This window comes from Coturnix japonica, chromosome Z (assembly GCF_001577835.2).
Source record: "Coturnix japonica isolate 7356 chromosome Z, Coturnix japonica 2.1, whole genome shotgun sequence".
Classification (NCBI taxonomy): Eukaryota; Metazoa; Chordata; class Aves; order Galliformes; family Phasianidae; genus Coturnix; species Coturnix japonica.
The window spans coordinates 10,975,383-11,047,471 of NC_029547.1; the positions used below are offsets into that span (position 1 = coordinate 10,975,383).

The 72,089-nt window shown below is 40.3% G+C and overlaps 1 protein-coding gene across 4 annotated transcripts; it reads right to left on the reverse strand.

The window, feature by feature from the left end:
• Window positions 1-710: 710 nt before the first annotated feature.
• Window positions 711-56,819, reverse strand: LIFR (LIF receptor subunit alpha). Of its 4 annotated transcripts, XR_004305710.1 has the most exons (22): window positions 56,660-56,819; window positions 48,037-48,143; window positions 34,875-35,025; window positions 34,027-34,147; window positions 31,830-31,978; window positions 29,498-29,661; window positions 26,434-26,608; window positions 25,851-26,120; window positions 24,364-24,493; window positions 22,992-23,155; window positions 21,688-21,833; window positions 18,736-18,901; window positions 18,519-18,589; window positions 17,787-18,000; window positions 14,720-14,899; window positions 13,088-13,189; window positions 11,407-11,574; window positions 10,608-10,769; window positions 9,367-9,460; window positions 8,717-8,795; window positions 2,140-8,055; window positions 711-1,991 (listed from the first exon to the last, which is right to left on the reverse strand). XR_004305710.1 is itself a non-coding variant. In XM_015848485.2 (21 exons), exons 3-21 carry the CDS (start codon window positions 34,954-34,956, stop codon window positions 7,417-7,419), a joined length of 3,276 nt encoding a protein of 1,091 aa, XP_015703971.1. In that variant the 5' UTR covers window positions 34,957-35,025; window positions 48,037-48,143; window positions 56,660-56,819; the 3' UTR covers window positions 711-7,416. The 4 variants fall into 4 exon arrangements, 3 of the variants coding, with proteins under 3 accessions (XP_015703971.1, XP_015703972.1, XP_015703973.1); XM_015848485.2 differs by having other exon boundaries at window positions 711-8,055; XM_015848486.2 differs by lacking the exon at window positions 56,660-56,819 and adding an exon at window positions 56,179-56,302 and having other exon boundaries at window positions 711-8,055.
• Between the last annotated feature and the right edge of the window lie 15,270 nt (window positions 56,820-72,089).

Genomic DNA, 72,089 nt, shown 5'->3' on the forward strand with positions numbered 1-72,089 from the left:
AGGTAGTTGTAGAGAACAATAACATCTCCCCTGAGCCTCCTCTCCTCCAGTCTAAACAAGCACAGTTCCCTCAGCTACTCCTCATAAATCTAGATGAGACACAAAATTCCTTGGACATTGCTAGAAGAACAAATAAGCATTGAGGCATAAATATCTTCAAATGTAAGGCCAATATTGCAGCCACCATCACCTGATCATCTTAGTTCCCCTAGGAGATCTTGTGTCCTATGCCACCCAAACCAACCCCATGGTGCTCATCCAGGACCACTTCTTCCTGCCACAACATCCTCCATCCTGGAATAGGGATGTCCACTACACAGAACCATCCATTAGAGGGAGCTGTGTCCCCTCACCTCTACAAACCCTCAGCTCTGAAAACAAATCTCAACCCCCAGTTGTTAGAGCCATATCCTGAGGAAGACACAGGTAAGGGAGGCAGCCCACTTCTTCTCTTCACACTGTAGGACATAAACCAGAAGAGCTTCAGTGTACGCTGTACATACATGCTATGAAATGCTGTGCTTAGGAGAAGCAGCTCAGACAGTATTTGCGTTACTCTACTGATCACAAAGCCAAGGCAGTGTTGCTTGCCAGATCCTGAGATTATTTATTCTGGCACAACGTTAAAATAACTCTGTTTACACTGGAGCATGAGCAGAATTTAACTCTTACTTAAAAATAAACATGCAGGCAAGGAATATCAAAACATGTAAGAGCGTAAGAAAATATATTTATTGAATTCCATGGCAATACTATGATAAAATTGTTAAATACATGCATATTTTTAGACACACAAGCATTACAACAGGAATTACAACAGCCAAGCAAACTAGTTTTAAAACATTTGCAAAGTTGGTGTCTCAGGTTAGTCTCGTGTGTCATCTAGCCCACTGGAATATTATTTCCCCATTGTGATCCAGTGCTTCCATTTTCAAGCATGCACTTGTTTAATTGCTACGCTAATAAGTTTTCTTGTTGATACACACTGTTGAATCACTATTTTATTCGGTATACTACAACTTCATTAAAGTGCTGTATGATTATTTCAAATTGTGAGAATCTTTTTTGAGTAACAGATTTGGAAGCTGGAAAACTTTGATATCATTCAACAACAGAACTAGGTTAAAAGACTGGTTAGGTTTAGTGCATTAGGATGACTGTTTTGACAGTATGATTTATTGATTTATTCTCAGGACTAGTTTCTATAGGTGAACATTTCAAATTGGCAAACAATACTTTCACTACTATTTAACAAAAGTCCATTAAGATAGTTGTAAAAATAGAACACAAAACCATCTCTAAAAAATTATTTATGCTGTAAAAAGACAGTATAAAAAGAGCTCAAAAAAAAAAAAAAAAACCAAAAAAAAAACCAAAACAAAACTCCAAACATTGAACCATTGAACCTGTTCACAGTATATATTTTAAAAGTTACAGCATTAGAGTACAACAAATTTTTGGGTGACTTGCATGACTCCACCAATTCTGCTGCTTTGTGTGCCACTTCTGGACTGAAGTTTAAACTACCACTAGCATCAGGTAGGGTTTCAGATGAGAGTTATCTTCCTTTTTGGTCATCTGACAGGCTACAAAGCTTACAGTCTTGTTCACCATAAGCCACTTTAAATCACATGAAGGAAACACTGTCATGGTGAAGTTTGAGGATTGTTTTGTGTCTGTATTTGTATTGCTACTGAAAGGCATGAGACTTTACAAGTGTCTATTTTACTCTGCCCACTTTGAGCTTTTTGAGTTTTTCTCAGCCCAAATAAGGAAAATGAAAACATTCAAATTTCATGCAGCCTCTGGTTAAACTTTACTCTCTGGGCACAACGATTTGCACATTAAACCAAATGAGTTGCAAAGTTATTGAAATGTGTGGCTGGCAGAGTGTTCATGGAAGCTCTGCATCTACTACTTTAGCAGCCTGCTTTCTGGTAACACCAGTCAAAGTGCAGATTTGGGACTGTTCAAAATCCTCCCTAGATATGCTGTTAGGGAATATAGTAAAAGATGAGGGTGCTAATTGCTCTAGCTCACCATGGTGACAATGGTTTGTCACCCCGACACAGGGAGAGAGTGAGATTGGCAAGGGATTAACTCCATCCCTTGCAGCACCCTGCTCACTGACCAGCTCACCTGTTGAGCTTCCCGGTGAAGCTCAGTCCCAAATATTTTCTATTTACTTTCTTTGTTGAAAAAGTGAGAGAAGTCGATAGACATTTTTACTGGGGGTTGCGTGGTGGAGAGAAAGCATTGTTATGCACACTGGGACAACTTGTAAAGTCACAGAAAACCCTGCCAACATCATTTGAGGTTTGTTTGCATAATGCGCAAAGAGGAAATAAACACTAGCATTGAAACACTGGGGAAAATCCAGAGTTATATAAATGATGGAGGAGGGGGGGGAAAAACTGTTATGGAAGAAACTGTTTTCCAGCTTCTAGGAAGATATTTAAAAACTTAAAAGAGGCATGAGGAAATGAGCTTTTAAACACTCCGATGTTCCTCAATCTCTGTATGCAACATTTGGGGTCAGAGAATGTGCTCCAAGGCTTGCTAATGACAAGTCAAAGAAGAATCCAACAACAAATCTGCAGATGTGCTGACAGCATCTCTAAACATCAGTCACACAGGAACATCAGCTCAAACTCTGTGTAGGATGCTGGGAGATGCAGATGGAGCAATTTCCCCTACGCTCAGAAAAATCATGCTTTGGGAATCATAAGCCAATACATACCTAGGTACATCATGCTGCAATCATATATTTGCATGAAAAGTTAGGACCTTAGTATTAAAAATTCTGATGCCATTTGATTTGGAGTCTTCATCAAAGCCTGTGGCAGAGCAAAGGATGTTATTTACATGGGAAGTTCTTGATAGATTTACGGTACAGAGCCTTGTTAGCAACTTGAATCTTGAAATACTACATTTTTTTTCCTGCATATCTCAAATTCTTTTTACTGTATTTTCATCTACTTGTAGACACAAATATGCTATTTACAAAGAAATTATTGTCTAAAAAAGAGGATACAATTTCTCATCACCTTTTAGTAGTGATATTCAAATACCTTCTCCTTTCAACAAATCCAGTTACCCTCAGTTTTGCTACCATTTACGTTCAATTGAGTGTGTAGGGTAGTATAAGAGGGAATCTCACTGCCTTCAGCTCTAGCTTTATTCTGTTGAACTTGTCCAAAACAAAAAAGGATAGAAGATACCTGAATGTGCCCCTTCAGAGCAGCCTGAAACTTGCATTGAGCAGTAGCATCCTGTTGCCCTGTGCCCAGCAAAGGAAAGTTCTGGTCCCCCTCATAAATCAAAGGTGAAGAAACATGTTGCTTTTGCCAATTGTGTTATGATGGATGACATGACTACTGATTTCCTTTGGGAAACAGCTTACCCATGAAAGCAGCAACTATGGATAACAGAGTCAGCAACAACAGCACATACCACTGATTAGGTCCTAAGTCTGCATTTGCAGCCACCACATATCAGGGGAGATAATTCACTGCCCATCTGTAATATTAGCTTACTTTTTTGTTGAAATATTTACTAGTAGTTCTGTGAGGTATATTGCATTCAAATTTACAACTCCAGAATTTAACACACAAACTCAAGATCCCAAGTATGTTCCTGTATATCAGTCAGAACAACAAAAACAATGAACGAGACAAATAGAAGACTGCATGATATTACATCAGACATGACTGATGTTCCATGCATGAAATGCGAAGTGCTAAAAATCGTAACAAAAACCAAACCCAACTGTCACATATGACAAGCATGGCTCAAAATATAAAGCAGCAACACTGGTGACTTGCTTCAGAAAGAAACACCTTGACATTGGCACCCTGCATCTCTGGACATTGATTCAATCAGAGGACTGAAGCACTGAGTTAGGAGTGAAGTGTTTTGGACAAAAGCTCTTCTACTCAGAACCCTCCTGGATTTTTTTTTCTTTTCCCTTTTTTAATTTCCTATTCTTCTAGGAAAACAAAAAGCAAAAAGTCAAAAGAATTAAAACAAAATAGATGGTCGTTAAAGGAAACAGATATTTCAGAAAATGATGGAAATGCATTACATTTAGTTTCCTAATACACCTTTCAAGAACATAGGAAAGGGGTTTTGCTCACATCTAATTTGACCACAGAGACTCACTGAGAAGCCCAAAGGCACAAGTACAAGGAGACAGATCTCCTTTGAAGCCCAAAGTTTCAGTCTTAAAACTGGCATCAATAAATCTAGAGGCTAAACAGCACCATGCTTTGAAAGTGCTTTTGGTATGGAAGACTTTCTTAAACACGCTTCATTGGTTCAACAAACCTCTTGAGCTCAAAAAGCAAGTCTATTCTTTGATGGTCCTTGTTCATTCTTATGGCTCCACACACCCACACCAAGGGTGTCACCACATGGACACTAAATAAGCACATATCCTCTCACTAATACAGTACTTGGATTTACTGCAGAAGATTTAAGACAGACATCTGAAAGGTGTCCTTGCTGGTAGTGTACAGGCGAAGCCCCACTGCAGGGCTACCAACCAAGACTAAATATATGGTAAGCCTTTGCTCTTAATGGGACCCTTCTGCCCTACATCCTGGAAACTGGAACACAAATCAAGTAAAGTTTAAAGAAAATTAGAAAAAGCAATGGATAATTAAGCAAGAGTGCTTTGGTTATGTTAAAGATGACCCTGTATTAGGGGAACTCTCTACTACATAATCTTTGTGAAATAATGATTTTGCCCTTACTGAAAATGAAGAGCAACATGAAGGAAAACTTGAATATGTGATACTTGTGTTGAACCAATTCTCCTTGAAGGCACTGCAAAAGGTGTTAGGTTGCCCCCTATGAGCTTTAAGTGCTCCCTGGCTTCCAGTCTGCCGAGTTAAAAACTGCCAGACTTTGGTCTGGTGTTGCTTCTTGCAAAATGCAACCATAAGAAAGCAGTGTTGTTCTCTGAGATCAGCTATTCTCATACAGAGCTTTCCTTTTTCCTGAGGATCTTCATATAACAGTAATTGCTCCCCTGTACTGAGAAACTGCTCCACTAAACAATAATGTAACAAACCACTACCCGTGCCCTCTGTTCTAAACATCTTCTGCTTTCAGTTAAAAGCACATGCCAGCACAATCTAAAATTCATTAGAACATAAATATATTTAGAAAATTTAAAAAAAAATTAAATAGGACATAATTGCTGCCTAGCTATCAAGCACAAAGAATACAACTGTGTCCTTTTATGTATTAATGTAGTGTTTGAATAACAAGCAGTAATAGGTTAGGCAGGAAACTTTCAATTGTAGGGATGCCTGGTAACAGATGGATACCAGCTATTCACACTGCCTTATTTTTCATTTGCAGCTCTGTTCATTCCAAATTTCATCCTCTAGAGCAGAATCCTATCTGCACTTCCCATTTTTCAGACAGACTGTGTATTCTGTCAGGCCCACAAATACATCTAAACTTACTGTCTTTATATTTCACTCTTCCAGAAGTCATATAACAGTTGTTAGTGATGATGGTTTGGAAGCTACTTAGTGTTTTGCCTTTAGTGTTCTGTCAGCTTTGAAAACCCTCTGTGTTTTAATTCTATGGAGATGCCAGAGACATGTCAGTATCTGAAACTGCACCACCCATTGCAGTGATTAGGTTTAACCTAATGCTTAGTTTTACTTTGATGGCCAGGTTACGTGGTTCTGTAGACCAAACATCTGCTAAGCTTAGCCACCTTTCTGGTCTGTTCTCACACCGTAACAGCTAGCAACTTAGTCAATCCAGCCTCCTTATCTGTTAGAAATCTCAGTTTGAAATCCATTCATCCATCTTATTTTTTTCAGATGCCACAAGCTGGTTCAGGAAATTGAAATCCACATAAAGATTTGGTTAGCATTTTATGGAGACCATTTTTGATCAAGCACTTAAAGATCTGACCTCTCTTCACTGTGTTTTACAATGTGGAATAGGTATGTTAGAAAGCACTTTGTATTGTGAGCTAGTGAAACTCTGTGTGCTACAGCTGGAAAGTTACACAGTGAAATACTGCAATTACAGTTGCCTAAATATGCATACATGAAAAAAAAAATCAAAAATGATTGTTCAGAAAACTTATTTAAGCATACAAATTTACATCATTTAGGATATCTTTGCATCACATGTCTAGTAAAGGAGAGGTAGAATTAGTGGCCTTACAACCTCTTAAGGTTTCTGCCACTACAGAAATCCCCCTTAGCACTCCTAGATAGGATTTGTAGGAAAAGGTCATGTTGGGTGGACAATGTGGAGAACAGCCAGGCAGCAGGTAGCAAAGCTAACATAATGAAGACCATCCAAAGAGCAATTTGTTCACACGGAGCTGTAGTACAACATCTGATTTCTGGTGCCAAATGGCTTGGACAACTACTGTCAGTGGTCAGAGATTTCCCCATGGCTCACATAACTGCATAATGCAAAGACTCCTGAATACTGTGGGGGAATGGAATAGAGCATGACTTTGAGGCAGGAGATCTGGAGCTCAAACTATAAAATACAAAATGCATTAGTGCAATACATCAAGAAATATTAACTCCTAAACCAAAGGACAGAAAAAGTATAAAGTATTCTAAGATTGTTTTTCATTTCTTTTTTTTCTCTTTTTTTTTTTCTTTTTTCTTTCTTTTTTTTTTTTCTTTTTTTTTTCTTTTTTTAAACTTCATGCAGTTCTTGTTGAGGTTTAAATCAGTGTTACACTTTTTTTCCCAAGTTCGTACCCCTGAGTCAAACATTGAATAAACATTGTACAGTAGGTACAGAAACTAGTATCTAGTTAAAAAGCAACAGATTTGAATGGCCATTGCTTCCAAAGTGTTAAACAGTGACAATACCCTTTTATATGGGAGAAAAGTGGAACTTTGATTTGTTGTTAGTTTTTCACTAGGTAAAAGATCTCAAGAGTGTCTAACCATATCCGTATCAAACATTAGGCTGAAGTTTTCAGTAAATGAAATCTTCAAATGAGCATACCTTTTGGGACTACACCATTTGAGTATGCACAGTTGAGAACAACTACAACAAAGCAAAGCGATCTTTCCAAGTTATGAGTTGTAAGAGATCATATTAGCCTTCAAACACTATCTGAATGTAGGCAGAGTTCTCTGACTATATTTATCAGGAGATCTAAACTCAATACTGCTTATATCCAATATAGTTTACTACAGTAATAACTAAATTGCTATAATTCTGGCCTCAGCCACTATTAAAATGGAACATCAACACTTTCACTAACTTAAACATGGTAACATTCACCTTACTAGAACCTCTGCTGACTGTCTCCAAGAATAATGCGTGTTTTTTGCACTTTTTCATCCTTTCTTTACAACATCAGGAACAAGAGCTTATTTAGAAGGCAGGTTCAGGTGCAACGATGACTCACTGTTAATCATTTGGCTTGTTCTGAAAAAAATGTGTGAAGGACCACCCTGTGTTATTGGGCTTGGGAGAGTCTTCATCATCTTTTGGGGGAAGCAGAAACTGTCGGGAATTAATGGAGCATGGGCTCCCAAAAGATGCATTTTCATTGTTGCTTTCAACTGATCCAGGAGAGTCTGGAGTGTCCATGTTCCAGGTGTTTGTGTTTGCTTGAGGTCTGTAACCTGCTGTTTTATCTGATTCTTCCTCGGCAGGTGAGCAACTTTCTATTTTCAGAGCACTAACAGGCAGCTGCATTTGTGGCTTATAGCCAGCAGTAGTCACTAAGTCTATTTCTGACTCCTCTTCTGGTTTAATTTGAGGCTGATACATTGACTGAATGTCAATGTAAACCACCTGAGATAGCCCCACAGGTTCATCCATAGGGGGATTTGATATTTCCTCTTCAATAATAGGGGGGCAGTAGGACACAACCACGTGGTTTTCTGTTTCAGAGTCAGATCCATCTTCAGGTACAGTGGTGTCTGTTGTTGCAGACATCATCTCAGTGTCTTCGATTTTGGGAGCTGCAGACTGCGTTTCCACCACTTCAACACTATTTGGGGTACAGGGATTCATTTCCAGTGTTTTAAGTGACTTATTCCCCTGAAGTGAGAAAAAGGAGAAGGTAGAGTCTAAGCTAAAAGGCCTGGAAACTTTGAGAGTAACAGCTTGTCCAAATTAAACCTGCATGCTGGCTTGTGTCATGCACTCATTCCAATCAATCAATCAATCAATCAATCAATCAATCAATCAAGAAATGCTTTGATTTTTATTTTCTGGCTCCTGACACATCCCTGTTCATGTTAAAACTATCTCAGCCAACTTAAAAAGACTCCAGACCTGGCTGTAAGTGTCTGAGAACTGTTTCCCCAAATATCAGCTTTTTATAATCCATTCCAAAAGGTTATCTAAATGTTACACTGAGTTCCAGTTATGGTGCCCACTATAGATTACTACACTTTCTACTTCCCTTACTACTATGACAAAGATAATAACTACCTGGAAGTAACATAGTCATCTACTAAGAGTTTCTATTAGTGTGGCAGGACAGAAATGCATCAGCTCTTTCCTGGTTCAAACTTCCTAAGAGACTACATCAACATTATAGTTTCGGATGTAGTTCGACAAGAGTTGCACAGTATCTTGTCATGTTCCTCTTTGCCATAGAGTTGTTTTACAATTGGAGAAGAAGACTCAAACCCTAAAACTTCTTTGCTCAGTGTCTTCTAAAAGTTTAAAATGCTAGATTTAAAATAAAGGTTACCTCACAGATGTTCTTCTGAAACTGCAGTGCCTTACTGTTCTCAGGATTTGGGATCTCTGGATAAAACGTTTCTTTGATCCTTAAAGAGGAGAGAAAGAATTTATTAAAGTCACCAGGCCCCAAAACACATTGCCAATACACTGAAGGGGTCAGAACATTTCATTTTAATTTAGAATCCTGAAGACTTCTGGTATAAAGATTCAGTGTCTTATACTTTCTCTGAGTATTTAATGGAAATAACAGCAAACCATTTTGTTTTCTTTTTTCTTTTTAAAAACAAAACAAACAAACAACAACAACAACAAAAACTAGGGAACTTATGATATCACGTTTATGAGAAGGCAAAGGTGAGATGGTGAGATGTCTTCAAGGGTGTCTGTGGGTAGCTCACAGATTATGCTTTGGAAAACAATTCATAAACACAGGAAGACAGGCTCCTGTACAACCTTTTTTGCATTCCTAATTCTCACATTGCTGACTCAGTTTCTTCCTTGCCATCTAGAATATCATTTTGCCACTTTGTTTTACACAAAGATCTGTAAAAGTCCACTAACATATTTGGGTACACGGCAAACAGGAAATTACTCAAAAACACCAGTGCTAAAACAAACTCTTTCAGAAAAAGTTCAGAACTGAATGCAGATATTTACCATTCCCTTTTTCTATAGCAAAAGATGCTTGCCACCACTCCAAGCAGAACAACCACTGCCACAGGGGTGAGAACTGCAATGATTAGACCTACAGCTGGGGGACAGAAAAAAGAAAAGGTATTAAAGACATCCAAAGTTTCCATCAAGCTTCATGACTTTTCTAACAACCTCACAGAATAGTGTCTATCCCACCTAAACAGAAACTCGGCTAACAGTGACCCATAAACTGTGACCTATACCATAAACTTCACCTTTTCTGGAAGACCAGAAGTCCATCCATAAATAGAACTGATTCAGTGAGAGCTACAGAAACCAGCCCATTATTTCTCTCTGATTGCTTAATCGCAAATGCGCAATACAGGACAGATTGCCACTGCAATTTCTGTTCTCAGTAGGCACTGGAACAGCACTTTCAGGTTACTTGATCTGGCTAAATCTCTGGTAATGGCTCTTAAAGGCCAACCACTCTGCATAAGCTGCACTGCCTTTTATATGATTTACATTGCTTCTAATTCCCAGGGTTGCTCTATGATACATTTCCACTGCCTTCCTCTGTTGATGTTAAGTGCCTTACGTTTGATTTTTCATGTATTTTTGTTTCACCCCAGTGTTTAGTCTTCCTTTCACATGACTTTTTTTTTTTTTTTTTTTTTTGTCTTTGTTTTTTTTTTTTTTTTTTTTGGTGGGGGTTTTCTTTTGTTTGTTTGTTTTTTGTTTATGTTTTTTGTTTTTTTGGGTTTTTTTTAATTTTTGTTCCCCAGGTCAGTCTCTTTTTCTAACTATCTTTCAGAGTTTGTTTCTGTCAGGGGATTGATAAAACTGAATTAAAAGCAGAGAGGCATCTGTTTATAATTCTGAAACGGGTAAATATTTCCACAATGTGTTTCTTCCCATCACGTATTAACAGATAGATATTCTTCATGGGAAACTTGACAAAAACAACAAACTGCTTAAAAAGACTCCATACTACAGTAGAAGTCTGTAAGATATTTTTTCTGCATACATTAGCCTGAATTACAAAGTAGCTGTAATAAGAAAAAACTTTTTTCTCACTTTGAACTGTATCATTTTTTATGTTTAAAAAAAAAAAAAAAAAAAGGAACTAAATAAAAACAAAAATAGGCACGTACTATCTAAAGTAACCAGGAAAAAAAAAACAAACAACAAGAACACCTCAGTTTTACATACACTGGACAGCCTCTGCGCTAACTAACATTAATGAATAGGGATATTCAACTTACAGTCTTCCTTTGTCACCACATACAGACTGTTTGGAGGGCTCAACCCACCAGCAGTGTAGGCTTGTAGGTCTAGCTGGTAACTTGTTTTGCCTTGAAGATCAAGTATTTTCAGAGACTTCTTTGTTAAGTCAGTGATATTCTTAACTTTAAGTTCTGGATTCCCTGTTTGTTTAGAAGAAAGATAAACATTCACTGTAAAAAAGGATTCAGAGAGACATCCTCAGCAACAGCAAGACTTTCTTTAAGTCAACTTACTAAACCCAAGAAGTTTTCTGCGTAAAGCAAAACTGAAGCAGAGAATCCCGGTCATGACTCGTGGCTGTAGGGCAGCAAACACCACAGGATTTTGTTGGATTTTTTACACTTGTGCTTGTCCTCTTAACTCAGTATGAAACTGACCTCAGTACTGTACAGAGATGAGTTTGCAATTTGGGTCCTGGTAGATACCCAATTAACATAGCCACATAAGTTCACCTGCACCTCTTCCACCCAAGACATCTGTACACAGGGCAGTGTGTCACACTGACACTTAGTCACCGCACAGCTCTGTGCCCTTATAGCAAACACAGATGTGCTCCAACTTCTGCCTTATGTCAAAGAACAACTGTGCTAATCAAGGAGTTGATATTTCAGATGCCATTGTTACATATTAGGGGCCAGCTACCAATGATAAGAGCGACTAATGCAACTGAACTATTACATTTTTTAAAATTTTTTTTAAAATGAAATTTAAATGAAGGGGAGGGGGTGGGGAGGGGGGGGAAGGCTTGAGCAAGGGAATGATGATCTATAGATTTACCTGATTCTAAAAGCCTAGGCTTTAAGGCATCTTTTTCACCTTTTGCAAAGGAAAGCCGATATCCTTCTAAAAACCCCTGACAATCTTCAATAGGCATGTCTTCCCACTTTACCAATATCGAATCTGAAGAAGTTTCTTCTACAGTAAAATTTGGTGCACGTTTTGGAGCTGCAGGAAGAATTAAGGAAAAAAAAAAAAAAAAAAAAAAAAAAAAGTTAAATGCTGAATCCATGCAAATGTTGTAATAGTTTAATTTCAGGGCTGACATGTTCAGCTTTCCTGAACATCTTTCCCTCACACTCAAAAACACCTGAACAGGTGCCACTTCAGAGACACAAGTACATTGGTCTTTTTCTTATTAATTACTGCAGCTTAACTGAATAACACCAGATGAGAGAAAAATCTCTTCTTGGGCAATGTTTTTACAGACACACACACATAAGTATACGTCTTCACATAACAAATGCCAAAAGACTGCATGAACATTCAACACATATGAACTCCTTTTAAAGGCTTTAGCTTTGTGATTGCATGGCTTGTCGTCAAATTAAACAAACTTCACGCTGCTATCATGGAAGTCTATCTCAGCTTAAAAGAACAGCCTTAACAGGCACCACAGGTCCTTACTACAGTTCCTGGAGCTTACTGAGAACATTACAGCAGGTGTTGTGTAAGGGCATGTAACAGGACATAGCCTAATGTCAGACACTGATCTGTTACCGTCTATCAATGCTGAACTCATGTTTGAGAAATGCATCTATTTTGTTTTGATGAATACCTGTCAGAAGCCAAATTTGATGGCTAGAATAAACCTATGGATCTTCAGCAAAATGAATACCCTTATTTTCTCATGTTCAATGTATTTTTATTATCTAACGCTTTTATCTTTTTATCTTGGAAGTTCCTAATTCTGCTTCGAATGCACACTGAAAAACCTTCTGGGAGACTGTTCATTACTTTTACATAAATGCAAATGGATGAAAGATTAGTTTCTACCAAAATTTTCTCAATTTCACCTTCAGCTTTAGCAATGAAATCAACAACAGTTTTTCCATGGGCTCAGATTAGTTCAGCAGCTCAGTTTTCCAAGCACACTGTTCCAGGAGAAAACATGCTAAACTTCAAAGTGAAATGGGCATTGTAGTTATATTCCACACAGGAGCTGTGATCGTAAAGAGCCAGGACAAGTTCAGGCTCCTGGAAGTAAAAGGGATTCAGCCACTAGTGTCACCAGGCACATAAACTCAAGCCTCAGTCCACACCCCAGGAAGCTGAAATGAGTGAATTCAGTATGACAGGGAACTCATTATGACAGTAGCCAAGAAACAAAGTACTCAGAACTCTGTCAAACCAAAGGAAGTTGTCCTCTCTTCTCCAGAAGGGACCATATCACTGAGGTTCACATTGTAACTGTGCCTTCAACTCCAAACACTGTCTATAGAGGAAACTTCTGCTCTGTAGTGGCAAATCTTACATCACAATAAAAGCTGGAGGATATAGAGTTGTTTCATGCTGGCAACTGGGATGCATCAAGAAATATATTACAATTACATACAGAGAACAAGCAGAAGTCAGTAGCACTGTTCAACAGTCTCGTCTCAATCTTCAACCAACACAGAGCTAAAAGCAGATACAGTTAAAACTCACTTTGCAAAGATCTTGAATGATAAAGTACACTTACGCAGCTCTTTTGTATACCCAGTTATGTTTTTCAGTAACTGATATCCACTGGATTTGCAGCCATATAGTGAAAAGTTGTATCTCACACCAGGTCTGAACAGAGCTGCAAGAGAAAAGCCACTAGTGAGAAGGTCTCACTTACAGATGCTAATGCTACTAACTTTCATATTGTGCATTCTCACAGAAATGAGTATTAAGAAAACGACAGCCTTAGACTGCAGCATTAGATACAAACAGTGTTAGTCACAATTTAGGTGCATTAAGCAAATCCAGCACTTGGAGAAATTTTGTTTCTAAACAAGCATTAAAAATAAGCTACTCAAATTGCATAAATTGCTCTTTCCATGAGGAAACACAAACTGAAGTTATTGAAACAATCCATTTACTTTCCTCCCACAGCAGCCATGTGGATCCTGCCTCCTCTTTGGAAACAAAAACGTATTTTGAAATACACAGACTTACTGCAGCAACAGTGCAAAGGAAATTCAGAGAACTCTCAAAAGTGACACTGAAGCACTTCAGCAATGAACTCCAGGTCTGAAATGACTCTACAAAACCCAGACAGTCATCAAACTTCTGCTCTGAATGCCTTTGATAGAGGCACACGTGTTTAATACTACACTGTATAAATAATTTACAACTTCCTGTGATTTCTGCAGGTCAGTGTTTTCAAGCTGAATCTCCATCAATCTTTTCCTAAACAAGCAGCCTCTGTGGACCACTACAGAAATCAAGTGAATTTTTGTAGGAGTTCAGGTCCAGATGGAGAGAGACTTCTGGACCAAACACAGAGGTAAATGTGGTAGCTTGAGCCCAGCCCCCACAGCCTGGAAACTCTCACAACAGACATCAAAAATTATTGCAGGAAAGAGTGCAGGAGTTGAGTGGTGCATTTAGGACAGACACAGTATTGTCTGCTTAGAAAATGCAAGAGCTAGCCAGCATAAACAAAAACAACATGGACACAGCATTGTATCTGCAAGTAGGAAGGCATATTCCTTACCTACTAAGTTCACACCCACCCCAACTTTTCTACGTACACAGTTTGAAGTTGTTTTTTCTTTATATATTTTGCTTTATATAGCAAACACTTCTAGAAAGTAAATATACATATTTACAGGGAGAAGAGAAAAAATCTGCATCTTTCTTAGGTCTTTTCTGCTTCTACTAGTCCTACAGCAACTGAGACTCATTTCCCCATCTCCTCACCAGCAGCTAGAGACCTGGAATGTGCCACATTCCATATAATTTTGACTGCTGAAAGTGATCCAACACATGGAGGTCACACTAAAACATATGCATATATATATATAGATCTGACTGATACAAAAACAATGCATTAGTCTTCCCTCTATCCTGAGCAGTACATTTTATGTTTAGAATCCAAATACACCCTGAACCCTAGATTGACCATTATGTGTTATGCTGTAACAGGATGTTGTTGGGTATAGCTAGAAAAGGTAATTTCAATATAGTTAATAAATGTGTGATGATAATAGTTTAGTGATGACTAGTATTTGGATTTGGTAAGGCTGCATAAAAAATCTTTGATCCATAGTATCGGTACTGCTCTCACTTCACTTCCTACTCAGACTCTGAACCAGAAAAACTCAGAAACTGATTTCTGACTTACCAGATTTTATCACTGCATCTGTTGTATTTGAAGGAAATTTCTGCCAGTCCACACTGCAGGGTTCCGACCCAGATGAATGGCACCATTTTACTATATAGCCACAGGTCATGTTGGGGTAAGAATTCCAAGAAATATAAATTCCATTCCCCATTGCCACAGCTCGATCTGTTTTGACATTGTCTGCAACAAAGATGACAAAAAGATCCATCAGAGACCAGACACTTATCTGTAGTCAAAGCTGAAAGAAAGCCTTCCAGCCAGAGCACAAAGGTTTTATAAACTGCAGTGATTTCTAGCAACAAGAAGAGCACTCCTGGTACTGTGAAACTTGAAACAGCACACTCAGCTATGCTTTCTGAAGTGCTGGAAATCAAATGTAGCCTGAAGCAAATCCCACAGCCAGTCTTAAGTATGATGATGAGAAGTACTGCAGCTCAGAACTGGAAAAAAAAAGCACTTTTTCAAGGTAAGGATTTACAGCAGATGGCAGGTTCAAATCTGACTTGACACCAATTTGGCAGGAGCCTGCAGCTATAAATTCCTGCTGTTATTTCAGCTAACAGTTTGCTTTGTGTTTCTGTCAGAGTGTCTTGCTGTCACTCACCCAACCACAGACACACAGACATTTGTTTTTCACTGAGAATCGACAACAAAAGTTGAATCCTTTCACACAGATTCCAGGCTATGAAAGGTAAATAAATAAAAAAAAAAAGAAAAAAAAAAAAGGAAAACAAACAAACAAACAAAAAAAAAAAAAACCAGACCAAAACAAACCTGCAGTGCCCTTTGTTTATTTTTTTGTTTCTGAGTTTTTAAAGTTTGGATGCCTCTGAACCAGTCAGATCTGAGAACGACTTGTGATTCCTGCAGCTTCCCTCCCTGGCTGACAGACGGGACCCTGCAGAGCTAAGAGATGTTTTCCAAGAGCCTTCACAACAGCTGTGGCCCCACAACTGATCTTCAAAAGCAGTTTCAGGGTTTGAGTTTTTCTTTATTCAGTATTCTCATTTATGCTCCCTATTGAGTCTATTATTTCATGTCATTAAATCCATAAACCATGGAAGGTTGAAGGGCAACAGCAGTTTTTAAAAAGCAGTGTTGTGAAACCTCACTCTCACAGACATGCTGTGAACGATGAAGGACTGCTTAGCTCTAAAAAATATGAACATATGCTAAGCGTACACTAATATTCTAACTTGCTAGGCCAGGCACAAAAGACACATCTGGTTAAACAAAGACAAATCAACTCCAGAAGTCTTGTAATATTTTTCCCTAAAAAGTACTATGGATCCAGTGAAATCACTCTTCTGTGATGCTGGAAGAGCATATTTGTAATTAGACTGCTTTAATTTTCTTACAGACATGAAAATTTCCTATTTTTACACTGAGTACATACCCTCTAAAATTCTTATATACACCACATTCAATGTTATTTCCTGAGCCAGAAGCCTAGAGTTTCACCCAGGGTAGCATTGCTCATTTTGATGTATTTATAGCTTCAATCTACAGCAGGAGAAACAACTACCAGCACTGTAGCACTGCTGTAAAAGAGGAGTCTGTAACAGCCAGACTGTGTGCCCTGAACACTAAACAGCACTTTCCACAGACAGCAACAAATTAATTAAGGCAGAGTATCCTTTGTTTGTGTTGTTGGGTTCCACAAAACCTCAATAGATCTTAAGCCTCAGAGCCACTGCTCTCTTATGGACACTGAAAGCACTTACAGATTGCACACAGGAAGCAGCCAGAAAAGATGTTTGGGTAAAAATGTCATCCAGTTCAGTAAATGAGTCATCTTTCATGACTCCCTAGTCAGTGACTCAGACAATTCCTATACCAGCTTGGGAGCAAACCTTCAAGGAGTGCAAGTTGGGTAACACTGAGGGGAACCTCAGACATCTCAAGTGCTCAATACAAGAGAAAGCTACAAATGACTGCAAAGCTCCAGCTGCCATCAGCTGTCCCACACCACAAATCTATTACAGAGTCCTACCCAGTGACTAGAGTCTAGTACTGGTACTGCATGAAGAGAGCTATAAAAGCATTTATTTTTAATTTAGCTGTTCCATACAATTACTTTTCCTTTCAGGAAGCAGAAAAAGAGAACATTTTTAGGTGTTAGTGCTTTGGAGAAGCACAAGAAACATTAAGAGCTATTATTTTCTTTTGCATAGAAACATGTTCGTTTTTCTCTCACTGCTGATCTCATTCAAGGCATGCATCTTCCTTGTAGGAGATGGAATTTTCTTACCAGAGCCAGAGTTGTAAGGATGGCTATGTTACCTGCTCTCTGAGTGGAGAAGGAGAAGCAGTACATCCTCCGCACAAAACAGCTAAAAGATCCAAAGGTTCAGGCTTTGGAGATCACACTCCTCCTGGCAAGCAGGGAAGCATGGACTCTCAATAACCACATGCAATATCATCTGCTCCACAAGATTAGAGTTAAGAGCAGAAAATCATTATCTGGCTCAGCTATTTCACTTTACAAAAGCCCACAGCAAGAGTGGCAGTGTTTTAATTGGGAAGCTGAAGTCCTACCTTCTTTACAAACCCCAGCTCCCAGCACAAGGATGCCAACATTTTACCAGCTGGCCCAATTAATATTCTCCTGCAGAGCTCAGAAGCATTGAAGCAACAATTCCTCTCTTAAAAAGGCACACAACACCTCCAAATATTTACTTTGATTCTCTTCAGCATGTAACACTTCTTGGTATCACAAAGGAATGTGCAGAAATAAACTGAGCTCCTTAAACATCAGAGAACTATGCTAGAGCTTTGAAGTTCCACCCTTGTTGCTCCTGGGAGGTCTCCAGAAAAGCAATAGTAAGAGAGGCTGCACACTATCATCCTTTTTTGCAGAGATCATAATTAATTGGAAAGACGCTACCCTAAAAGCAAAGCAGCAATTTTTTTCCTCCCCCATGCAGTAGATTTGCCTGGGAAAAAGAAACAAAGACCAAATGCAAAACAAGCAAAGCATGTTTCATCTCATTTTTTCAATCATCAAACTCGCCAACAATATTCCCCAAGCCATGAAGGTGCTAAGCTCTCCGCTGGGAGCACTCACCACTTGGAAGTTCCACGCTTGTTATCCTTGAAGGAGGAGATGAGCCTGCATGATTTTTGGCTACAACGCTAATTACACAGTCATTTCTTCCAAGTTTTATCTCAGTACTGTTTGAAGGCTCTGTGACTTCTTTATACTCCAGTGATTCCTCTAGCAGGTAGCAGGACACTTCATGAGACACAATTTTTCCATTGGCTTCAGAAAGGGATAAGGGCTATGAGCAGACAAAGAACACATTACAAAATAATAATAATAATAATAATAATAATAATAATAATAATAATAATAATAATAATAATAATAATAATAATAATAATAATTAAAAAAAAGTTAAGGAAGGGGAAAAGTTGAAGAAGACATAGGATAATGTGATTCTAGCATCCCAATCCCATTGTCTGAGGAATGCATAGGACACCCAGGCAGGAAAGACAGTAACTCAAGTGTAAATTTGGAATTTAATACAAAGGTTTTTCTATGTTTTTCATTTCTACCTTGGATTTACCAAAAATTTAATTGTTCAAGCAAAATGCTTCTCAGTGTAAGTTTTAAACACAAAACTTCAGTAAATTTCCATTTGGGGACAAATATTTTTTTATGTGCATACTTCTATAGAAAGCTAAGAAAAATAATCTGATTTATTGACTATCAACTTATTTGCTTATAAATCCGTAGGAAAATGGATTTTCATGCTTAAAGTTTTAACATACAGTGTAATTTAAGATTTCTATCTACCTTCCAGAAGATTCTCAGACTTTTTCCAGAAGGACTTCTCTCTCTCCAGATATCTGGTCCTCTGGCAGGAGCTAAGATTAAAAAAGAGATTCTTTTTTCAGGTTGCATTGTACACAATTTATCATCTATCAAAAAGTTAGCTTTGTAGAGAGCTGATTTAAAAAGCACATAGCTTCACAAGTTCACTCTTTATCATCAAGGAAACAGATAAACTTACGGGCTTCCAATGTTGTGTGTTCCTCTGTCCCACTCCAACCGCTCCATCTCCAGAAGTGGTCAGCAGCTGAACAGCGCACCCTGAACCGGTATTTGGTGTAAGGGTGCAATGCATTAAGCTGAGCTGTGTAAGTTGAGAACCTTCCACCAGGCATGGAGACATTATGCTGTTAAAAATTGATATAATTTTATTTGCTAAAATAAAATTCTTTATTTTAAGAAACTTTTCTTTTCTTTTGCCTGTATTCTGTGCTGAAAGTCAACACCTAAAAAAGGTGGTGTTTTCCCCAAGAATACAGGCTGGAAAAATGCTGCAATCAAATTATAGATAACTGTTGCTTGTCTGAAAGAAGGCAGCCTTCCCAAGGAGAGAAGGATTACTCAACGCAACAGTGTGAGAACGTGAATATGTTTGAAAAGTATCAAAAAAATACTAAAACATATTTTCTGTGCAGTCATCCTAAACAAAGGAAAATAATTCAGAGGTCTGTCAAAATGAAGTCATATGTAGCACAAAAACATATGTATGGAGCACATACACTCCTTCTGCTGCAATTGTTCCCTAATAGTGCGAGCTTCCAAGAGGATAAGCTCTGCAGGCAAGAGCATGCTGCTGCTTCTATCAAACCTCTTTAGTCCCTCCTCTCTCCTATGAGCAGCAAAGTGTTAGCTCACAAGTTCCATCAAGGTTTTGCCTCTGGTACACAAAATTTGAACTCCCACCATGAGTGTGCACAGCAGACTGGGTGGACATGCCTACAAAGGCATGCTACACACACAGTCCATCTGAGTAAGAAGCCCATCATGCAGCACCCATACCAGACAGAGCTTTTCCCTTCAAAAGACAGCATCCAAGTAAAACTTCTGTTCATAGTTCTTACTACAGTACTACTCCCTCCTGTTATTTAAAATGGTACAAGTCTGTAGAGTATTTCTGTTCCACAACTACTTAAAAACAAACAAACAAACAAAACCTAGGCATGGGAATGCACTTTGCTGAATCTAATTATAACACATGTGCATCACAGCTGCCAAAACTGGACTCCAAGTGACTTTAAGCTGCAACTAATTGTGCATTTGTAAAGCCAAACAACAACTTGAAAAATATAAAAATGCCAACAATCTCTCGTACGGATGAAAAAGCTTCTGAAAACATCCTCAAAATGCCATGTAAATACCCATAACAATTTCACAGCTACTTTTTTTTATTACAGAGAACTCTTGGAGGTTTATTAAGCAACCAAAGACAACGTGACAATGCTGTAAGAACTTCTACCAAGCTGTGCACTATGTTTCAAAATATCTGTAATGGAGGGCACAGATACAGGTGCAGTGAAGCAAACTGCTGCGGCAGTGTATGACTTTATCATCCTCCACTGCCCCAGATAACTGACCTGGTAGCAGCATTCACAAGCAATTATGCACTCCAGGCTTCAAACAGTGTAATTCAGGCCAGACAGAACTGTGCAAAACTACTTTTTGGTATTTTAAGCTGAACTGAAGGGGGGTGATGCTTAGACATTTGTTTCCACTCCTGATTGCAGCAGAAGCAGTTACTGCTAGGAGCAGAAAATGCAGGCAACTGTGGGTGAGGGTATCTATCACTACAGAGCTTTTATTTACATCTAAAAGCGAGTTACTTCCTCTGATAATTCCCAAGGCATTTGATTTTCTCTGCAGTACTTAGTATCTGAGTACTGCTAAACACATCACCACAGAGAATACAGACAAGTTTAAGGCTTCCACAGTCTGTAAAGTATTTTAAAAATGAGCATGTATTTGTTACTACCCTATTATTTTAGAAAACACACACAAAATTAGTATGTTCACTGTCAGCTTCTTCACTTCTGTGGCTTGAGTGACTTTGTACAAGGCTGTGCTACTAAATCTAATTGGGCAAGAGAACACTCCTGCTACAAACAGCCTGAGGATCAAGCACTGATAAAAAGCAGTCTGTGAGGTTACTGTGCTCACAACATAAGTTCAGGCTCTTTACACCAAGGCTGGGTAATGCAGCATCTATCTACATGAGCTGGCCAGAGACAGAGATACTCCATCTGAATGAGCAGTCACAGAACTTGGAGGTAAACCTGAGGCCAGCTGAACAGGCAGCTCTGCCATTAGGCTTCCCCACCGATACAGACCACCCACACACTACTTTTGGCAATAAGGGAGAAAGGGATATACTCCCACCACCTACGCTTGGTATCTGATGCCGGTGTCTAAATTGGTGCCTTAAGCTCCTTTGACGGCAGAATAAATATGCAGCACCAATCAGTGACAGAACACCAATGCTGGGCAGTTGCTGGAAGGAAGCCTGAATGCTGGAAATCCAAACCCCACCTAAAACCACCACTTCCTCTCCAGCTGCAGAGGTCTTTACCAAGGATTACCTACTGACATGCCAGTGGGATGATCTCTCCCTATGCTGCCTCTGCCCCAGTGACATATAAGCAGGTTTAGCAACTCTGTATTACAGTCATACACAAGCCAACTGCTAACAGCATGCAAATGAAATGTTCTCTTAGTTTTCCTAAGAGGAGGAAAAAAAGAGAAAATCAACTACAGACTAGTAGAGGCAATCAGAGACAATCACCATGGAAGTCTGTGTGGCAGAAGCAAAACCTGGAAAGAAAGTGCATTAGTACAATTAGCAGCATAAAGGACAGACTGCAAGGACAGTTACTCAAAGGGCGGGCAAAAAGTACTGTGCATGAAGGCATGAGTGTATCTTCTTTAAGTGCCAAATAATACCACAGCTACACTGACTTTCCCCTAAGCTACTATAAACGAGCAAAATACAGAACAGCAGGCAACAATGAAAGTGAGTAGAACTTTCTCTGATTGTACTAGATGAGCTCCTAGCCATTCCTACATTAAGAAAGATGATCAGAACAAAGATATGAAGAAGATTGTCATTTGAGCCAAAAAATTCACTGAAAATAACACTTACCAGTTTTTGCTCAGAGTGGGCACTGCTGATTTCAATTTGACACAGAAGCCTGATCTCAGCAAAGCTGCCATTTATATACCAGTGCAGACGGACACTTGTGGAGCTGTTCCCAGAAACAGTTAACTTTTCCGGAGTTTCTGGATGAACTGGATTAAAGAAAAAAACTTTTATTCTAAGAAAAGGAAAACCAAACACATTAATTTCAGGTTAAAAACATTTTGTTTTGAAAGACTGAGGAGAACCAGAAGAATAACTAAATCACCCAATTAGCACTTAGGACAGCTGGAGCTGCTGAAGTACCAGCAAACAGCCTCACTCCTGATGCACTTCTGTTATTATGCAGGGAAGCAGATTTACTTATGCTGAGTGTTGTTGGCATGCATAATGGTCTGGAGATGCAGGTAAACATTTCACCTACTAGCTACTTTACCACAACAGTGAAACATGGGCCATTTCAGAGGACTACACGGACACACGAAATTCACGCAATCATGGGAACCTGGCAAGTTAGAACTTAAAATCTGCAGACCTTTCCACCTCACCCTGTCCAAAACTCCTTTCATGGAGCTTTTGTGGTCTATTCAATGCTACTGCTCAGAGTGGTTAGAGAAAATAAATCTCCACTTTTGGAATTGCTCCAGTTACCCTTGAGCAAATATGTGCTCTGCGTTGAGAATTAAGTGTACAGAGAGTGAAAGAAACAAAAGGAAACAAATTGAAAACAGCAGTCGTACGGACTGGATGCAAAACAGCCCAGTTTTTCATTAACATTAATAAGTTATACCAAAGTGGCCTGCCTATGTATTCCTACAATTCTAGTCTTAGGCTGCTTGTCATTAGGAGATGAAAATGAATGAGCCATCTTTAACTGCAAGCTGACTTTTACAGAGTGGATGGCTGAAAAATATAAGCCCTAGAAACTCTGAATCCACAACTGTAGTGTGATTGTGTGTAAAAGGACAGGGAGGAGAGGAAGCACAAGAAAGGTGATCATCTTTGTGATCTAATAATAAGCAGATGCTTATTATTAGATCACAAGCGCATTTATCCATACAGCAGCATATATAGTGCAGTAGTACTGCTGTAGAGTACATACAGTACAGGCATCTCCCTGCACGCCCTATCTTTGTGCCTCAGAACATGTGCTAAGCTTTTTTAAGTTCAAATCACAAAATGTGTCAAAAAACTTGTGACAACAAAGCAAAACAATCACAAGCATAACATGTCAGTGTTCTTCGAAACCATAAACAACCTTTAGTGTGTAGTAAACATATCTCTTTGCCTTCATAACTCTCAAGACTTACCTCTCTGATTTAAATCAACCAAAAGCGATGCCTCCGTTTGTCCAATAGGATTGGAAACTCCTAATACAAAACTGTAAGTTTTCTGATCAGCCAGAACTGGGAAGCCACAAACACGCTCTTTCTTCATTTCATTTACTTCACAGGAAACATTTTTGCCAGATATACTACAAAGTAAGCAAGGGTTGGGGAACAATATTATTTTTGAATAGGCAATTTGAAGGTAATTTATAGCAACAGTCAGAAGTCTAGGCTAAAAACACAGTAAAAAATAATGTGTTCATTAAAACACATGACTTTCAGAATGAGTTGACTGCAGAGGCATATCTAGAGCTGCAATACAAGTTAAAGTGGCATCAGTTATGACTTGCCCTGTTCTCACATGAAACTCCCCTCTTTCACTAGCATAATGTTTCCATCTTCTTGCTTCTCAAAAGCCTAGAAAACAGGTAGGCCCTGTTAAACCACCTCGCAAGTCTCAACTAAGACTCTTATTTGAAGTATCTTTGTTCAGATCAGCATACATTTGCATTGGAAGTAGCTTCTTGATTGCTTTCTGAGCTAAGAAAATTTAACATAGGGAACATCTTTCTCTATCACCCCTGCCAAACTTAAACTAAGATTTGTTGCCTAGGATACATCCACTAGTCCCAGCCATTTTAAAATCAAAAGCAGGCTGGTAATACCCAAGACCAGAGCAATGTCTTCAGGGGTTAAAAACAGACTGACTGTTCGCTGACTAACTTATGTTGCACATAAGGCAAACTAGTGGGACATCAGCTTCTACTTTCCTCTGGATGATACCACTGTTATTCCTCATTCCCAGTGTCTTCCAGGTAACGCACACTCTGCTTGCTCTACACAGTCCAGCTTACAATGCTGGGAGGGGAATGGGAGTAGGCTTATCAATATTTTTCTTCGTAACATTTAGGAAATGTTTCCTAGTCTGTCTTACAATTGCTCCTCAGTAAGTTTCTGTCCTCCTGTATAGTAGAAGTAATATCTGGAAGGTGATCAAACACAGGTTGCACTGGAAAAAAAGGAGTGAATGACTCCTACAGTCTCCCGGTATTCTTACATTGGTCTTATCCACATGTTGGCAGTAGTCTGACAGAATAAGCCCTTTATTTTGTCATTAGTCCATAACAGCATAAGTCTGTGGGAAGTATCATCTCTAAGTCCCATTGCAATTTCGCAAAATGAGGCTCATATTATTTTGTTTTCAGAGTTCAGTTCCAATTTCCTCAAAAATATTTCAGGCTCCAAACAATGAAGATTTTATGTCATATAAGGAGACAAGGAACAATTAGTCACAGGCAGCAAAGGATGTATTCTAGTTCTACCTTTTCACTCCTACAACACTGAATGGTTTTACCTTTCAATTAAACTGTACTTTGTTCCTCGTACTCCATATAGTCCACTGGCTCTACCTGGTTTCCAGGTGCATTTTATTATCACAAAGTTGGATGTTTCACAACTGAGCTCTTCGGGAATATCAGGACCATCTGTAGCATAAAACAAAACCAAAACAGTTAGACAAACTATTCCCATCTCAGTCTGATAAGTGAAACTGTGACATGTGCTTAAAAGAAGCAAAGAAGTGTTAGGGTCTACTTTGCCAGGTCTAGCTTTAACTAAAATTGTGTGGATACATATTCATTTCCTCTACTTTCTTTTCTCCAAATCTACCCCATCAGGAAGAGTATCCTGGCAAATCTTACTTCCCACTAAGCAGCTACACTGGTGAGTATAAGAAACACTGGCAGGACACAGACTTCACTACAGCCCAGATCTTCAGAAAGTATCATATGGAATAATCCTAGAAGATTATTATAGTCTTTGTTCACTGATCCCTGATTATTTATGTGGAAGGTTCTTCCACAAAAGCAAACAGAGCATAGATAACATAAAAATGGCATCTCGCTGAGAAGTCATTAAAGGCTGGATTCTATTTTGCATTTTCTAACATAGACAGAATATGCACGAAGACAGAGACTTTCAAAAGATAAATGTTGGAGTTGGAACATGCTTTCAAAATTATTTCCTCAGTCCCAAGGACTCTAAGTCCACAGTGAGTGCTTGCAAAGGAAAACTGGAGCTATGGGAAGATAGCAATTCTCATAAGCATTGTGGTGAAAACACATGAAACTGAGGTTTATTAATTAATGGGAAGAAAAAGCAGACAATTTCAATAGTTTGTTTCAAAAGGTAGCTGCATCTGGAAGAGATTTCTGAGGCTGGCAAAGATACACAGAAAAGATAGATGGTGGTACAGCATCTCTGAAGAAAATATTAAAAGAATATTTTGAAGATATCCCAGGGAAAACAAACTGTCAGACAAATTCCCTCACTGTAATTAGCTCCCAGGAAGTTACTGTCCTGGATGAGCATCTGTTGTTGCTTCAAGCACAACTGTTTTATTGCTTTCATTTGACTGGTATGTTTTTGCTTTCAATTCTTGTTCTTACTCTTGCCTTTATTAGGAACAAGTTGAAATACACGTTCTTCCAAAGTTACAGAAAATGAGGATAAATCATTGAATGCTGATAAACTAATAAGTATTACACAGAATGAAGAACTGCCTCAGGAAAAGAGGTCCAGAAGGAAAGACGCTATGGGACTGGTTCTAGAAGACTCTCACAGGTATTCACTGGGTAGCCTCAACCCCTCATCCTCTCAGCCCTGGAACCTTCTCCACGTGCTGGAGTTTCACAATGAAATTAATCATGTGAGTAAAATCCCAGTTTATCCTTATAAACCAAAAGCTAGGGAATAGCAAAAAAGCCACAACAGCATGTTTCCTAACAGACTTAAGAGTCTTAAGAGCATTTCCTCAAGGTCAGTAAACATAATTATACATACATCCTACAAACAAGACAGTTCCATCCATCCCATTTTCAGACATTCTGCACACTATATTTGTCCCACTGGCATCTGAAGCATTGGCATTTAGCACTCTGATTGCACTGCTCCGACTGCTCAGACGTATTAGTGGGTAATCTTTTGCTCCATATGACATCCGTTGTACCTGCCGTCCTTCTTCATGGACACAACAAAATGTTACATTTGAACCCACTGCCACCACAGTGTCCTGAGGAAAAAGTCCACTTCCACTGGGCTCAGTATCTTTTCCTATCAGAGAAGGAAAAAACAAAATGAAAAAATAACAAAAATAAAAAATTTAAAAAAAAAAAAAAAAAAGAAGACAAAAACAATTTGCTATGAATACAGTGTCATCTAAAACTTAACTCAGGAGAACACCAGTGCACCCAAATAACCAAATCAACACTTTACAAGGTTTCATTTACTAATAATTAAATATTTCTCTATTTAAAATACCCCCCAAAAGTGGTGAGTCATCACAACCTTAACACTTTTCCTCTGATTTTGCCTTAGATATCATAAAGTAATGGAAGTCCACGTGGTGCTAACAGAACATACATACCAGGAATTACTTCTACTGGGCTCCAGTCACTCCAATCCTTGTGGCCATCAAATTGTGTTACATTAATATAAAGGCGAATCCTTACATAATGCGATGTACACTCCAAAGGCATATCTGATTTCCACTTCCAAGAATGAATTACGTCCTCATGGGTCAGTTTTGAATTGTAAGATTCCTACAAAGTTTTCCCCACAAAAAACGAAGAGTTTGTGAATGGTTGTTAGCAAAGACATAATCTTACAGCTGTCAACCAGAGGGGAAAATGAGTGAGGTTAATAATAAACTCGCAGTGGATGGCCACATTGTTTCATTTAACTTTCAGTTGCCTTGTGAATTTACTTGGACAAGAGTCTAAGATGCTAAACAGCCTGCCCGCCAGGCAAACCACCAGCCAGGAATACCAGAGGTCAGACATTTGAGGGAGAGTAGGCTGTATGTTTCAAAAGGTATATATTATATCACAGTAGGGCCTCCTCCATGTTCCAACTTTTCCAGCATGAATCTCCTGTAAATTTTAGCCTTAGAATACATATTTTATCCTTTCCCCTTTTCTAAAAAACAAACAAACAACAACAACAAAAATACCCCACATAATAGAGTTAAAAATTAGGTTAGAAAACCTGGGGAAATTGTTTTCTAAACTCTTGTTAAATTTAGAGGGTACTGTGATCTCAAAAATCACAGAATCGTAGGGGTTGGAAGGCACCTCCAGAGATAACCGAGTCCAACCCCTGTGCCAAAGCAGGTTCCTTACAACAGGTCGCACAGGTAGGCGTCCAGGCAAGTCTTGAATATCTCCAGAGAAGGAGACTCCACAACCTCCCTAGGGCGTCTGTTCCAGTGCTCCGTCACCCTCACTGTAAAGACCTTGCTCACATTCGTGCAGAACTTCCTATGCTGCAGATTCTGGCCATTTTCCCTTGTCCTGTCTCCACACACTACTGAAAAGCATCTGGCCTCTCCATTCTGCCTGCCCGCCCCCCCCGCCCCCCCCCCCCCCCCCAACTCAGATATTTATAGACTTGGATCAGGTCCCTTCTCAGTCTTCTTTTCTCAAGGCTAAACAGACCCAGCTCATTTAGCCTTTCTTCATAGGGGAGATGCTCCAGATGCTCCATCTTCACCATCTTTGTGTCCCTCCGCTGGACTCTTTCCAAGAGATCCCTGTCTTTTTTGTACTGGGGAGCCCAGAACTGGACACAGTATTCCAGATGAGGTGTTACCAGGGCAGAGTAGAGGGGGAGGATCACCTCCCTTGACCTGCTGGCCACGCTCTTTTTAATACACCCCAGAATGCCATTGACCGTTTTGGCCAAAAGAGCACACTGCTGGCTCATGGCCAACATGTCATCCACCAGATTCCCAGGTCCCTCTCTTCAGAGCTCTTCTCCAGCAGGTCATCCCCCAACCTGTACTGGTGCATGCAATTATTCCTCCCTAGGTGCAAGACTCTACACTTGCTTTTGTTAAACTTCATCCAGTTTCTTATTGCCCAGCTCTCCAGCCTGTCCATGTCTCGCTGAATGGCAGCACAGCTTTCAGGCATGTCAGCCAATCCTCCCATTTTCATATAATCAGCAAACGTACTGAGGGTGGCCACTATCCCCTTGCCAAGGTCATCATAGTATCATAGTATCACAGTCTCATGCGGGTTGGAAGGGACCATAGAGATCATCGAGTCCAACCCCCGGGATTTGAGCCTCTGTGCTGCAGAGCGGCACTTCTACCACTTGCGCCACAGGGGATTCGAACCCGGGCCCCGGTGTGGCAAAGCGGCACTTCTACCACTGCTCCACTGGGGCACACGACTGTGCCACCGGGGCACACATTCATTGATGAAGATGCTGAACAAGACCAGACCCAACACCAACCCCTGGGGAACACCGCTAGTAACAGGTCTCCAGCCACACTCTGCACCACCAGTGATGACCCTCTCTGCTCTGCCAGTCAGCCAGTCCTCAACCCACCTCACTGTCCACTGATCTATCCCATAATTCGTCAGCTTTTTTATAAGGATGTTGTGGAAGACAGTACCAAATGCCTTGCTGAAATCAAGGTACCACCACCCTCCCCCCATCCACCCAGCCAGTGACAACATCATAGAAGGCTACCAGGTTGGTAGAGCATGACCCATCTGGAGTACTGTGTCCAGGTGTGGAGCCCTCAGTACAAAAAAGATATGGAGATTTTGGAAAGGGTCCAGAGGAGGGCCACAAAGATGATCAGGGGGCTGGAGCACCTCCCCTATGAGGACAGGCTGAGGGAGTTGGGTTTGTTCAGCCTGGAGAAGAGAAGGTTGCGAGGTGACCTCATTGCAGCCTTTCAATACCTGAAGGGAACTTACTCCCAGGAGGGGAGTAAACTCTTCGAAAGGGCTGATAATAGCAGGACTAGGGGAAATGGTTTTAAGTTGAAGGAGGGAAGATTTAGGTTGGATGTTAGGGGAAAGTTCTTTACTAGAAGGGTGGTTAGGTCCTGGAACAGGCTGCCCAGGGAGGTTGTGGATGCCCCATCCTTGGAGGTGTTCAAGACCAGGTTGGACAGGGCCCTGGGCAACCTGATCTAGTCAATGTGTATGTTTGGTGGCCCTGCTAGGCAGGGGGGTTGGAACTACATGATCCTTGAGGTCCCTTCCAACCCGGGTAATTCTGTGATTCTGTGATTCTGTGACCTTCCCTTGGTGAACCCATGCTGACTATTCCTGATAACTTCCTTTTCTTCCAATTGTCTGGAGATGGCATCCAGCACAAGCTGTTCCATCACCTTTCCAGGGACAGAGGTGAGGCTGTCTGGCTTGTAATTACCTGGATCTTCCTTCTTGCTCTTTTTGAAGACTGGAGTGACACTGCTTATCATCCAGTCTTCACACACCTCCCCCATTCAATGACAGAGAGCTGTTCAGCAGTCACCTCTGTCAGCTATCTCCACACCCATGGATGCACCCCATCAGGTCCCATGGATTTATGAACACTGGTGATATCCACTGATAAATTCAGAAGACCTCCTACAATACTGGAGACAAAATATGCATGCTTATTTTTCATAAAGGACAAAAAGGACTTACTCGTGTGACATCTTCCATTGTTTCCTTACGGAGTACCTCAATCTCCCAAGAGGCATCCAGTCCATATGGGAAGGCTGATCCATTATCACTCCACTTCAGAGTTAATGTGAAAGTTGAAAAGTCAGGTGTTAAACTAAGTATGTGTGGAGCGAGCGGAACAAATGCTTGAAAAGAGAGGGAAGGAAAAGAAACAACAACAAACACATTCAAATTATTAGTCAGCAACAGCAGCCCTACAGACATATTTCTACTCTGAACTGGCTAGTAGCCATACAAACATGTAACTCAGCTTCTGTGATTAGAACAAGATGTGCTCTGTCATTACTTGAGCAGAAAAGTGCTGAAGACAGCACAGGTGCTGATGAGTCACCAGGTAGCAGTTACTTGCATACTTGTAATTCAGTGATCATGAACTGATTCTTCCTAATGTATAGCCAGGCAGGCATTGTATCTTTCACAACTTTCACTCCATGCCACAAAGATAAAGTGTACTATAGAACTGAAGTGTACATAAGCATACAAGAAGAGAGGAGGATGTAAAATCCACCAAAAAAAGAAGAGGATTTTAGAAAAAAGCAGGAAATGGGTGACTCAACAAAAGTGAGAGCAGAGAGGTAGGAGAGCAGAAGCACAGCAAGGAAGAAGCTCACATGAGGCTCTGGAGAGGATCATGAGGAATATGATTTTAAGATACAAGAAACAGGGAAGGCATGACATGGTGATAGAGACATGACAGGGAGATTAAACAGAAGCATCTCTTCTACAAATGGATATTGGTGAAACAGGAGGCTGAGAGGCAAGGGTTATAGAAGTTCAGATGGAATTGGGCCTGGTGCAGGATAAATCTAGTTTTTAAAATGCATGATTTATCCAGCTTGGGTCCTGGCCAAGGCTCTGAGAGCTTGCAACATGTTCAGAGTGATTAACATGCTACCCGGGATGTCTTGTGAGGAACCTGAAGGCATCCCTCCTGCCTTGAGTCAGACAGATGCTGGAGAACCCAGTCCATTCCCCCACATATTTTTCAGTTCTCTTTTGTTCACGTTGCCTAGCAGCTCTCAATAGAGAAGAAAACTGTGCTAAGGATAAGAAGGGCTATTGAGTTCAGATTTTGGCTGCATTAAAGAGTATGGAGGCTAGCCAAAACCAAAGACTAAATTATGAGTAACTGTGGCAGATTGCCAGTTTCAATCTTCATCTTACAGCTGGGAAGCTGGGATGATCAATGAAGTTGCTTCTGGAAGTGAAGAAGAACCAGAAGATGCAAGATGAAGAAAAAATTAGCTGTCTACTAGTTCAAGTTCTGCTTCCGTAAGAAACACTTGGAAGCAACCAGTGCTATTAAACCTGACAGACAGCAAGTGGTGGAGTTGGAAATACACAACGTAATGCCAATGGTTAGAACTACTGGAGCTGATTACATGGCAGTGGTGTTGGGTGACTGTTATAGTTTCAATACAGTTACAGAGAATCTGGAGGAACACATACTTGAAACTCTAAGGAGAAAGGTGGTGGGTATAAATATTAAATAAGATAAGGGGATTTCCTTTTGAACACTGGACACCAAGATCAGTGAAATTTCCTCAGTGCCAAGGAAGCCACAGTATTGTTATCAAGGTATGAAGCAACTTAGTGTAGGGCACCACTGCCTCAACCTACAGATGCTTTCTTGCTTTCTTCCACCTTTCAGAGAAAGGAAGTAGGAAAAAGTGCTTTGTTAAACTATGACTCCAATAGGATGAAGCAAAGGTGCCAAGCATAGATGTCTTTGCTGAGTTTCATATAAATTTAAATGGAATGGACAACTTCAGCATATATTAAGAAAATATGAGCCTGTCATGAGTGACTCTTGATATAAATGATCTTAAAACATAGACTAGTTATGGGAATAAACAACTTAATTCTGTATTGGTTCAGTATTTAAGAAGGGAGAACAAGCACTAGGAATTTTAATCTGCCTTCTCCCAGTCAAGTCTGATCAAATGCACTTTATGCTCCAGGTAGAACACAAACCAGTAAATATGCTACAAATCCTTTCTAATTTGCAGCAAAGAAAACAAGAACACAGAGTGATTAGCAGGAGCTAACAACATTAGGCTTTGTTTCCTCCTCACACTCTGCCCTTAATTTCTCTGTGATAAGGGGTTCCAGGGTTTTTTGTTTTGTTTTGTTTTTTCCCTGAGGGAGGAGAAATAACAACCCTCTATGTATGGCTAGATTCATATGGACTCATTAACATTCTATACACAGGAACAATGACAAAGAAAAATGCAAGCATCTACACTTTACAGCATTTTATACATATTATGAAAGTCTGAATCCTGACACTTACAGATGTCTTTCTTGTTAATTTCAAAGCGTCTAGTAGCAAAGGCTGTTCCAGAAATGCTGTATGTGGTTATTTTCACAGTGATGGAGCTCTCTGGGACTGGAATCTCTACTCTTTTCTCCTTAGTTTTATAGCACCTTGGAAGGTGGTCACTGAAAAGATAGAGAGAATTAATCCGGTATTTCAGCTGATGGGAAGTTAGGACAAGTTAAGACATTTATGTAGGATACTAACAAAACACAAATTATCTGAAACGTTCAAACAGAACTCTATATCAAATATGTCTGTGAAGGACTTGCAGGGGCTTTGGTTAGCATCAGATTAACAGACACTCCTTTTCCTTCAAGCCACTTTTGTCACAGTGGTAGACCTGCACTAGTTGTATAATGTGGCCATCCAGTTCTTAAGAGAACACCTCAAAGTGAAAAACTGACTGAAAAAAATTTTAGAGACATCTTTCTAAAACCTACAATTGCCAAGATTCAGTATTTCAAAACAATTTAAATTTAATAATAATAATAATAAAACAACAACAACAAAAAAAACAACTCAGCAGTTTCTTCCTTGCATTTCCTGATGCCATCTCTCTCAATTTATTTCCAGTGGGATAGCAAACAGTACATTCACCCACCTGTGACCTCACCTGAAAACAAATCAGCTAGCAGGGGAAGAACAGAGTGCAGGGGAGAGAACTACTGAGATTCCAGATGGAAATGCAGTCTGCACACAGTGTTTGTGCAGTGCTCAGCACAATGTGATCTGGCCTTTGTCTAAAGGTCATAGATACATACATAAAACAACAATGCATGGGTCAAGTCTCTTTGCTCATAATCATTGATATGCAACTAGAAAGGAAAAAAAAGTTTGGAAAAATCCAAATCTTCCTCTTGAGGCAGTGATAGGAGGAAGGAAAATGATGAGAACAATGCCAGACTTCCTGCTGAGAGATTATTACTCACTTACGAACTGGAACAGGACACTGGAACTCCTATCTGTTGGAGTCAAGAGCTTGGGTTGAACTTTCCTGATTCACACAAAAGATTCTGGACTAGTGAAGGCCAGTTGAGACCTGAGTGCTCAGAAAGGCCATTCCTATTCTGTACTGAAACATCATTAGAGGATGTTTGGGTAAATGAAAAACAAAATTTCTTTCCCTATGGGAGGTCTGCATGAAGCTCAGCCATCAGTCTCTGCTTTGGGGACCCAACCCTGCTCTGCTTTGCTAAGGAAGAACAGAAGCAGCTACGTGGTTGTTGTTGTCATGAGGGCAGTACCTTGTGAACTCTGCACTCATGATCTCTGGCCAAAATATCACATATACACAATTTTGTATAGAAATAATAGCTGGCAATGCAGGAATAATAACTAAACAAAGAAATCAAGCATGTAGGTGGAAGAAGTGCAGCCAAGCGCTGAGACCCCAAGGAAAAGTTTGGGCTGCCTGCAGAAGTAACAGGAAAAAAAAGAGTGCAAATGTCTGAACTGGGAGAAGGATCAAGATACAAAAATGATTTGAACTCAGTCCTAGCACATGATAAGTATTTGGCAGGCCCACAGCATAGGGAATTGCACATGTAGTTTCCTTAGTGAAAAACATTCTGAAGATTTTATTTTCTTCATGTTTTTGAAATTTTCAACTTGTATTCACTTCAGAAAGGCTACCGAATTTGTGGACTTGTTTTTATATTATCTCTGATAAACTGTTCTCCAGACAGCTTAAAATTTAGATAAGTTATAAGACAACCACCAAGAAACTTTTTAATGTTTTTCCACGTGTAAACCTTGACGTTTATGAATTCTACCTTGTTGGCACACAGTATCAGGATCTGCTTCTTCCAACTATTATTTCCTTTTGGACTGAACCTGGTATGAAGATGTCCCTTATGAAAACTCTGAGTAAGGTCTAGGCAGACACACAGAGAACTCTGAGTAAATGAGAGCATCTTCCAGCTCTTTGAAGAGATCAAGGAGGAGATTTTGGCAGGAGAATTGTTAGTGTGAAAAAAAACCCAAACAACTTCATCAGAAACCCTGCCATTGCCTGAGTTAACAGTGACTGTGGAGAGCACCACTGGAGGACAACCGGCAGGCAGACTTTTAGAGGTAAAAAAGCATTATGAATTTCATGGGCAGAGTCTGACATATAACTATACATTAATCACAGCTTGGCATTTTGCAGTCAGGTAGGTAAGGAACTTACTTTGTAGTGTAACAAAACTCAGCTTGTCCATGTCTTCTTTTAGATGAGATATCCCAAGTACAGACCATTTTATGCAAATTGTGCGTGACACATTTTAAATTCTGGGGGTCCCCTTGTGAACCTGAAATCATGTAAGAACTACAGTCACAAATAGCAGTCATAAATGACCAACTGTAAAACAAATACTATGATTTTCACTTGTAGGCATTACGTTTACATATTTACTGCACAAATTTCTGGCCAGTATTTTAAAACCACTGCAAGATTTTTGAGTGTGCCTGATCATAGACAGCCACAGACTACTAGAAGGATTTCCCCAAGTACAGAAAATCTGGACTTATATTTGTTCATGAGATGGGCAGCTGTCTCCACAAAACCCATTCCTAGACTGGCCTAATAAGCAGGCTTTGGGCCAATGGCGAAACCGCAAGCACTGATGATAAACCTAATGAGTTTTGGTTTTCCTCCATTGTCCCACATGAAGGACAATTAATGATAGATGGGCAATTAATGATAATGTGTGAAACTGTCACAAACAGCTGACACAGACAGCAGGATGGCCTCAATGCAGATATCTACACCAACTGCACATGCAGGCTATCAGGCTATCATAGCTGCATTATGGATAATTTAAAACCCAGCTTTATACTGATTAACAAGATATCAACGCCTGCTGGAATAGAGAGACCAGGCCTGGCAATGCTTCTATCTTAAGGATAGTGTGGGATCACAGTGGTGGCAATTTTTGAATGCTCATAAAGTAGGAAGGCACCATAATTAAGCAGTGTCAGTAGAGAGAAACAACAACAAAAAAAGTGAACTAGTGAATTACGTAACAACATACTCACCGCTCTCTCGACTCTGCACTACACTTGTTAAACATAAAATAGCTAGCGCTAAAAGACAGCGGAGGTTTGGATTCGTCCACATTCTTCTTCTGTTTCCCAAATGGCAGCTTCAAGTAGGAACAAACATCATCTTCTAAGGAGCTGGTCAGTTCTAAAATTGAAAAAAATAAAAGTAATAATAATAATAATAATAAAAAAAGAAACTCTTTTGAAATTCCAGAGCTGCCACCACCTCATAAATGCTACTTCTTGTTCCATCTATTTTTCTTTTTCAGTGATGCCACCAGGTGTGTTACTGACTTTCTTTTCTCTGACTGGCAAGCAAACCTTTTTCACTGTCCCAAACACTCCCTGATGCACACTTTTTCAGAAAGCTATTTCAAAAATAGATAACTTCAGGATTCACACATATGGAAAACACAACTGTACAAAGATCTCCTTCAGGACCATCTCATGCCAGACAGAACAGACATGGCAGTGCATTCTCCTAGAACAGGTAGATTTATCAGTGTAGACTGTATGTCACATTTACAGAAGGTCCTGAATACCACCATTGCAAATGTCCCCCATTTAGGGTGAGGGTCTAAGAGAGCGGAGTAGTTTGTCTGATTATCTGTTTTTCTTTTCACTCTGATAATTCCTCATATTCTTGCCATTCAAACCTATGAGATGCGAGAACCAAAACTGATTAACTGAGGATCACTGGTTCAATATGCTGCTAAATAATAATTTCTAGAGCAAAAACAAAAGAAAATAAATTTAAAAAGAAAAAAAGAAAAGAAAAAAAAAAAAGAAAGGCCACTTCTGTGTTACTGGATACTTGCTGCCATAAACATTGACCTTAAGGCAAAAATCATCTATAATATTACATTTAATGTCTTCTTTGAAGATGAATGGATTGCATGTTTTGCAAAGGTATGTTCATAAAAAACTGAGGAACACATTCAGTTCCACCCACACTTCAGATAACATCAGTTTTAGTTTTCAAAAAGAAAACTGCAGGAAAGCTTTTGCTCAAGCTCAACCTATCCCTGAAGCACTGTTTCCCAAATCATCTGAAAACTTCAAAAACCTTAGTTTTTCGGAGACCACAATTCTCATGTACTAGGGGGCTTTTTCACACTGACACAGATGAGAAGGGGCTAGATTATTTTCACCCAGGAATACAGCTGAGACACTCTCTCCTACAGAACAATTTTCTAGCACTGCAGGTCAGCTCTTTCAAAAGTAGTATGAACTGGAAGACCACCCAACCCTGGAAGTCTGTTCCAAAGCCAGATTTATGCTCCTTCATCTTTCAATACAGACACTTTTATTACTATTATTTAAGCAAGTCTCCCTTACAGGAGACCTGTGAATGCCACAAAGACTTCTTTGCTCCCCATCAATCTGTGTGCACCATGTTAGGAGAAGTGTAGCAGCATTACTTCAGATAATGCAGAACTCTTCACAATTAGCTACTGCTTTCTTTTGGTCTGCAGCAAACTGGCTGAGGGAATGGCACAGGCAGAGCTGGAGCTAAGAGAGATTCTGTGATAAAGGTCAATGTTATATTTGGAGAGAAGAAACACCCCTAAAACGTAATCTATTTTCATCATATTCTCAAGTGAGTCCCAAGTTTTTGTTTTCATACATTCTTAAACTGGAATAACCATGCCATGCAACTTGTTCAGGGCCAAATCAGAAGTAGACAAATCCATATTAAGGACTAATTAAGAACCTGCCAGCACTTAAAACATAATGCTGTCAGTGCCAGAAGCGCCCACTGCATGTTGGCATCCCTTGAGGGCTTCATATCGTATTTGCCCACATTACTCATGGAAAGCTATGATGTAAGATCCAGGTTTAAACTCTTTCACAAACCTCTCACTTCATCAGGAATCTGAAGACTGCTCTGACAGACCCAGGAGTTAACACTAACAAAACAACTGACTTACACACAATAAGCACATGTGAACTACAACTGACTGTTTGCAAGTACTCACAGTATTTCTTATAGGGCCATTTCAGGTTTGCAGTAAAGTCCATAATCAAAACTTCAAGTTTTACATCAAAATTAGTTGACAGCATCCGGCTAGCTTGCAGAAACCAGGGACAGAACACACACACAAACACACACACACACAAAAAAAAAATAATAAAGGAAAAAACCAATAGCACCTGAAGCAGAGAAAACTATTGTGCACTGTGAAGTTAATTAGACCCTGAAGAACTCACTTTCTAAACACACAGCTCTATATGACTGTGCAGAACCTGTTTGGTCATGCCAGGTTTCTGAGGTAGTCAGCAGTTACACGTGCCTGTGTGTAGTTCAAAAAACACACTTTTCTGCTTTCTTATAATATGTACTTTGGATGCTGTGTGGATGCTTTAAAATTTTAACACTGAATTCCAAGAAGTCTGAGTAAAACCAACTTCTCTTAAATCAAGCAGTTTTAGTTTCTGTTTTAGAATCAGATAGGCACCAAAGGAAAGTTATGTGCTTCCATGCAAAGCATGAGAATTAGCTTGTAAACCACAGTCTTTCCCAAGAAGTGTAGATTCCCTGGCTCCCTTCTTCTCATATACATTTTCAAGCTTGCTGAAAGACTGCCAAATCAAGGGTTCACATCCAATAATTGAATGCCATTTGTCAGGAGAAAAGATCCCCATCAATAGGCTTGTTTTAATTACAAAGTTACAAAATAAATGAAGTAATTTTAAAATAGAAAGTACTTTTTCTTTGGGAGAAAGCTGCCCTTCACCTGTTCCAGGCTAATGAGATACAGAAATTTCCCCTTACTGGGCAGAGTAAGGAAAAGCTGTTACAACTCTAAGTAGATACACTGTTATGGCATAGGGCAACATAAGAATAAGAGATACAAATTTAGGACAAGAGGCATCAATGCTGTTAGGGGAAGTCAAAACCTTATGCTGAAGTGGAACAGGAGCAGCTGCTGCGAAGCATCTTTCGGCTTTAGGTCTGCATCTTTTTGAAAAGAAATGAGGGGGTAGACCCAGTCTCTTCACTGGAAAGAACAACTGCAGCTAAACCTTTCATAATGTCAATATTAAAATCCATCAGCAACAGGACATCCCATGACAGTCCCATCTCCCTTCATGTCACTTCACTGGCACCACTGTTGATTTTTCCCAACTGCAGCACAACTATCTCTTGCTCCATTTCAAGGACACTATTCTGTTCTTCCTCCAGAAGACAAAGCTGAATTTATCATCTGACTTACAGCAACCTTCTACACAGAAGACAACCGGAATCAGGTCTCCACTAGTTCCTCCCTTAAAAACTCAGTTTCTTTCACTATTTGCCAGTCTCCATTTCTAGATCTGTGATAACCCCTGGAATATATCTGTGTGGACCAAACCTGCTGTACTCAGATTCAAAAGTATTTCTGTCCCCTAAAGCCTTGAACATTACCAAGCACAATGAAAGAACTTTCCTAAGGCAAACCTCTGAGTAGTGTGTGTTTACACAGGCCATGACATATTTGCTTTTCTCTCAGTGTTCAGACCATGTTGACTCAATTGCAGTTCGTGATCCAGCCCCGGATACTGCTGTATATAGCTGCCACGTAGCTGTTTGTCTAGCACTTCAGACTTCATCCTCATCCTCCAATGGGCTGCAAACCTCCTGACTTAGCATGAGTAGACTTGCACAGCAGAATTATTCTTAATGAACTTTCTTGTAAAGGTCTTTCACTCGTCCAATTTTAAAATAAGAAAAAAGCCTGCCATAATTCTATGCTCACAAAGAACACCATGCATGTATTTAAAAGACACCTCCATGCAAATTTGTGCCATACCAGCAGCAAAGATTTTGACATATAAACTGCCCATGTTTAAGATCAATTGCTAACAATAAGATTCCAAAATAATTCTGTTGAGAGCTACAGTACAAGGGGATGTTCTGACTTCTGCTGAGGGCTCGGTGGTGTGGAACTGGTTCCCATAGCCAGAAAGAAGTCATTTTAGTTCATTTTTAATACAGCTAAGCTAAAGATGGACAAATAGATTCAGATTCTTAATCACTGAAGTCAGTGGATGATGGCCCCTATTTAAAACAAAATTAAGGATATGCGTGCACACACACTGGGGAAGCAACCTCAAGACAGCCAACAAACAAATTAATGCTAACTGTGGACTTCTAAGGACATTGTGAGGCATGCAATATACCCACTGGCAGATCAGACAGACTACAAAGAGATGATACTTCCAGTTCAACAATATGTGTCTGGGAAAATATCTGTGGACATCTTTCCTTCAAAATCTTGTCAGCTGTAAAGGTTAAGGGTACCATCACAAGCTCAGAAAACAAGCAGAGCACCAAAAGTCTGACAGTGACACTCTGACACATTCCCAGCCTCACGAGCCTTAACCATGCAAAAGGGAAAACACGAGATAGCTGCAATCCCTCATGCTAAATGTGTTTTTTACTGTGTATTTCTGGGTTTTACTGCTTCTGTCTAATATTTTAAAATATAGCTGATCATTTGCTTGATTCTTTTTAAAATAAAAGAAAGTATTTCTTAGTCAGCTGCAACAGCTTAGTTCCTAAGTATAAGACTTCTTCAAAGTTCTATAAAGAAATTATAAAGGGAAAAAAAAACAACGTATTTTTTTCTGGTCTCAGAATGTATTTCATTGTCAAGTGCTTAGAAACCACTTTGAACACAAACAAACAAAACTGACTGAAAAAAAAATATCAAAAAGCCTTTCTGGCCTGCTTCCTGCTGGCAGTCTGATATGCCAATCGCAACGCTGCAGATCTGGTTTAATAATTGATGAATTGAGGTTCAGTGGTCACACTTTTCGTTCCCGTTTTTGTGATACATATGCAGGTACATAAAAGGAAAGGTTAAAAAATGAACCTACCCAGAAGGCTCACAGAAAATATAAGTGTAGAGTAGTAGATGAGATCATACATAATAAACGTGATCAATGTAATAAATCTGTACATCAATAAATTATCTCTATTTTGTTGGTTTTTTTCCATCATTAAAGTTATCATCAAAATAATTTACCAAAAACCGGAACAATAAATGCTCTTGAGGAAAATGATTGCATAGGATAGCACAAAAAAATAAAAAATAAAAATAAATAAATAGATAAATAAATTGTAGAGACTGATGTCAGGCTGTATTTCCAGAGACAACGAATACCCGTCATCTCAAATGTCTCCAGGCAGAAATGAAGGTGCCAAGATCAAAGCCTTACTGCTAGTGGAAAAAAATATTCTGCTTAGCAGGTGGAGTGCATTCATTTTACTTGGCTTTGAATTTTTTTTTTCCAAAGACATTAATTTAATCTCCAAAGTGAGAGACAATGCTCCTATATCCGCAAGCACAGATCAAGTTACACATCCACATCCTAATACCGCCAACAGAAAACTGAAAAAATTCCCCTATCTAAAATCCATGCCAGAAGTACACATTTCTGGGAAATAAAGCAAATTGCCAGTGCAGCTGACAGTAAAGACAATGAAGACAAAAACAGAGGATGAAGTGGCTTTCTTTAAAACAGCTTTGCTGACCCCAAAGCCTTCAGTCTTTGACTCTAGAGATAGCTGAGTAATATAAAAAGGAGAAGTGGAATTAATAAGATTCATTTGAGAGGTTTGGGCTATTTTTCAATATCATACATTCTTCTACCTCCTTAAAAAAATTCCCAGACTTGAGACAAAAATCTCTCTTTAACAATCTGAATGCAGGCTTTCCCTTTCTGTTTTATAACGTGGCAACATTCCCTGTTATAAAAGTTTTGCAGGACATGAATCACTAAAAATTGTTTATAAATGAAAGCTGAAGCCCATCTGGGAATCTGGCTTTCCCCAGTTCTGAGGAATTAACTTAAGAATTCGCTAGCTTTCTTTGGGAAAGCTGATGAAATAATTCAAGTTGCCTATCTACACCAATTTAGCCTCCTAATCTGAAGCAGAAGAAAAATAAGCAAGGAGTATTAAGATATTACACAACTAATGCGCAGGAGGGCACAGGGCCATATAATTTGTCCTCTCAGGCATATTTTGGTGTGCTGTTGTTTCTGCCAAGCGTGAGTGAAAAACTCCCTCCTTACCACTTCCTCTGGCTGCTGAACAGCAGCAGCATCTCAGAAGTGCTGGGAAGCCACTCCAGGATGCTCCTGCTCTGCAAGGTGGAGGAGGATGTCAGGATGCAACTCACCAGCTCAGCTCAATGATCAATGCTTTCACAAACTCACTTTGAAAGCTGCTGGTCACCACCACTGTCTAAATAGCCAGAGATTTTACAAAGACTGCTTTCACCTGGCTCAGATTCTCAAGGACAACACAGCAGCTGCACTCACTCCTCACTGTTACCAGTTCCTCATTCCTGAACAATGGAAATACAACCAAGGGAGCTGCAGATTGAGAGCGCTGGTGGATACTTCAAAGCAGAAAATGAGCATGAGAAAGCATCTCCACCTGGCAAGGAGATGAGAAAAAACTCTCTGAAAAGGATTTCCTGATGTGAGGAAAGTGATGCAGACATTCTGTGTAAGGACACAGATGAGGATGCATTGAAGACATTTGATTAAGAAAGCCACGAACAAGTACCACAGTCCAAGGCTGATTTCATTTCAGGAAAGCAGTTAGCACTTCTCTGACATCACATCACAGATATATGTACAAAACCTGATACCCTGAAGATATGCCTTTAAAAAGAAATGAAAATACACAGGTGAAATAGATGTCAGATGGCTTGATCATAGCAATGGATACAGTCTTGAAATGGGAAGTACAAGACCCTTTGTTATGAAAAAACAAGGCTCACACGCAAGGTTAAACTGTGTGGCTTACAGATAGCACTGAGAAGAATATTCCTTCTGGGACAAGCAGGCTGGAAACAGAAAAGAGCAATGATACAGCAGCAGTGTACTCAAAGGCCAAAATAAAGCAAAGAGATGCTGTAGGAATCTATGGCTCATTTTTACCACAACTTAAGCAGAACACATTAGATGGTATTTGGGGGATTTTCAAGCTAAGTATGTATCCTGTGCACTTTGCCTTGTGTTCTCATTGAATAATTCCTGCTTTCAATTAATTTGTAGACTAACTCAGGAACTTCTAGACCTCCAGTTATCTGCTACACCTTGCTCAGCATACACACCAAGAGAGGTACCCCCGCCCCCAACCCACACACACATGTTGCATCTGATGCTCCAAACGCAAGACTGTGAGAAGAACAAAGTCATGTCCAAACAAAAATCAGGTGTTTAAGCCCTGAATTTGGAGGAGTCTGTTTGTATCAATTACTACCGAGTACATGGTTAACTACAAGAACGTTCATCGCTACTAGGAACACAGCTCTGCTCTCCAGATGGTAACAAAAGAAAACAAATTCTTCTGAGGAACACAGTGAACCCTAATATTACCAAAAATAGATTAAATGCTTTTGGGATATCTGCAAGCATGGGCAGGATTTATTGCTATTACATATTAGGAAAATATTATCATGGATTGAAACTTACATGCTAAACCTTATTAGACATCAGAGGATGCATACTAGAAAGGCCTGGATTGCAGCAGAGTGAAGGCTGACTTCATGCTGCAGTCACTTCCTTAGTGGGGTCTCTGCATCTATCTGCACAGTTTCTTAACGCTTCAAGGACACCGCACATAGTATTTTGAAACCTCACCTCCCTGTTCTGAGTGAACTGAACCTGGGAAGCATGTTCAAAGTTTATGGCAGGGGTAAGAGGACAGCCAAAGCATTATCAGATATGCCTGACTTCCTTAGGAAGTCAGCTCAAATTAACAAGCACAGATTCTTCTTCCACAGAGGTACAGATGGAAAACACCTAATCATTTGAACAAAGAACAAAGTGGAGGGGTGAAGGTTAAGGGACACTATTAGCCAATGAGAAATTTAGCTTCTAGCTATTGTGCTGTGCAGTAGAAGGAAACTGCTAGGAGTCATTTACACACTAGTATTTTAACCCATTTAAAAACTGTCTTGATACTACTACTGGCAAATTAATAATGCAACAACGTGAAGGATTCTACTTTGGTATTTGCGTAAATCTGATACAGCTACATACACTTCCTGATATGCCTGAATTTAGTGACCTTGCGGTCACACTTCCTTGAATTCTTGCACTTCACAACACAGCTTGGAACAAGTACACCGGCCAAAAAAGAAAAAGCATATGCATAGAACACTGCTTTACACAAATGTCTATGTCTATCCATTATACCTTTGCTATATTTAATACTGGGACAATGCATAGGAGCAAAATTATTCATATTTTCCATCAAATTCATTGAAAAAAACTTTCAAACAGAATTACATAGACAAGATTTTCCTCTTCACTGAGGCTTGCTGCATTTTCATGATTCGTACCTGAAATGAAACACTAATCCACTATTCCAAAACACATTCAATTTTTCAGAGGAATGTTAGCATCTGTTTAGTTCTCAGAACAGCACAACTTCAGAGGAAAACTCTGCCCACACTGTCAGCTGTACGTTATTCCATGTGAGGTTCAAGGGCAGGGCCACTGTCACCCAAGTTTTATGAAAGGGGCTGCAATAAAAGAATGCCTAGGCAAGTCATTGTTGTCCCTGCTGTCTTTCTTCAGTTCATACACTGTTATGAACAAATAAATCTTAAAGAAGTTGACCTTATTAATGAAAGATTTCATTTTCCTTAATCTGGCAGTGTTCAAAAACTTGCTTTGGACTGTATGACCTTTAATCTTCTTTCCATCACCGGAAAAGCCTATTTAGTTTTATAAGAGAACACTGATAATTATTGAAGCAATTCCAAAAGTGTTTTTTTCTAAAAACAGCCAGCAATGACCTGAGGGTTGGAATCCTTCCTTGTTTACAGAGAAACCGGTGGTATTCCAATTATTTTTAAGGTAACACGAACTGAATCCAAAGAAATCTTGTTTCATGTGTATGAATAGTATACAAATAGACCAAATGCTGAACTGTGACTTTCACATTAAATAATATATTGAGAATAACAAGCAACAGTTATGCAATATCCTTTCAGTGTGAATGTAAGGAATGAAAGTCATTTACGAGAAAGAAATTGATTTTTTAGTAATCAAGGGAATGAGCAATTCCTGAAACTACAGATCTATATTTTCTGATAAATTCCCATTGTAATAATTTTTCTCATGTCTTTAAAACTCTTGTGCTCCCACAGTGAGCAGCACGCTATCAAAGGTAGGCTCCGTTTCCACTGGGGTGACCAAATGCTTTCCTTAGTTAAGAGTGCAGTAGAAAGGAAAGCTGGCATTCACGTGCTGGTATTCCTCTTCCAACCCCTCCAAAGAAGGAAGACCTACAGTTTATCACAACTTTATGAGAACAAGCTTGTCCATGTGTAATTACATTGCAGCTGGCATTTATTTTGAAAGCATAGTTATTTCACATACTGAAATTATTCCCCTTGAGGTTCTCATTTATGCATAGTCTCCTTTTGTGGCAGCAAAGCACAGGAATTAATCTTAAGTACTCAGAAACACAAATATTGACAGTTGAAAAGCATCAGAGCCAGCCTCCTTCCTAATTAACTTTTGTAAGCCCCAGGAGAGACCACTGCTACACTATGAAAGTTAAATATTTAACTCCTGCACTTGTACACACATACACAGGAGTACAGCTACTGGAAATGGTGACTTCCATGCTCCTCACACAGGCCTGCTCACTCTTTAACAGTACTGACACTCTTAATCCTATTGCTGGTCACAGCCACCATTGGAGCCTCAGACCCAGGAGGTACGCTGGCACATTAAATCCATCAATCTGAAGCTACACTGCTTCCCTTTGTCTTCTCTGCTCCTCTCACAGAAGTCCCTAGGTGCTTGGCAACTGGTCCACTCACAGATCAGCTCTTGTAACAGCACAGCTGGCAACCCAGAAAACCAAAATAAACCAACTCATTCACATTATCCTTTCTACCCCCCCTCTAGAAAACTTTCACACCCTGAAAATAGACTCACTGCCAGCTATCTAGTTTTAGAACACTGCTCCATGTCACCCTCAGCTCTACCAGCACATGTTGCTTCCTAAACTGAAACATACCTGAAATCACTAGATGCAGAACCAAAGGAACAAGATTCTGTTCCTTTACATTTAAATTAACATACAACTTTCCATATCAAATAATTTAGGATAAATATGCAGTTTACACAGAACATTGCTAAATATAAACATATACAAAGTTCAGGTTCTGTTTTCCATTTTTGTGAGATGACTTCAAATCTGATTCAAACATTGACTGAGATGTCTCAGTCCATGAGAGTGAAAAAGATGCTAAAAAAATTCCAAATTTTGTTTTAAATACTCCAAGTGAGAAGCTCACATCTTTTCTGTTGACTAAATTTATCTAGCTTATAAAGTTTCTTGTTAGTTTATATAATGCAAGAACAGGTCCTCAGCTGTTTCATGGAGTGTCTCAGAACAGAATGAACTGTGGTAAAGTACTCAGTAAGGGGATCAAACAGTTGATCAAAACCTGCAACAGTAAAAGAAATGCATCAAAAGAAACAAAGCATTAAAATCTCAGCATTTTAAAATAATAGTTAAGACAGCTAGGGCTCAAATGTATCATTTTATCTGTGAAGAACAGAGCAGCGCTTTCTGACATTCTTTTCAGTATTTAGCAAATGCAGTGAATTGAATCCCTGACAATAAACCAGCAAGTGCTGAGACAGCAGCGTCTGTAAGGCTAATGATGCTGCACCTAATTTAAAAATGAAAGCAGCTCACAGAAAATTGAGCCTGCTACTAATGGGACACAGCCAGTCAGTTCCACAAGTTTCTCCTGACCTGATTCAGGAGTAGAATAAGAAAAATCATAAATTTTGAGTCACAACCTTACTTCATTTCACATCTTCACATCATTTTCATATGACCATCACTATAGCTGCTGCAATCTAGATCTGTCTTTTGTCCCTCAATCTTCCCTTGAAAACAAGATTATTCTAGTGAAGATCTTCTGTTGTTATTGTATCTTCTCAAGGGTCAGCATAAAAACAAGCTGCAGAGAGGGAAAAACAACCTTGGCTTTACCCAGACAAATCATTCCAATTTGGCTGTCTTTGTTTAACAGGGTTCTTCCTTCCTGCTATTATTAGTAAATCTCATTGTTTACATCTCTTATCATTAAGCTGGCAGATGATGTACAAAGGAAGGAGAATTTCTTGCTTATTAGATTCTGTATCCCACATATCCTACATACCTACACGTTGGCATGAAAAAATCCTTTCCTGTGGAATGCTCTTCATCCCATTTTTCATGCATTGTTGCTGATACATTTAACTTTTTTGTTTTGCGACTCAGCAATGAAGCAGCTATTGTTCCTAAACTGCTGAGCAAGTCTAACTGTGGGAACAAGAGATGTATGACTGTTCTCAGTGATCTTCCTGGTGGCTACAGAGAGAATAGTCAGGGCAAGGGGTGGAGAAGGCAGGAGACAAGAGGAAAACTAACTCTGCAAAGAGGAGTTAATGTGAACATTAATATTTCAGAGCAGTTAGATGAAACCCATATTCCGCTTCAGTGTATTTTTACTTCTGCTCTATACTTCTGTTCCTTAGGAAAACTTCTGCTCACTATGCATTTAATCAGATAGATCATTCATACACGACTCACAAAGCCAACCCTGTTCTTAAACCTTTACCTGTCTAAACCCAGAGAACTGCAAAACATCTAATGTAAACTTCACGGCGTGAAACACTGATATATTACTTTTGCTTTCCCTTTTTGGAAAACCTTCTAAAAAACTTGTGCCAATCTCACCAGCATCTACAGTCATTGGAAGTTATGAGACCCCAAACATCATTCAGAAGCACCGCAACTGAAACACCTTCAGAAAGTACTCTGCTCTTCCCAGTTCTGCAGTCTATATTCTGCAATTGCATTCCACAACTACATCCTGGGCTGCAATAAAAAAGGGGTGGCCAGCAGGGAGATGAAGGTGATTGTCCCCCTCTATTAGGCTCTTGTGAGGTTCCATCTGCAGTACTGCATCCAGGCCTAGTGACCCCACTACAGGAAGGACATGGATCTCTTAGAGCGAGTCCAGAGGAGGGCTGCTAAGACGACCAGAGGGCTGGAGCACCTCTCCTATGAGGAAAGGTTGAGGGAACTGGGCTTGTTTAGCTTGGAGAAGAGAAGGCTGCGGGGAGACCTCGTTATGGCCTTCCAGTATATGAAGGGAGCCTATAAATAAGAGGGGGAATAGCTGTTTACAAGGGTAGACAGTGATAGGACAAGAAGGAATGGTTTTAAACTGAAACAGAGAAGGTCTAGGTTAGATATTAAGAGGAAGTTTTTCACTCATAGGGTGGTGAAGCACTGGAACAGGTTGCCCAAGGAGGTTGTGGATGCCCCATCCCTGGAGGCATTCAAGGCCAGCCTGGATGTGGTTCTGGGCAGCCTCGTCTGGTGGCTGGTGACCCTGCACACAGCAGAGGGGTTGAAACTAGATGATCTTTATGGTCCTTTTCAACCCAGGCCATTCTATGATTCTATCACACTAAGGGGCTGTAAACAGTATCTCACAAATATTACATTTGTAAAATGTATTTAAATGACAACGCATATACCACAGGAGAATAAATATTCTGCTTTAGAATGTACATACAGAAAGTCTTCGTGAGCTACAGCAGAAGAGATTGAAAAGATCAAATATACATTTCTCATATGTGCATGCATAAGTATCCTTTCTTTTTTCCAATTAAGAAAATTAAAACACTCCAACAATAAAATATATAAAAATATATAAAGGGTAAAATAAATAAATATATATATATATATATATATATATATACATATAAATAAAAAAATATATAAAATAGAAATTGTAAAATTTGAGGCACTTAGCCTCAAAAGAAAAGATGAACAGGAGCTGATTATTATCAATACTGTTAAAGAACTTTTGAAATAACCAGTTCTTCATATCTCTGGGTTTAGACTGCAGAACCCTCTTTGCAAGTCCCATGAACCAGGCAGCAAAATGCCATCAGAGATCACCTGTGCTCTCTGAAATTAAGGAATTTCAAAGCCATTGGGTGCTGTACAACTAAGTGATGATTTACGCAAGAAAACAAACCTCGGTAACCACATATATAAGCATATTGTTCCTGACTATGACTAATCTGACCTTACAAATAAAGCTATGCATACACTTACACTTGCAATTTTGGCAGGAGTTCAGCTGCAGGAGCCTTTGATGGACTCAGTCCTCACTCTTCAGTGCAGCAGAGACAAGCGCTGAAGCAGGCAGCCACAGTAGGTACCTGGAGTTAAGAGATTCATATATAATCAGTGAGGAAGAATGCTGCACAAGAGGTTCCATCAGAAAAGAAACTGAATTACAAGTACACCTTCTGTGCTTACATGTGTAGAGAGAAAAGTTAACAGTAACTTTTTTTTAACAGAGCTCATTGATGACCTAATTCTGCAGGCCGCTGCTGTAACACTAAGGGCTTGCTTCCATTACAATCTGCAGTAATCACAGACCAAACTCATCTCCAACACAGCGATACCCACTGATTAGCCAAAAAGCACACAGCAGAGCAAAAGGGTAAAACAAAAGAACACAACATTTTCAAGGATATGTACTTCGCATATTAATACTACCTGCACTGCTTGTGAGTTGAAACATGGAGAAGTAGTTGGAAAATATTCTGCTTTCAGAGTATGTTTTACCATCACCCAAATATACTGAAAAAAAATGTCCTCGCAACTTAGTCTGCATGGATGGGGCTACCTTACAGAATTCTAGCAAACACTGTAAGAGAAATACTAAACATTCACTGACAATGGAAATGGGCTAATCCAGTACTGCCAGTGTACACAACGAATGAAAAAGTTACATAGAACAGATCAGGTCTGGGAGATAATCTGTTGCTGCAAAGCCTGAAATAACACAACTATTTAGTTTAACAAGGTTACTTGATCACAATTCTCAATTACATACAAAGAAAGGCTTAAACATGGTCTGTGAAATATGAGATACAAAAGACAATGCCGTATAGCAGACCATCACTAAAAAGTGTTGCTTCGTTGCTTTCTTTTTTTGTTTGTTTTTTAAGTGAAGCAAATTGACATTGGCAAAGCTTTCCAAGGATTGGATGAACTGCTTGAAATCTTAAAGATAAGACCAGATGCATTCCTGAAAATAATCCTAAGTATGGTCTTAGCACAAGTATTTCAAAATTTAAGTTTCAGGTTCATATTACACTAACATCAGCCCAGATTAGCATAAAAATCCCACAGATCTTGTAACTGTTTTAATACTATATGGAAGACACTATACAGTGAAAGAACTACCAATTTTGAGGTAAGATTTAAAATAACAGTCATGTGGCAAATTGCTGGATTCACTTCCACACCAGTTCCATCATTTGAAACGTGTAGTAACACTGGACCAAAAATATCTTCTTTTGAAAAATTCCTAGCATTTCAGAGAAGCCGGCCAATCACATACAATTTGGAGAAGAAGGCCGTTCTATATTGGGAACTGTGACAATCCTATTCTAGCAGATGAATTATGAGTTACGTGCCTGGAGACCTGTGTACTAAAGACTTCTCATGGCTATGACCTTTGCTGGACTACGGAGCAGGAGAAGGAGGGGAAAAGGAAGAGGAACAGGTTGACTCTAGGGAACAGATATTATTATCCTTATTACCAGCAGAAACCTTAACCGAAGTACAAGAAGCGCGTGACAAATATATGCAACTCACACACACAGTACTTTGGTACTTGTTACAGCTAGCTCAAGACAACACTGAAGTTGTCTCTTTCTCAGAACTCCACATAAGATTAAGTATTAAAAGCTTATCTTCTTAGTTTGAGCTCAAGAGTAGATGTAAAATTATGGAGGTCAAATCTCTCTTTTGCTGCAGATGATGAACTTATTCAAAACATAACATACTGTGAAAATTAATTGTAGTTCAAACACATATAACTTATATTCACCTTTGGGCCGCAGAAGCCCAACCTGTAAGATGGACATTTTGTAGCTCTAACCTTGATGATTTTATAATTAGGGGAGGCCGTTAGATCACCTGGTTCAAACCCATAGTCAGCCATACAAACAGGGTTAATTCCCAAGGCAAGTGGCAGAGATGCCTTGGCCCAAGAGTTTCTGGGTAACAGCACAAGCCCTGATATGAAAGGAAGGAGAGCTGCCAGAATAAGACAAATATTGCCAGACAGCCCCAGAAGGCAGCTGCCTGCCCAAGCCAGGCCCACACTGAGCAGAGCCATGCTTCCTCTCTTGCTTATCCAAATTTGCCACCCCTCTGGGTTCTCCAAGATACACGCAATTGTAGTAGCAGTCCCAAATGACCAAGTAACACAAAATGCAACTTCATAGAAACCATGAAGAAGAAGAAATCTAAACTGCCCTGATGGACTGCACTAGAGACACATTCTCAGGCTCAGCCTAAATGTGTCAGGCTGGCTTGCCTTCATGGTGCTTAGGCCTATCACATTAAAGACTGGCCTAGGATACTTGATGACATGTGGCCGAGTCAGAGTCTGGCTCCAAACCAGCTTTTTGAGCTGCTCAAAGTGCTCCCAATACAGTGAAAGTAGATTTAAATCTTTAGGCTGAAATGTATTGCATGGCCAAGGGAACAACATGAGAAGTATTTGAGGGAACAAAACCAGCTGAGGAAGAGCTGGCTTTCTCTGTTCATCATGCTAGTCAAGCTTGTGACAGGTCACATCCACACCATCCACAGCAAATGTCTAACTGTGCTACCCAGTCAAAAGAGCCTGCATCTCCTCTTGAAGGGAATTTGTAAATTTATTCATGGAACAAAACTAGTTTAGATGGCTGAGGCCCAGAAATAAAACAGAGTGTGCCTAAGCAGAACATTTTTGACCACCTCTGTAACTTATGTTCTTATTACACCGTTAAGCAACTTCTATAATAACAACAAAAATAAAAAAGGCACAATAAACTTTCCCACATACTTTTCAGATAGCATTTACTATCTAGAGTACAAACACACTGCTATACATAAATTCCATGATCCTGTGCTACAAACCAGGCCACCTTGGTATGAAGTTAAAACTACTGAATCCATTACCAGCGCACCTGATGTCCCACAATAATTCTCTGATCAAGTATACTATAACAGTGAAACTTGTCTGGCCTGGAAGCATAAAAACTGAAGCATAAAAACAAACCAAAGCCCACCTTCAGCTACTGAAGATTTCAGGTTGCTGAGGCTGGCCAGTATGCTGTATTATCTGGTTTTGAAAGATGGTTCCCCTCAGTGATTAGATTTACGAGAGAGAAAAGACTCTGCTCACAGACGCATGTGGCCCAAGAGACAGGGAAACCATCCTGCTACCCCCGCAACAAGCTGGCAACACGAGCTGCCCATGCTCTGCTTTTTGGCATGACAGAAGCAAGGCAGAGGAACAGGGAGCTGCTACAGTGCCATCCTTGTTTTCAGGACACATGCTTTTATAACTTGTGCTCCCTGAGGTAAAAGGCATAATTTGGACTCCACAGCTGACAACTCAGCAGTTCTCTGTCTATGGGATAAGCGAAGGCTGCTTCTGTTGTAGCAACAGTCTTTGTCATCACTCTAGTGCCAGCTACAGACAGTGCATGGAAAGCAGGGGAGACATATGCCCTTCAAAACCTTACACCCGGACCAGCATTCATACCAATGGGTTAGGAGCTATATTTAGTTGAATCATTTTCTCCTTGCAGTGAAATCCACTGCTAGGAGCAACTCAAGAGAACAGTAGGGAAAGGCAGGCAGCAGTGAAGGGGCAAAAGACCCTGGCTACAAGCTCCTGGCTCTTATAAGAAGGGCAAGGACCTCACAGTCACACACCTGAACGGCTCCCATCACCAGGAATTACATGCTAACCAGAGTAGGAAGGACAGCAATGATCAGCAATAGCCTGGTGGTTACTTCAAAAAGCCTTACCCAGAGTTTGAAACTGCTAGGTATCATTAATGCTATTTAATATCTGTTGGTTTATAATTCAGTAAGCAAAGTAGACAAGGAACAAGGGAATCTTGGTTTTTGTGGGTTTCTGGCATTCGAGCTGTCCCCTACCCTATAAAGGTGGGTAAGAAAGCAGCTCTAGCCATCTAGGAATTTATATGGCCCTCACCACTGCCATAGTAATGAGTCTGGAAGAAATCCAGAAGATTCTGAAAGTAATCCCTGGAGACATTTAAGCACATATAAAATCAGAATTTGCAATGCACAGACCTAAAACAACATGCTCCAATATCCCATTTAGCTGCAGCTAAATATTAATGCGGAGGGGGAAAAAAATGGAGAGGAGAGGAGGAGAGAAATGATAAATTATGTAAAAATCAACATGTATATATGCAGATGATCTCGAGTTTGATAAGACCAGAACACCTGCCTAACACTTATATGCTCAAAATTCACAAGGCAATTATTTTCTCATCTAAGCCAACCAATAAAATGTTCACAGAATAGGTCACATACAACCATCCAGCATGAGGTCTCCCAAAAAAGCAGTCAAGAAAAGAAAGCTGTAGCAATGCTATACTTGCTGGGGTGGCCCAATGACTGCAGAACATACTGTGGGGTGGGGAGCATCTGCGACCATGTTGGAGATAATGAGATGAGCCAGGATGGAGACTTCTCCAGTGTTTCTGTAGATAGCATTTCTCTTCATGACTTCAATAACCTCTGACTCAGAGCAGAACTCTGTGTCCTTGTGAGGGAGACTGGAGGACCACAGGCTCCAGGCCCTGCTCCCAGGGATTACTCATATATTTTATATTAAGCTGCTTATGGAGTGAAGCACATGAACTGGCCCCTGGGCATAATCACTTCTCATGCCATATCTAGAAGAAAGTAGCTTACTTTTCTTATTTTTAGATAGAAATTAGATGCCTAACAGTCAAAAAGGATTTGTAACTCAATATCAGGAGAAAAGGCACACTAAAATACAAAACCACTGCAGGTAAATCTAGTCAGTTTTGTTAACAGCAGTAAAGCTGATTTCTGCACCTGTTTTCCACAGCTCAGTGGGCATGGACTGATATCGAATCCGGAGTAACATACATCAGCTTAAGATACTTACTTAAGCAAGTTATCTTTACATCTCCTTCATCAAGTCTTCCTTGTACTTCTAAATAACATCCCTCCACTGAAGTCAACTCTGCATTTCAACATCAGTTCCAACATAACATCTCAGTATTTTTGTTACTACTATGTCCGTATTACTACATCTGTTAATACTATATCTGTATTATTGAAAATAGAACAAAACCAAAGCTTCCTGATTTCCTTTTTGCATTTTCCCTGAAAGCTGCCATTCACAGAATCACAGAATCGCAGGGTCTGGAAGGGAACTCAAGAGATCACTGAGTCCAACCCTGCTGCTAAAGCAGGTACCCAAAAAAAAATCATGCAGGTAGACACCCAGCCAGGTCTTCAATATCTCTTTAGGAGATCCCATAAACATCTCTGGGCAGCCCGTTCCAGTGCTGCACCACCCTTACCATAAAGAAGTTCTTCTGCAAGTTACTATGGAACTTCCTATGTTCAAGTTTTAGCCCATTGCTACTCATCCTATCACTGCATACCACCAAGAGCCTGGCCTCATCCATTTGCCTCCTGCCTCCCACCTCCATTTAGATTCTTATAAACATTTATTAGATCCTGCGTTCCCCCCCCCCCCCCCCCCCCCCCCCCCCCCCCACCCCCCCCCCCCCCCCCCCCCCCCCCACCCCTCCATCCTCTTTTCCCCAGGCTGAACAAGCCCAGTTCACTCAGCCTTTCCCCATACAGGAGACATTCCAGGCCCTTTACCATCTCTGCAGCCATCCACTAGACTCCTTCTAGGAGATCCCTATCTTTTTATTTCGACAGCTCTAGTAAGCTAATTACAAGGTATTATAATCTGACTTTCAAAAATGTGCATGATTTCAGCTTTCACCTACCAAATGTACAAACATTCCTTGGGTTACACAGCAGTATGGTTGAATTTAGCATGCTCTGCTTTCCCCTGAGCACTAACACATAGCATAACTGGAAAAAAAGCCTCATTTACCTGGTCACATCATTTACTGAGTCATTTGCAGAAAAACATAATCCATCTGCATCATCCCTGTGATGCGCTGCACTCTGCAAGATAGAGTCAGGATCTATAAAAATCTCCATTGTTTAAGCCTGCCAGACATATTTTACTTGAAGTACCATTTAATTTTTCAGGTATAATTCTTACCAGCATACATCAACCCTTCTGCTTAAATACATCAGCTCTCGTGGCACAAAACTTGCTTTCAGGCACCCACCAGATTAAACAATTCATGCTCTAACAGAGCTGCTTCTTATCAATAGTGCAGACTCTGCTATAGCATTACACATAAAGATGTATAAATAAATCCATGTATATATCTATTACGTTTACTGAAGTTCTTAGAGTAAGCCTGGGCTGCATATGATGATGAAACAGACCTGACTTCATGATGATAGATGGTAACTTATCCAGCATGTGAAAATTAAAGCCCCAAGAGCTCAGTGCTAAAGTTGCAGGAGCAGCTTTACCACCAGTGAAATAAGGTTTTCATTCTTGGAGAGCATCTCCACCCATATGACTGCTCCTGCCCATTCCACAGTGGCAAGTCTACAAGCATGCCCTCACCTAAAGGTAAAATCTCTCCCTTTCCTCAGCACACCTGTAAAGGGATTTTGCACAATCTAACTCCCCTGATAGTGCTTGCCACCAGTTGCTCTAAGTGACTGAAAAGGTATGTTTGGACAGTGCACAATGGAAATTCTTATCACTTAATAACGCTGATAAAAGTTTCAATAGGTAAAACAGTGATAAGATGAAAGGATGTGAAGACTGAGTAAACACAAAGAAAAACCAAACAAATCAGGTCTTCTGCTATCTGACAGCTGTATTCTAAAGCAGCTCCAAGGCAGTGATCTTTAAGCTCTTGATTTGTGGACATCTCCATCATCCTCTGGTTTAGATACACATCCCTGCAGACCCGCAGCCTCCTGACGCTAAGCTGTTCTCTGCAGACCTCTCAGCAGAGACCTGCAGACGCCTGCCCAGCTAACAGCTGGCAGCCATGGCTCAGCAACAGCAACCAGAGGCAGCATGGCACCATTCACTCAGCACTTCTCCCTGCATTTGCTTTTGCGTTTCCCACATCCTAATCCTTCATTCATCACAGTTTTAATTTTGAGTCATTGGGGCCCAATCCAGGAGTGCTTGCTGTCCTTTATCACCAAAAACAAATGGAATTCGGTGCTTATCTTTCTCACCACAATATTCGTAGCATACAATGGTCAAGAAGTTAAGAACAAGCAGACTATTTGCGAATTGACAAGTTTATGCATTTTCCCCCACAGGATGCACAAAGCTGTATTAATAAAACATATGTGCACCAACAGAACAACATGAAACAATACACTGCTCCATTAGAGAGGGAATGTGGCATGATATGAACCCTCATCTTTCACACAGCTAACAGACCTGCCAGAATTGATTAACCGTCAGGGTCCAAGCTACATGCTTAGGGTTTAAGAAGAATTTAAAGACAACAAGGAAAAAAGGCAGAAAAGACGTTCAGGTGTGATGTCAAAGAGACAAGCCACATCACCTTGCAGAAGTAACAAGCCAAACTTCATGTAAAGAAGAAAGCTAACCATTCCCTGTGTGCTGTATGATGTGATGTTAAATTCCTGAAGGAATTTAACACAGCATTGCAAACTTGGTTGTGGAAAATGAATATCTGACTGTTTTTGCAACAGAAATTTCAAGCACAAATGTTTGGATTACAGAATCAAAGGGAGAGTTCCTACACATCAGCACATAGCTGAAGTCCCCCGGATACAAGCTGATTTCAATACTTATCTGAAGTCCGATTCCCATTTACAACAAAGTCCCCCGGCATTTACACTTAGGAAACAGAAAACCCCATCTATTGCTAATTCTTACCAGAGCAGCACTCAGCATGCCAGCACAACATGCTCTGTTCACACTGAGTTGTAACACGGGAATGACGTTTCTTCCAGAATCACCTTAAAGACTTAGGGTGATCTTTTTTTAAGCACGCTCTCTAAAGGCACCATAAATTCAATCCCTTAAAATAGAGGCGGTGAGCTGACACTGCCGTGCCACCCCCAGCGTGAGAGGTGCGTCCGGATGCTCCTGGCCGCAGAAAGGACTCTGCATTTCCCTCCCAAGTTCTTGTTTCTTTTAATTTTTTTTAGAAAAATTCTACTTTAAAAAATAGTAATAATAATGAATAATGATAAATAAAAAGTCACGCAAGAAGAGGCATAAATATTTACCCACTTCTCGGTCCTTGAACCCACCAACTTGCCGGCCAGCAGAATGAGCTGTTGTCACAACACAGCCTCTTTATAATCGCCGGCTCCGGGCAGCGGTTGCCTTCCCCGCCGCTCTCCCCCGGGGGAACCCGCGCCCGCCGCGCCCCCGGCTCCTCCGCCACCTGTCCCCGGCCCGAGCCCCGGACAACGCGGGGGACGCGGCCCTGCGAGGCGCCGCCGGCACAGCGGGGAGCTCCGTGCCCGTTCTCCCGGAGGCACTGCGGAAAGGCAGCGTAGCGCGGGGTTCGCCACCCACAGCCGCGCCGCTTCGCCCCCTGCGGCCCCCCCGCCGCCTCCTCCCCGCCGCCATTCGCCCCTCCTCGAGGCGGGTGGAGGGACGTGGGGGGCGCTTCCCGGCGCGGCCCCCTCCCAGGTGTGAGCGCAGCCCGCAGCGCGGAGGCGCCGTCGGCGAAAGGCGCCCGGACCGGGTCCGGCTACTCACCCGCCGCCGCCTCGCCCTGCCCTGCGGCGGCCTCATGCCGCGGGGGTGTGCGCAATGCCCGCGGCGCGATCCCGGGCGGCCCAGCTCCGGCGGGCAGCAGTGCGCAGCGCCGACAGGAAGGAGGGATGGAGCAGGCAGGGAGAGGGAGGGAAGGAGGGATGGAGGAGAGGGCCTGGCGGGCTGCCTGCGGGAGGAGCCTGCGCCGCGCATCGCCCAGCGGCGAGGCTGCCCAGGAGGGAGGCAGCACCCGCGGGCCTGCCCTCGGGGTGCGGCTGCTCGTGGCACCTGGTGCCCCGGGCTGCGCCTAAGGCTGGAGCTGCGCTCATGCTCAGCCGGAGGAGCGGTGGTTACGGTTTTCCAGGGCTGAGCATTTCAGTTTCTCCCTGGTCATACTGTGCGGCTTTAGCGTCAGGGTTTTGTCAGGGCACAGTTGCCGAAGATACTTCAGCAGCCAGTGGTCCCCAGCAGGCTGTAGAAAGCAGACTGAAGTCACAAATCTGGTCACTTCAGGTTCCCTTTGACACCGTCAAACATCGTTCTCAGAAAACCCTCCTGTCCAACATCTCGGACACCACCAGCCATCTGGGGGTCAAAGTGTTGGGCCAGACTTTCAAGTGCAGAAAGTTCTTGACCAACTTTATATTTGCCTCCAGTTTTTGAGGTCTGGGTTTCTCTGAAGCCACAATAGCTACATGCCAGCCTTTCTTTTAAATCAAACTTCAAATCTTCACAGTTCCACAGTCCCAAGAGTCAAGCAATTATATATATATATATATATATATGCCATGAGGCCTGTGAAATCAGACAAGCAAGCAAGCCTATGGCTCCTCTTTTGTTCCCCAGTAAACCACAGCGTGACCAAGAGAAAAAGTGACTTCTTAGTTTTCCTTGGATTGTCCTGCTTGCAGTCTACTCCAGAGGGTTTCTAGATTGCTGTAGATGGTTTTTCTTAGATCTTATATGGTAAAGAACTGCATATACTTGTATGAAGTTGCTAAGCCAGATGTGTCCTCCCTTGGCTATATGGATGCATTTGGGGTCTCCAAAGCTGCTCTCCACAACCCTGTACATTCCCTGGCTAGGTCAAGTGAATGCAAACTATTCTGTAGAGATGAAATCTTCCATCCTTTCCTCCCCTTTCCAATTTTTTTTTTTTTTTTTTTTTTTTTTTTTTTTCCAAAGAACACTGAAGTTGTTGTAAGCTAGAGCAAGAACATGAACCTTGTGGTTGGGTCTCTTCTGTCTCAAGAGCATGCTTGACTTCAGGCCTCCTGAGACAGCTGTCTATTCATTGACCTGTGTCACCTTCTCAAGGGCTGCATCTCCTTATAGGCATACCATTCTTGGGAAAGAATGGTAATAGCGTTTGGAGAGAAGTCCTGGGCAGTGAATCCCAAGCCATAGATGATATTTCCTCCTGTTGCATATTTAAACATTTGTAACTCCAAGGATGTACACACTTCAGTTAAGCCCTCTCCTCAAGGGCATCTCTTTACAGTCTCAAGTCTCTCCTGATTGCAGAAGCTTACTGGATGCTTCATTCTGTGCTCTGTGCAGTCCAGGCACACAGTGATTTGCTGTGTCAGCAACCTAGAACCAAATCTACATTTAATTTTCCCTAGTTTTCATTATGCATCCCCTCTTGCGATGTTATGCCAGTGGAACCAGTAATATCCACAGCACCAGAACGCTTGGGGTGAAGCTGGCAGTTTTGTTATGTTTGATCCAGGCTGGGCTGGGCAAGATACAGTTTGTCCCTGTGCTGTGCATGGTAGCTGAATTAATGCAAGTTTCCACAAAAGGTATGTAACACTTTTTTTTTTTCCCTCCCTTTTTTATTTATTTATTTTTATTTTTTATTTTTGAAGGCATTGTATGTGTCAAATCAAATTGTACCACCTTCCTTTTCTGCAGCTCATATCACTTTCTCCTTCGTAATGGCTCCCTGGCATCTCATTTGACAGGAAGCCTTCCTGTATTAGGAATGCATGCCATGATTAATTACAGAGGATCTGGCCCCATTTCTATATGGCATGTGTTATTCATTTGTACCATTTTCTCTTGCTGCCAGGAGAAATCAGAGGTAGGGGGCAATCCTGAGGTGTTGGTTTTTAGTTTTTTCTTTTTTTCCTTTGAAGTTTTGTTGTTTTATTTAATGACTCAGTGTTTAGAGGCACCATTAGAAGTGAAGAAACTTTCCTGACCAGTCACAGTTTAATACAGTCTTACAGTAAAAGTGTCAAGGTGGTAAAGCTGAAGGTTGAGTTTCTGCTACCTGATTGTTTCACAGTGGATTACGCTAATTTAAATAAAGATACCCCAATAACTAATGGCTGCACTGATTATCCTTACCCTGTAGTTTTTGATGTGAAGAAAATATGCTATCTATGCATCCTGACTCACCCTGCAACTTTCCCTATAAAATGTCACAGCTGCTATATTTTATAACAAAACTTATCTGTGTGTAGTACATATACGCACATTTTTGTTTCCTGCCTTATCTCTGGTTTCCAGAAAATTAAAGGGCAGATGCTGGAACAAATATTGTGTCTTTATAGACTTAGTGCAGGATTTTGTCACTGACTTTAACTGCAACAGAGCTCTGCCTTTCAACATTAATGGTTGGGCAATGAGAGAGGAAGATTTAAGTCTCTGTGGATAGTGGGCTAGTTTCAGTTTATCTGAGTTTATCTTGGTGCCTCCTATTACTTACAGAACAACTTGTCTGCTCTCCAGGTCAGAAAAGTTCCAACTGAAAGTGAGAAGCTCAGCTAGGACATTTTCATTAATGAGAGTTTCCTGGAGCCATTTAGTCTTGCTGTTAAGGGTGTGTTGGTTATTTATGGCAGGAAAGGAACGGATGTGTTGATGTTCTGGAACTTTTCCTTTGTGCATTGTTTCCCATTTCACAGTTGTATTTGGCACCCACTTTCCTCCAGCCAATAACGAATATTAGAGAACTTCCTCTGCTGAGAAGCTGTGTGTACATTTTACAAACCCTACCATTTAACCAGAATGGTGTGATGAGCACTTCTACCAGTATTTACAAAAGCTGGAGATTGTAAATATGTAATATCGTGAGGGAATGTCTGCCAGTTATTCTCTGTATGGATCACCTATTCCTGTTTTTGTTTTTGTTCTTTTAATGATTACATAATGCAACCGGCAGAGCGTATTTGGGCCTGACTAACTGTATTCAGGAAAGCCAGTAACAAAACTCACACTGGCTGTGATAGGACAAGGAGGAGTAGGCTCTGCTCTGCCAAGAATAACCTCAAGTAATTCATATGCACTGGGTAGCGCATATGTTTTGGTGCACTCAAAAAGCAACAGTTCTTTCCTATGAGATCTCAATGGAAGCATTTTTTGTTGTTAAGCTGGATCAGAGCTATTCTTGGAAATGAGTATTCTGACTCAAGAGAAATAATCTCTTTGTAATTAATATTTTTCAAATGCAGAGTTTTCTTTGTCATTAGGTACTTATGTCTGAAGAGCCCAGTGACATATTGGCAATATATTGTTAAAAGGTATCAAAAAATTCCCTCATCTCCCGGACTGGAAGGAAAACCATATAGTTTGTTGTGGTTTGTCTTTTTGCAGGGAGGAACAGTGATGGACTTCGATCTGCTGGCCTGTACTAGTTAGATAGTGCCATGAATTTAAAAAGAAATCGAAAGAAAAACACTACTTGCCAAAAACTGTGCTGAGGGCACTTGAATTCCTCTCACAGGAAAAAAAAAAAAAAAATCCACCTCAGATGTCTGAAAAATGCATTGGGTGGAAATATGAGAATCGCTACCAGTAATAAGACCCTTATGGTTAGCAGTGAAGGTAAGCTTCACCCACACACTACAGAGGTGCTAGCAAGGGAATCTCGTTGCCACACACAGCCATGTGTCTCAGTCTTGTCCACATTATGTGATCAGGGCTGCTGAGGACAAGGGCACCAGCTTGTGTCTTCACTGAGTATGTTGGATTTGTCTTGCAACAACAAATATTTTTCAAACAAGTCTTCCTCGCTTTCCTAATAGAATTAAACAGTTATTATGCAGTGATTTTGCCTCAGAACCTTGCTTGCCACATCCTCCAGGAACCTTAGGAAGAGCTTCTGCTTCTTGCTGTATTTCATTGTTTTGTCATATTGATGGCTACTGTCTGTCTTTCTGTTGGGAAGATGTTTACATGCACCCACATTATCAGAGCATGAGCTTTGGTAAAAAATACCTACACATTAGTAACAAATCTGAATGCTTGGTCTTCTGGTCTTGATGCAAAAAAAGCACATTCCTCACCATTCCTTGACTTGTTTTTCACATCCATTCTTTCCACCCTTGCTCTGTTGTGTCTGCTGATACTTCCACATGCCGGCATGTGGAAGATTCAGATTTTGGAGTCCTATTGTTTTGGTTACAAATGTCTACAGTGTCTGCCATGAACTGATGTCTGAGAAGGAGCCTACTGCTGAAGTTGTTCTGCTACAAGAAGCTACATGTTGTAAACATTATCAGTTGCCTTCCAGTTTAAGCAGGTGTGCTATTTTGCCTTTGACTGTGCTGGCAATGTAAAGTTCAGCATGAGCTTAATCATCAAGCGGGATGAGTTCCATTGCAGTGTTCCATACAGTAGCCTGAGAGGTCAGTCTTCATGTCAGTGAAACAAGATACAGCATATTTCTTGGAAGAAAATGAAGCTAAATATAAATCTCTGAAGAACACAATAAACACTGACAAATGGTAACAATCTTACTAACTGTGGAAGGGATGGTGGAAACAGTCCTAGAACTAAATCTGATTTATGGATATAAAACTGAAGAGGCTTACTTTGCATAGTAGTGGAAGGACCTAATTACATCATGAAAGAAGGAATTTATGAGAGTCACAGGCTAATTCAGATTAGTGATAGCCAGACAACAAGCATGGAAATGTGCAAGTTAGATACACTGCGAACATCTCAGACATTCGTATACTCTTTATATTTTAAGTCCTTCCAGTGACTTCCCAACATCACTGTATCTCATTCAAACATACTTCCTTTCTCTGTGTAACTGTTCCTGTCTATCCCATTTTTCTGCCTGCCAATTAATCAGACAGATATTGCCATGCTTTTTCTACTCCTAGGAGTTCTCACAAATAAATGTGTCCTGTGCTATAAAGTTTAGTAAGCCGGTGCTTGTGTGATGCTTCAGATTATCTGTGCTTCAGTCCATGGCCTGAACATGTCTGATGAATGCTGGATGAATCTGAAGCAATAATTCAGCTGTCACAAACTTTGCTTGCACTCACTCGGGAACTGACATCTACATCAACAGGAGCCATTCAATGAGAATTCCAGTAACTCAGTTGAGCAGCCGGTACCACTGAGTAAGTGATTAAAATTATCAAAATTCTCCCTGCACAAAGTTTCCAGGCAGCAATACCCTCACCTCCTGCTGAATCCCATCCAGGGGAAAAATGATATCTTCTGCCATACATACTATCCTTGGACGGAGCTGTGAGCCCACTCACTGCTTGGATCCAAATTTCAGTGCATCAGCATAAAAGCAAGGAGATGAAGACATCTCAGCCAGAGAGGAAGTGGAGATACCTAACAAATGCTTTGCAGGAGCATGTGAAGTTTGATATTTACACAGGACATTGTGTATGTTTTGTCAATCTTTCCATGTTTGTAGAGGCAATACAGTGGGCTACATCTTTAAAGCCCCATGGGCCATGCACATGGAAGGTGAAAAGCAACCTAAAGGACGTATTTAAGGATGGTAAGTCCTGTGTTCCACATACCTTCTGCTTTGTTCTCATGTCTCAGAGCATCTATCTCATGTCCAAGAGATCTCTGCTGCTGAATGTGGCTGCAGCATGAGTAGGTCCCACAATAACATATGAAGAACTCCAATGATCTCCCCAAGATGCATTCCAGGGTATGATCTGTGTTATGCCCAAGTACACAGTGATACATGAAAGCTGCAGTGGGTAGCTAAGCAGAAGAGTGGAACTGCACACTGAGCTGTATTCACTAACCTCTGTGTGATGACATGTAGAAAAAAACTTGGGTTTAAAATATGTTTGGAACTTCTTTTGTGTTTCGGTACTACATAACATAGTGCATTAGAGGATATTGTAGTGTTAAATAATGTACAAGTAACATACCTTAGGGCGTGGGTTTGGAAGATGCCATGGCGAAGTCCATTTATTAGAAACAGCTTTATCTGTTCTGTATTTGACTTTACAAGTATTATTATTTGATGTATCAGTACAGACCTTTTATTAGCCTGCAAGAGAGCTCTGGTTAACCACAATTCTCTTGCAGGCTAATAAAATGTCTGTAAAAACGTATACACAGAAAATCTAACTTTAATAAAGAAGCATATCCCAGTGTATTTGAAAGGCAGGCTGTGGTTGGCAGATGGGTAGCAATCTCAACCCTAGCTTCCCACTCAGAGAATGATTTCTTTTAATCCTCAGGGCTGAAATATTAAGCTTCTTCAGGCAGAAAACTGTTCCATGAAAAACTCTCAGAACATGTGTGGGCAGCACTGCAGACACCAGGATCATACCTACATGCTTAAAACTGTACTACTGAGCGTGCTCTTTCATGTGCCACATCTTTGCCAAGTTGGATGGCTAGGCAATCTCTTTTGCCTTTTGGGTCATTTGAAATGCAAACATCCCCGTGTCATCGATTTTCATTTGTTAACACTGAGTTAAACCAGTGATTCACAATCACACAGCTTTGCTCAGTGCTCCCAGCAGTGGAGCACAGCTCATCACTGAGGTGGTAAATCATGTTTTTGAGGCATCTACTGTGAATACACGAGGCACAGTCTGAGTTAATGCATGCCTAGATTAGTCTTTGTCAGGTACTTTTGCAGCAAGCAGTATGAGCCTGAGCATTCACCTTGACACTTCTATGGTTCTCCACTGTATTTTGTTAGTATGAATCCTTGTACATATTCATACAGAAAGACCAAAGAAACAATTCCATTATTTTTAAATAACCTCCCCTCAAGGTATTTTTTTAACTGAATAGCTCCCCTGCTGTCAGTTAGACTGAACACAAACATCAAGCCGCTGGAGGGCTAATAGGAAGTCGAATAAACAGGAAAAAATAGCCAAGGGCAAAGGTTTAAGGGCTGCATGCTGGAATGAATATCCAAGGGCAAAAGTTGAAGCAGTACTTCTGCTATGTGTCAAACCACAGTCCTGAACTCCAGGCTGTCCCTAGGCTGGGAGAGCTGGTGAGCTCATCCTTCAGCTATGAGTCTTAGCCACTGGGCTGGAGTATTTCAGGCATGGTCAAGGACTCAAGTGCACTCACAATAGCCAGGGTGGACTGAGCAGAGACCTGGTGCTGGCAGGGAAAACTGAGAACTTGACTTTGACCATTGTCTGATGAAAGTGACAACTGAGAGAGCAGAGAGGGTGAAGCTGTGTCTCTACTTGCAAAGATCTTGATTCTTTTCTGTATTTTTTTTCCTTACCTCAGCACATGACAGCGCTACTTATCCTCCATAGGCCTCTTTAAACAAGACTTTTGGATAGCTACTAGAACATGGGAACTGCCTACCTAAAAAGGAGTGCTCAGCTTACAGCAGAACCTAAATCAGGTTTTCTAGGCTCTTAATTAATTTTGGAGGCACTTCGCTGGTCTGCAAACATGCCTGGATTTATCATGCTGGCTGTTGAGTACTTCTTTGGCCTTTGTCTCTTCCCAGAGAGAGGAACATGCACAGCAGTACTCAACATTTTCACATTATTTATGCCTGAATTAGACTGACAGTTCTCTTTCCTTTAGAATAAAAATGAGAACTGAGAATATAGAAGTCCAGACACACTCTTTGCTGGACCTAAAATGTATAATTAGAAATCCATGCAAGCATCTAGTGAACAGGGAAGAAGGCTTGCAGTAAGCAATCTGCTGAGCATGGATCATTCTACCTAAACAAAAGCAAATTGCTGTTATCTCACTACTTTTCTTAGTTTTATTTTACTACTCGGATCTGTAAGGTTAGGCTTTGTTATCTATTATATTCACCAACAGGCAGCAATTCCTTGGTACCTTGTTTTGGACCTCTGTCCACATGAATGTATAGTCTTCCTCCTTATGATTTTAATTGGCAAAACTAATGCCAAGGAAGACTAAATGTCTCAACCTTTAACTTATGGAATGTACACTCTGTGTGGAGTCATATCCAGATGAAGTCTCTCGTGATTTTGGATATGCTAATACTGAAGTCAGTCTTCTGTGTTTTGTTCTGTTCTGTCTATGCACAGTTCTCAGGCCAGTTGGCATTTTTAGCCTGAAACCCTTTCTTGGATTTAAATGTCAGATAATTTTCTCCCTTTGAAGTTATGTGGGAGAAACAACAGATGTTATCACATGCCATTGGAAAGATCACCTCCAGCTCAAGAGGTGGTAAAAGGCTTGTTGGGAGGACAAAAAGCTGGGGTGTGAGGGACAAGGCCACTCTAGAGGATATTTCTGCTGTCCAGAGTGCTCTGACCGCATCATTAGGCTAGAGGGCACTGTCCACTCTACATTTGAAGTTTGGCCATCCCTTAAATAGCAGTAGGGAAGCTACAAAAGCTGGAGCAGAGAGAGTGATTGTGCCAGCTATCCAAATTTCAAGCCATTGCTCAAGAGGATGCCGGTGCATTTCTTGTGTGTTCAGGTGCTGAAGCTGTGTGTTTTCACACTGAGTAGTTAAGCTGGGGAGAAACTTGTATTTACCCATAATAGTCTCACTATGATTCAGTCTGTCCCTTATTACAGGCAACAACCTTGACCAATGTTGTGCAATCTTACCATTTTCTCTGAGGAACTCTTGGATTCTTTGGGGTTTTATTCCAGAAAGACCTTATTCCTCCCACAGAGAAACCCACACAAGAGAGCAATGATGGAATGACTTGCTGAAACTTATGCTTCTTGTAAAGCTAACATAAGTTCTGCCAGTAACAGTTCTTTTCTTTATGGTCCCAGTGATAAATTTTTTCCCTACACCTTCCACATGTGGAGGAAGCAGGAGCTCCCTAAGTGTTGTGTAATGACCTTCTGTTTGAGCTCTGTCTGTTATGCAGCTCCAGCAGGGCCTGCAGTAGCCATTGGCATGTGCCAACCAAGACTCAGTAGCTGGCAGAAAATGTGATTTGCAGGAGGTAACATCTGATAATACTGTTCTGAGCAGTTAGAACAGAACAGCAGTGTCTTTCAACAATTCCAAAGCAGGCATCTCACAGCTCCCTTGCCCACAGCTCAGCAGTACTCCAGAACAGGGAGACAAACTCATACACTACAAAGAAAGGTCGTTGGTGGTTGCATAAATCATTGATTTTTTTTTAAAATTTGAGAATTCATTGCCAAAGAGACTGTGAGATGGTTGTTATTGCTGCATGTGGACATAAGATCTGTCTTAATAATGCATCTGGCTCTAGTTCCAAAAGGAGGGAGTGTACCAAAGGCTCCAGGGAGAATTTGTACCAAGACACCTGTGGGATGAGTTCCCACAGCTGGCAAGAGACAGAGCAAGAGTAAGATCTGCTTCCAAAGGGAACTACTCTGACTGACCCAGAACAAGCATTTCAGATTGAGATGGTCTGGGGGACAGTAAGATCACAAATGCTAAAAATCCTATCTAACTATTGCTTTGCCAACACTCTTTTCACTGTCTCTCTTTTCTTCCTTCTACTGCACTTGCATCCTTCCAACCCTGCTGTTTTATTACTCCAAAGCTGGTCAAAGGGCTGGTCCCACACTTTTACACAGAGGGCTACCTTCTGCTGTGGAAATCTCCAGCGTTGTGACCCTCATTTCACATAACAGCAATCACTGACCAAAAGGGACGCTGTTCCTACCTTTTGAAATAAACCAACATGCTGCAGGGCCAAGCTACCTCCCCAGAGATCTTCTCTGCTAATTGCAGCTCTGTATGGAGAAGTAACTTTCACAGAAAATCTCTGCATTGGAAACATATAAGAAGTACGGGACTCCTAAGTTTAGAGAAGAAAAGTTATCTCTGTGTTTGGATAGTCATTTCTCTGCTCCCAGAAGTTTGGAAAGATAAAGCTGTGTAACAGCTAAGTTTTATTTAGGGTCATAAAATGCTCCACAGTTGATAATTTAATGTTTAATATTGAATCTGTCTAGGCAATGTGAGTATGAATCTCTTGTCTCTGATTTATGATGAGGCAGATCAAGTCTATGCAAACCTCTGATGTTTGGTTAGTGAGAGAAGCATTGGACTTGCTAACATATGGCCTGTGCCTTCACAAAAACATTCCTGAAAAAGATGAATGGAGAAGAGAACATGACTTCAATGACATAATAATTAGAAAGATTGATACTTTAACGTTATGACTCACTCCTTCCTTATAATTTCATTTCTGAAGCCAATTAATATTGTTTAAGAGAGATGTGTTAATGCTTGCTCTTGCAAACAAACCTAACTGATACATAATTGCAGGGTCCAGGTGGACTACATGTTGGCCATCAGCCAGCAGTGTGCCCTTGTGGCCAGGAAGGTCAATAATATCTTGGAGTGTATTAAGAAGAGGATGGCCAGTAGGTCAAGGGAGGCTTTCATCTCCCTCTACTCTGCCCTGCTCAGGCAATGTTTAGAATATTGTGTCCATTTCTAGGCTCCACACTTCAAATAAGACAGGGATCTCCTAGAAGGAGTCCAGCAGGGAGCCACAAAAATGATAAAGGGCCTGGAGCATCTCCTGTATGAGGAAAGGCTGAGTGACCTGGGTCTGTTGAGCTTGGGGAAAAGAAAATGGAGAGGGGATCTGATAAGTTTTTATAAATATCAGAAGAGAGGTGGGAGGCAAATGGATGAGACCAGGCTCTTCTTGGTGGTGTGTAGCTATACAGCAAGGAGCAATGGGTTAAAACTTGAACATAGGAAGTTCCATAGTAACAGGCAGAAGAACTTCTTTATGGTAAGGGTGTCCAGGGGGGTCATGAAGTCTCCCTTTATGGAGATGTTCAAGACCTGGCTGGACACTACCTGCATGATTTTTTGTTGGGTATTGCTTTAGAAGCAGGGTTGGACTCAATGTTGTCTTGAGGGCCCTTCCAACTCCTGCAATTATGTGATTCTGTGTTAATTCCTGATTTTGCAATTTTACTTATGAAGTGAATGGAACATTGAGTGATCTTTCCAAATTTCAAGAGCAATGAATGTTTTTTAATTTTCAATCTGGTACATTTTCAGTCTTCTGTAGCATTACTACTATATATGTATTCAGTCTGTATCTTTGAAACTCAGAAAGAAGGACAGTAAATGACTGTATATTTTCCACAAAGTTTTGCCTTTACAATATGTGCACTCTGTGACATTCAAAATCTCCTACTGAGCTTAATCAGTTTAACAGAATAAACTGGAAACATTTAAAATAATCCAGAATTAGATAATGAAGAACCTGTGATAGTCCATGAGCAGAACAAGATCTCCATTTACAAGTCACACTGTTTTTGGATGACTAATTAATCATGCAAAATCTGAAGGCTTATGAAGAGCAAGAGAAGATACTCAGATTCAAACTTAGAGAAGAGAAAGCATACAGAGCTGGGGCACTTGCTTCTCCCCCAGTGCTTTCTGGAATGTAATCTTTGTGATACTGATTTTGATGACAAGAGCTTGGAAGCTCTACAGAGAACATATTTCAGTGCTGATCACACAAATCCCAAAGGAAGCATATGAAGACATGCTCCGGTGAAACTGTTCTTTCTTTTCAGGTGAAATCACACCTCTGTCTTGTGTTGTTCCAGCACCCCATTACAACAGTTACCCAGTTTCTCACCTCTTTAGAACTGCAGAAATAAAACAACAAAAAATTCCAGGAAAAGTACGAGTGTACTGCTGTTTGGTAGAAAAAGAAAAATAAATAATTCAGCAGAAAATAGTTTCAAAGAAGATATGTTTTCCTGCCCCAAACTTTTGGTAGAAGGACTCTTCTAATGTATGTTTGTATAGATCTATAGTGACTGACTAAACAAAAAGCAAACTGAAAACACGCAGTTAAATACACAGAGAGCAGCTTATTAGTTCATCTGTGAATAAGACTTGAACAAGTATGCAAATTTGAAAACTTTACGTTTTATTTTTATTCTTCAGTCCAAACTCATGGTGTACCTATGATAAATAACTCACGATTTCTGCAATGGAAATTAATGGAAAGCAAGGAGTGATTGAATGGAAAAGGTGTAGCATTAGTTTGAGGGCAGCGGACAAAGCTTTGGAAACTTGGTGTTTTCCTTGTTTTGGCAAATGATATATCATTTGCTATGATGTTTGTACTAAAGAAACAGGTACAGTCAGTGGAGCTGAATATTAAAGGTAACTGGCACTTACATTTCTTATTTGTACCTGCTGGAAGTGAAGCACAACAAACCAACAGCTCTGGGTTGAGTTCCTCCCTCTGAAATAATGTGGGAAACCTGCCTAAGAAAACCAAGTGAGAAGAAATGTCTGGGCAAAGAAAGTGGAAGCAAATACACTCAGACGTTCTCCTTATCTTTTGAATACAACTATGTTCGTGCTCAGTTATACAATGTATACTTTTAAGAACATTTAAAAATAAGTTAAGGTGCAAATTCTTTCAAAGAAATTGCTGACAGGGATGTCAGTGTAGAATGAGGGCTAAAATCATTTACAAGAATGAGCCAAGGTACTTTAGTCAGTTAAAATTTTTTTAGCAATTATGCACTTTATATCTTTTGTTTTTGAGTTTTTAAGAACATTTTACCATTGATTTCTCTTGAGAGTCATAATTGGACCATAACAGACTTGGGCTTCATCATCCACTGATTGCCATATGCTTTTCATTGGATTCAAGAAGAGTGGTTTTCATAAATGAAAGCTCAGAATAACATAGGAAGATTTGAATCATTTTAGATTTAATGACACAGGCAGATGCCAACTTGAAAGTCAGAAAAGACAAATGTGGAACTATGAAAAAATGTAGAGCTCTGACTTAATGAAGATACTCATGCATGGAGATTATTAGCAAGACTTTATGGTTTTTAAAGCTATACTTATGCTATTGCTTTCTTTTAAAACCAGTCAGTTGTGTAGAGCATATTTTCTAAAAGCCTATCAACTCAAATAGAAACCACTATGGTGACATGTCCTGAACTGGTAAAGGGATATAAGTCCAAAATTTTAAGTTCATTTCTCTGAGAGATGATGCCTGCAGCAGCAGATCTAACAGAGGGAACCACCCGAGGAAGCCTGAGTATATTCATAAGCTTCTGAATGATTCCAGTAAAAAGTCCTTGTACAGAAAGTTCCAGCTCACTTCTTGTTTACTTGGTTAGCTGCTGTAGAAGAGTCACATAGGATTTCCCTAGCAAATCACATGTTCTCATATTGCAGTGTCCTTGAGCCAAATGCATAGAAAACCTTGGGTAACCTTTTCTTCCTCAATATACGCAGTGAGAAATGATCTGTTTTCAACACTTTTGGCCCCTGTATTGCCTCGATAGTAGCCAAAAAATGACTTATTTCAGCATATTTTCTCCTGTACTCTAAACAGCATCTGTGTCATTTTCCGTCAGTCTTATCCTTAACGTGTAGTACTTTTACCTTTATAGGAAAGACTGCTATAGATGTACTAACAATTCACAAATGTAGATTTACAGCTTTCAATATTAATCTGCAGGAAATTACTTTGTTCCAGATAGTGGAGTTATATTCATATGCCTGCTGAGATAAACAGACCTGAGGCTAGGAAAGGCTTTGAACTGGGTTCTTGAAAGCCTGTTTTCCAATATCTACTTCTTTCTCAGATACTTCAAAGTCAGACATTGCCTTTCCCTTAAGCACTTGACTCTTAAAACCAAATCTGAGTTCAAGAGGAGGAAACTGTCTTAGGTCAGTTGCCCCCATTGAAAAAAGATGCCAGTGCAAAATACAGATGACACATGTTTCCCCAGATTCCTACTAAATGGGGGAAGATAATATTAATGACATTAAAATGTGTTAAATATTTGCCAAGAGAAGAGAAGTTGTGAATTCTAACCCTTGCTTCAAGAACAGTTTACACACTGAACCCAGTTACTGTCTCTCACCAACAGACATTTAAGCAGGACCAGACCCGGGGTTGCAATTAATCTAAGAAAGTGCCTCAATTACTGCGTTAAGGATTCAGGTTCCTGCTTGATGGCACTTGAAGTCTTTTTATTTGTTTTTCACAGCAGGGGTGAAAAGTACACTGTTGTCCTATCATGTGCACTTAAGGAAAATGCATTCAGGTTTTCCACTAAGGAAGTAATACCTGTGAAAGATTTCAGCATTCCTCACAAGGAGAGGGGATAGCACTCACACTTCTTTCCACTGATGTTAAAGGGATGGTGGATTTTTATGACACTCCATTCATCCATTTTCATTACTTTTATCATCCCAAACTTCTGTTTATATCATCAAATGTCAAGCAAAACCTTCTTTTAGAATCTTTTAGAAGGGTGGTACACTGTGTTTCTTCTTCATTTCATGAAAAGCAACACAAAAGGTACTTCATGGCTATCATACCTTCCTCACCAATCTGCTTCCACAGAAGGCAGTAAAATTCTTTGCACTGGAATCACGCTTGTACTGGTAGAATATGTCTTCAAGAACCGAGACTGTTCTCTTCAGGATAACCTATTAGTACTAAAGGCCTTAATGAAACTCTCTTCATGGAAAGCTCCCTTTGAATTCACTGAGCTTTGGATAAGCTGCTTGGACTTTGATGCCAGATCTTTTTTCTTTACTGACATAGATTTTTAGTAATACCTGTAAAGTAGGCATTGTGTGTTCTCAGTAGGTGGTAAAAGTTGCAAAAAGGCAAATTCTAGTGATTTGTTTAAGATATCAGTCTACATAACATCTCATAGATGCACAATACTTGTTGTGATTACAGCACTGAAGAGTTAATACTTTCAGTATCTTTCCCATTTTTTTGCAGAGCATAAACTTTATAAAAGCACAGCATTTTGTTTAAAAGATGTGTTTAGTTCCTTTAACCAAATTAAAGGTTTTGGAAACCATGTCAGGCTCACAGTATAGACTGTGCTTGAACTTTGTGGTTACTTTTGCCTCCACAGTGACTCAGCCCTGGTTGTTTTGGTATTCTTAAAATATAGATTTAGCTTCAAATTCAGGTCAGCTTGTATGGTCTCACTTGCTGTCCTCTGTCTTCAAATCTGGAAGATATTTGTAAAATATTTTGTCTTCTTTCTGTGCCACCAGATTCCCAGAAGTCACTAGTAAGCTTTTATTTCCGTTTCCAATTGTAGATAGAAGAAAGCTGGTAATTAAAATAATTGTGTTATACAATCATTTAGAGGAAGGAAAAGTTCTCTTCTATATTTCCAAGCCCAAAAGTGATGCTTTCTTCATGGTTCTATGAGATCATAGAGGATAAACACAGGAAGAATTTGGGAAATAGCTGTGGTT

Excerpts from the sequence above, each read along its gene's own strand:
- LIFR (XM_015848485.2), bottom strand. The coding sequence starts at position 34,956 with ATGTGGACGAATCCAAACCTCCGCTGTCTTTTAGCGCTAGCTATTTTA. Across the intron at positions 26,121-26,433 it reads CCCAGTAGAAGTAATTCCTG|GAAAAGATACTGAGCCCAGT; the intron begins GTATGTATGTTC and ends CTTCTCTGATAG. Across the intron at positions 10,770-11,406 it reads GCCTAGGCTTTTAGAATCAG|GGAATCCAGAACTTAAAGTT; the intron begins GTAAATCTATAG and ends CTAAACAAACAG.